At 39.7% G+C, this 56482-nt stretch overlaps 4 protein-coding genes and 1 long non-coding RNA gene across 6 annotated transcripts in view; 3 read left to right on the top strand and 2 right to left on the bottom strand.

Moving 5' to 3' along the window:
- Positions 1-22440: 22440 nt before the first annotated feature.
- On the top strand, positions 22441-26891 carry dmac2 (distal membrane arm assembly component 2). Its single transcript, XM_044201296.1, has 7 exons — positions 22441-22762; positions 23301-23491; positions 23965-24045; positions 24959-25098; positions 25484-25646; positions 25743-25913; positions 26723-26891. The coding sequence occupies exons 1-7, from the start codon at positions 22745-22747 to the stop codon at positions 26889-26891; spliced, it is 933 nt and encodes a 310-aa protein (XP_044057231.1). The 5' UTR covers positions 22441-22744.
- Positions 26892-27075: 184 nt separating this feature from the next.
- Positions 27076-35374, top strand: sirt2 (sirtuin 2 (silent mating type information regulation 2, homolog) 2 (S. cerevisiae)). Its single transcript, XM_044201295.1, has 16 exons — positions 27076-27217; positions 27365-27414; positions 27644-27692; positions 27950-28060; positions 28151-28192; positions 28313-28419; positions 28948-29004; positions 29171-29239; positions 29330-29459; positions 29566-29625; positions 29867-29922; positions 30007-30083; positions 30348-30399; positions 30518-30585; positions 31397-31463; positions 32525-35374. Exons 1-16 carry the CDS (start codon positions 27202-27204, stop codon positions 32660-32662), a joined length of 1149 nt encoding a protein of 382 aa, XP_044057230.1. The 5' UTR covers positions 27076-27201; the 3' UTR covers positions 32663-35374.
- Positions 35375-36957: 1583 nt separating this feature from the next.
- Positions 36958-47064, top strand: rinl (Ras and Rab interactor-like). 2 transcript variants are annotated; one of them, XM_044201294.1, is made up of 11 exons: positions 36958-37390; positions 37698-37863; positions 40477-40588; positions 41280-41352; positions 41704-41792; positions 41914-41996; positions 42762-42993; positions 43712-44419; positions 44560-44877; positions 45018-45149; positions 45830-47064. In XM_044201294.1, coding segments are annotated over exons 1-11 (2382 nt in total). In that variant the 5' UTR covers positions 36958-37388; the 3' UTR covers positions 46297-47064. The 2 variants fall into 2 exon arrangements, with proteins under 2 accessions (XP_044057229.1, XP_044057228.1); XM_044201293.1 differs by having other exon boundaries at positions 37654-37863.
- A 907-nt stretch (positions 47065-47971) lies between these two features.
- On the bottom strand, positions 47972-50981 carry LOC122878486. The gene is made up of 2 exons (XR_006378497.1): positions 50645-50981; positions 47972-48160 (listed from the first exon to the last, which is right to left on the bottom strand). It is a non-coding gene; the product is annotated as an uncharacterized LOC122878486 (long non-coding RNA).
- Positions 50982-56429: 5448 nt separating this feature from the next.
- The window catches only part of meis3 (myeloid ecotropic viral integration site 3), a 10668-nt gene continuing 10615 nt past the window's right edge, over positions 56430-56482 (bottom strand). The window contains exon 13 of the mRNA XM_044201292.1: positions 56430-56482. This exon is cut by the window's right edge and continues 1177 nt beyond it. The gene's annotated coding sequence lies outside the window, so the exon portion shown is untranslated.

Genomic DNA, 56482 nt, shown 5'->3' with positions numbered 1-56482 from the left:
CCTCCATGTTATCTATAATAACTTTTCTCAGAAGATAACTGCTGCTTATGTTGCCTGATAATTCATTCAGCGCTAGCATTCAGTGACAGTTGCAGTTGCCTATTGGACAAAATTAGCAGATGGCCACAGAATTAGGTTTTAGTCTGTGAGCTGGTTCACCTTTGAGGCGTTTTCAGTTATTCAGGCTAATTAGACCTCTGATCAGGATTAGCAGGATAATGCAGCAAATTATTTCCATGTAGGCTACTAAAAAGAATGAAAAGCTGGAAGTGCCTCAGCCTAAAGGTTTGTTCAGACCGACTGGAAAGACGTTAGCTGTAAGCTAACTAGCAACAACTGTGTGTGTATATGTGACAGCTTGGACTTTGACTTATGTCATGCACAGGAGAACATGTGAGACAGTTATATTTTGTTACCAAAGATGTGATAGCAAAAAATTTTTGGAGGCCAAAGAATAAACGAAAGGAAGTTTGTGTTTATCATGGAGCAGGAACCTAAATGTAAACAGAACAGCGTGCCAGGACCCATGACACTTTTTAAACAGTGTATAAACCACCAGAGATGTTGTACCTTCTGTTGTCACATGGAAGCCTCGTGACTGTAATATTTGATATTTTCATTCATGTTTATTGGTTTGAATTTTTAATTTGTATATGGAATTAGATGTATCACAACATTTAGATTCCATATGAAAGCAGGCATTTTGCTTGCTTATCTTATTAAATCATCTTATGTGACCTTCATGGTGTTATATAGGCTTCAAATGGCAGGTTGTGATGCATTGCACAAATATGGCATATTCAACCTGACATGCCCTTTAAAGCAGCCTGCCTCTAAATGTCTCCAGCAGGCACTTAAAGCACATACTGTTTAAGTTGTGAATATGAATAAATTCCTGTGATTTATGAGCCTTGTCTGACCTTTACTAGAGAATTTACATTATACTGATTTAAAACTATGGATATAACTGAAAAAAAGTGGTTTCTGTGTAATCCTGATTATGTCCTTGAACTACTCCATTTTAAAAACTGTGTCAATGAATTACTGACCATCTCTGAGAGGGAGGCTTACATCATACCATCTCTCCCCTGTTGTGGGCTATACACAATACGCCTCATTGATAAAATGTTCCAGTTCATGCTTAAATCTAAACCCATCCCAAGGTTATGATTTAATTAAAAAACTTCTTAATGTGACAGCGATTTAAAGCACAGAGCTAACTTAAATTACAGCTATGATTGCCAAATTAAGAAAAGGCTCCTTTTTTTTAGACTTTTGCAGTGCCTTTGTACTACAAAAGCAGTATTTCCAAAGAGCTCACATGCTGTAATCTTGTTTTGCTATGTTTTCTTTTAAATTTAGTCACCTATCACAAGCTAAAAACAAATTCCAGCCTTACCCAAGGTACAGTACTGCATGTCTGCAATAATTAATCTTGATATCTTATTTTTTTGCCATCTCAGTTATTGAAATGATTGCACGATGAAATCCAGGATAAAGTCAGAGAGCATGTTTTATAAATGAGGCCCCAGTGTTTCCTTAATGCCCAGGAACAGAGGGACAGTGGACATTAGACTGAAGCTCTTTGCAGGGCTGCTGGACTTTGTCTGCTAAGTGCTTTCAGAGAGACAGCGGCAGGGTGACTTACACTGACAAGCACACATATACAAGTGTGCACACAGACATATATATCTGTACACAACTACACGTGCATGCACTCATTCCTGTCCCCTTTGAATTTATCCTCCTCCACACATACACAAACCAGAGAGATCCACCATCTATCTACATGACACACTCTCCTTATATAATCCTCACCATAGAGATCATTACAGAGGCTTTAAAACTCCAATCCGTCACTTTAACAGCATCTCGAGCCCCTGCCACTTTGTTTAGGGTAAGCTGAGGGATGTGGCACGGGCAAAAATATCTTGGAAGCTGGTGCTACGGACCGTGCCAAGAAAGTTGCTCTCGTGACGTTACTCACACAGTGCAGTTTAATACATTACAAACCAGAGAAAGAACAAAGAGACAAAATCCTGAAGGGTAATCCCTCACCACTGGACTTTTTAGTTACAACCTTGCATCAGACCAATCAGGGTAAGGTTTTTTGTGTGGCATTTGTTGGCTTCATTAGATAGGACACAGTAGAGAGCTGACAGGAAACAAGGGGAGAAAGAAAGAAAGAAAGAAAGCCTTTACTTAAAGGGTAATTCCGGTATTTTTAAACCTGGGTCCTTCAGGGTGAGGTTTTTAACATCAGAGCACAGAACCAAAATGCATCAAATTCAGAGCAGTGATGTCTGATGTGTCACCTAGGGTTTCCACCCATCCCGTATAATACAGGATCGTCACGTATTGAAAAATAAAATGCACTGTCCCTCACTGAATCAACAAGAGATGCGATTTGTGCTGTGTTTTTGTGCACACCCTACTCTAATTCATACACTATGCTTTCACACGCTTGGAATGAGAAATAATAAAATCAAAAGAGTTTCACAAGATATAGCGGAGAAGTATTAAATAAGAATTTGTGGAAGAAAATGACACCTAGAATGACAGATGTTTGTCACTCAGCATCATCGTTGCCCTGGTTACAGAGACTCGGACGTTCAGTTTTTTAAAAAAAGACGGTGAATGCCTCCAGCTCAAGTACACTCATGAAAAAAAAGAAGCAGTCCAGATACAGGTCTGACTGGCAGCAGGACCACGAGTGAGTCAGTCCTGTCAGTGGGATGTCGGAGCAGCGCTAGGGCAGAGGACACAGAGTGGAATTGCTCAATTCATGATACCCCACACTTCTCCAGAGGTGGATATGGTAAGTTGTTGTTGGCTAATGTGTGTACTGTTGTTATTTGATCGTACTGTGTTTACAGCATAGACTGTATATAAAGATGGCTGACATGACAGCATCCCAAAAGTGAAGCCAAAACATCTTAATCGCCCCCTGGTGGCTGGCAGCAGTATAGGTCATAAACCCCGCCCCCTGTTAGTGACTGGGACATGAGCCAAACTAAAAAATTAAAGTACACGTCAAATACATTTTTCCCAGAGATGGTTTCTGTCAATTTAAGTAGTTCTTATCACGCTGATGTATGTTCAAGTGTTAATTTTTCTGATAAGTTTGGTTCTAATTAGTTATTTGATGCAATAAAAAGGGGGTTTCACGTCATGATTGACAGCTGAAGCCGGCTCGTGATTGAGTCTGCCGGGTGTATGGGCGGGACCTCTATACCGCGGCTCAAACCCCGATCACTACTGCGCAGACTCTGGCTCCAAATGATGTCACCAGCGCAAGATGGCAGCTCCTGTATCTGGGATATTTTGGCTTCATTGTACAGTGGGAGGAAGTGGAGATGTGCCGTCCATCTTTATATACAGTCTATGTTTTAAAGTCATCATGTGATAGCTACTCCGTGATACCCAGGTACACAAATTGACAGTTCTCTGAGGATGTAAGCAGAAGACCTGTCCACTCTGTGCGCGCGAGTGTGTATGTGTATACAAATAAATATATTGTTCACTCATCCACCATAGTGGTCTCTGCGGTCATTTGCTATTTCCGAGTTTATCAATGGGTTTTTACTTCTTCCAAATATACCAAATGGTTCATTTTGACAGACCAAACATTTTGCCCATGTCTATGATCTGATGTTTTAATTTATGCAACTGTGCTTTACTCTTATTGACTCTTTATTTCCTTTACATTCGTGTTTTGAGTAGCAGAGAGGACTTTGAAATTGATACATAAAAAGCACAAATAAAAATTCACCAGAATGCAGGAAATGAAGCGTCTGAAACTTGTGTTTGTTTCCTGAACGAAATGTTTTCTCCTGAAAATTTCAAATCATATGGACAGTAGCTGTCACGTTCTCTCGCTGTAATTTCACAGTTAGTCTGTCGGCATCAGCAGTTAGTCATCTGACTTTGGATGTAGCTATAAGCCAAAGCGCCATCAATAATTCTTGCCGTTTAGGCCACTGGAAGTAAGATTGGATAGGCAGACAGATGGACAGATGAGTCAGCTGCCTCTTCAACAGGAAAAAGCTGAATGTCAGGAAGAACTGGGAGAACTATTAATGAGATTTGTGTGGGGTTGACCTGAACTCTGAGATGAAGGTGAAAGTCCACGTAGATTACTCAGGCAACACTCAATCTGCCAGTATACAGTCCACACACACATTATGCATATTCATTTCCAAATGTTTGTTAAATATGAGAACAAAAGAAGCATCACTTGAATTAAATGGCACTGTAAACATACTGAAAACATTGTATTGCTTAGGATCAGTGTATACAGTGCAGTATATAAATATGTTGAATATGTAACAGATAATATAACATGTAGCAGGAATAAATGATTGAATTTCACAGTACAGTCTGCTCCAGCATATGCTGGCCTTCCAACCTCTTTCGAATCACTGGGACACTCTCTAGGCCATCAGCAAGGACAATGCAGCACCACTCTACTGTCAGTCACAACAAACTGTACACCTTCAGCCTGTGTCAGCTCATCCAGCAGATGGTGTGTGTGTGTGTAAGGTTAAAGGGCTGGAGATGTAGCTTTATATGCATGGGTGCATACACGAACATGGGCTGTCATTTGTCTGTGCTACTATTGCCACGATTATAATAGTGTTTTATCATGTATATTTTACACGTTTACATTACATTGCAACATCAAATTTCCCCTCCTCATGCATTATTAACAGAAGTGATTTTCATAGGATTCAGCCAGGTTCATTTTGAAGTCACTCTATACTGAGTGTGCTCTTGTTTGACACCAGAAGATATACAGATGAGAGAGAGTAAATCATCTATGGGGTAGTGAGCAGCTCTCTCTCGGCTTATGTTCTTCTAACTGTTTAGACTGTATCAAAGTTGGGTAGACACCCATAAGGGAAAAATGAAGGTCTCTGTCAGAGACATTTCTGCATTAAAATGTCTAAAAATGACTAGAACTATATTATATATTTTGGTGAATTATGTCAATGTTCAAACCCAGAAAAATCTGTAATTTTATTCAAAGTAATGGCGTGTTTCATTTGGTCGCCTGCCAATGGCGTCATATCTCCTTTACCTCCTCCAGTTACTATAAATTCTGGGGAAACACTTGATTGAAGTCGGCAAACTAGCTAGCCATGCTATTGTTTACTATTGTTTGTATTGCTCACTCGTGATGGAGCACGATTATTCATTGCTGTTTGCTGTGCGTTCTGTCGCTGTATGAGATGAATATCATGCCATATCTCGAAAACTGAAAAAAAATGCTTTGAAAGGTTGAAGCTTGGAATCTAATAAAAAAAAGTTTTGCAAGATTAAAACTAAGTTTTGAAGGATTGCATTATGTTTTGATAGGCTGAAAAAAAATTCAAATCTCTGCAAACATTATTTTGTATTTAAGTTTTCCTTCTTCACAACTGCCGCACTATTTTTACAGTGTTTCTCTAACTCATTTTCAGAGTTTCAAATTTGTCATGAGAACAGCCTTCAAAACTTAGTTTCAATTTTGCAAAATCTGTGCATTTAAGGCGGCAATATTCAGCTCTTCAGTGATGTTAAAATGATAATATATAAATATGATATGTGGTACAGTACCAGCATGTTGCTGTACATGCATGTGCTGGATGACATGTGTTGTTGAAATGTTAAGGTAAATATCTGTATACCATTTGCTGAAGCTGAAGCTTCAGTGGTTATGGAAAACAACAAGAAATCAAGGAACAACAAAACAAGAATGAACCAGTAAAAACCTGTTCAAAAACACTAGTGAAAAACAGGAAACGGGGACAGGACTTAAATCCAAATCTTGATGTACACCAGGAAATTAAAATATAACCTACATATGCACATTCTTACAAAACAATTTTACCCAATGTGCGGTCACAGAAAATAGGCTTGCTTTGAGAAAAAGCAATTTCCTCTACTATCTAAATGCATTTAGAGGAGGCACACATCATTTTGAAACAGTGGGGGAGTGTGATTTTCCCTTTCTTTTCTTTCTCTCTGGACACACACACACACACACACACACACACACACACACACTAAGTAAGTCAGAATGCACTAGCTGTCTGAAAGGTTATACCGTGAAAAAAGGTTGAGTGGACTTTAGCTCTCAAACCAGTCTATTTACTGTAGTCAGTAGTCCAGTGGCATATCTTACTAAGGAGGGAGAGTGATTATAAAAGATCATAAATGAAATTAAGAGGACAAAATAGTAACAGAAAACTAAATATAGATAAATACAAGTGTTTTTACTGGAGGGATGGACCTTAGAGATAAAGAGGCAAGAAAGAAGAGGAAGAGATGTGCGAGAGGAATAAAGGCCAGTCGTACCAAATGCGAGCCAAGTTGCTCAATATGCTCTGTAGAAATGTCTGGTTCTTGTTTCGCATCTATCAAAAGAAGCGCACACACAGCTCATTCTATCTGTCCAAACAACCCCTCGTGTGCTTGACCCTGCAGGAGGGAAGAGGGACGAGATGAGATAGGAGGGGAGAAATGGGTGATTAGGAGGGAGTGGTGAGGAAAGGGGATGATGCATTTTGCCATAGAAAATGCATCCTCATATAACATACAGTACATTCATATGACTCTATTTTCTAATGTGTGTATGAATTATTGTCATACATACTGTTAGCCCTAAAATTTACTAAAAACAGGTGGTTGAATTAAGTATGAGCCTCGTTAATTAGCTTTCAACCTTGGTGCTTCAACATGATGAAGTAGGCTCTGATGGCACGCATGGATGGAGCATGCGAGGGGTGGGACAAAGAGACATTAGAGCTGTAGAGGGAAAAGAAAGAAAGAGAATCTGGTAAGCAATTTTGAATTTGCAAGCACAGGCCAATTTTTGTGTTTTTACTCAGAATAAAACTGAATTTCTAACGAATCTGACTTCGGTGATATGAAAGCACAAGGCAGTTGGGTGAAGGGTGAAAGACGAAATTGAAGACGGATAGATAACCACATTGAGAAATGGGAGAAGACAGAGTGTGTGTGTCAGACTTTGTTTACGCTGCTATCTGTTTGCATGGGGCCAATCATATCCTACAACCATCATTAAGAGTTATCATGGGATGCAGAGTAGTTTTTATGCCACAATGTCTGAGATACACTGTATGATCTAAAACCATTCATATGATGTATTATGTTTTGTGTGGAGTTCAGCCAGCAGTCACATGAAGAATCAGTGAATCATAAAATGACATATAACACTTCTTGAAGAGTAAAAATAACAAATAGCTCTCCTCTTGGCTAATACTTCCCCTTCCTCCTCACGTTCTGTCTCTCTGGATTAACAAACACAGACACACACAGCAGCTTCCCTTTGCTTCATAACACACTCGGATACGCTCATTTATTATCTGATATGAATTATATATCGCCTGCAGTGTTGCCGCTTTCTGGATTTTCTCAAAGCACTGGTTGATTCTCTTTACTGATTTCACTGCCTTTATGACTGAGGATCAAACTCAGAATTTAAATGAACAAGACATCATCTGGCTGTGACTGGATTCACCTGTTCACAAACATACCGTATAGTAAACTAAACTATAGAGTTAGGCCAGTCTTAGTTTTGCTTAGAGTGACTGAAAGAGTAAGAGTTGCACCAGTATAGTATTTTAAGCGTAAACAGTTAGCCCCTCTGCCCCTGGGTAGAACTAACAGCTGTGCTTCCATATACAGCCAATGTTGTGTCTCAAATCACTTATATAGCGCCTTTCTAGTCTTTCTTCACATTCTGATGGCAGAACTGCTCATCAAAGTAACTAATCATTCACACACATTCACACACCGAAGGCACAGCCCTCATGAGCAATTTGGGGTTCAGTGTCTTGCCCAAGGACACTTCAACATGTGGTCTGGGGGTAGCTGGGATCGAACCGCTGACCTTCCGATTGGTGGACCAAGCCACAGTCGCCCCCAAGTTCAGTACATGGAGAATCCCTTTATAGTGAACTGGATTTTGGTGGTTAATTCTGAATTCACGCAATATCAGTAGACATAGCCTTGTAGTCGTACCAGATAAATGGAGGTCTAGCTTAAATGTTGTCTTAAATGTTTCCCATCTACATTACCCACAATGCAACTCGACTGTCGACAGTTTGGTTGGAGGTTAGGGTGTATTATGCTAGGAGCAGTAGTAGCTGTAACATTATTCTTTAACCTTGTTTTCAGCTTCAGCAGGCAGCTGTTGATAGCTAAAAACCTCAGATGAATCCATGATACACAACCTACCCAGCGCCAAACAGCAGACAACGTTAGCAACCAGCTGGTGAACATAGTGGAGCATTTAGCAGCTAACAAGCTAGATTTTAACCTCACGAGGAACCAAAACAGAGCTAAAAGGAGAGTAAATACTGGACTTATATCCGTCATGTGGCCAGAAACATGAGTCCAGATGAATGCTAATGTTACTCGTGTCTGCTGGATGAGTAAACAACCAACTGTTTGCTAACACTTTTACCAGCTTAAGATGAAAATATTGCGTGTGTTGTGTTTACTGTTTTAAAAAAACAATGAATGCAAGTTTAACAAGTAAAGTCAGATTCTAACAATATATAGCTTATTTTTCATTAGCTGAATGAACTGAGTGTTAATATGAGATATTTATCTGCTCTGTAACTGTCAGAGATGGTGGCTTTGCATCCACATTGCCACAGGTTATTTGACACTTCTGTAGTTTTTGGCACCAAGTGGGAGATAGCTGTCAGAAATTCTCTGTATCTCTGACTCGGGAATTACAACTCGGAGGTTGACGTGAACCAGATGCTACAGTGTGTAAGATATGACATAAAGGTGGCATAGTAAGGTTAATACAGTGGGACACTGATGAGTTAATGTCCCACAATATTGACCTCACATCAACAACAAATTACCCCAGATTTAAAGAGGCTACAGTGTAAAAAGTTGTGAAAAATAAATCATTTACTGTCAAACTATTACTATTTGTTGCAGTAGAGCCACATTTGTTTCTCAAGGGACTATTCACAGAGCTGTCATAGCATAGAAAACACAGCTGCAGCTAACAATACTTAATTACGTAAATACTTTGATTTAGGTTAGTTAATAAGCGACACAAATTAACAGCAGTCAACACTATTGTCAGTGCTTCCAAAGTGGCACATCCCAGTCAAACTTAACCTTTATTAGTTTTATTAGCTGCAGCTGCATTCACCCTGCTGTGACACTGTGAAAAGGGTCTGTCAGTGTAAGGAAGCAGAAGTGTACTGACAAGTGACGTCAGTGTTATTTATTTATAAAGCCTAAAATCACAAGTTTGTCTCAGAGGGCTTTTATTGACGTCACTTTCAGTCAGTGAGAAAAGATCTCCCTGCTCTCTTTGGTCTGTTTTGGGAATCTTCTGGGGAGATGATGCTACAGTCACATCCAAAAAACATCCAAGCAGTTATAGCTCAAGCATGCTCGCCATCTGACAGCTCCAGATGGTGACTGCTAGACTAACTCACAAATTTTAATGAATAATTATTGAGATATGGTTGTATGATGATAGGCAGAGTTGGTCATATGGAGGAAAAAAATAATGTATATCATCAAATCTGCATCAAATTAGGGTTTATTTACCTCAAATGACAGATTTCATGTGGTATGTACATATGGTATGTAATATATACAGTATTTATAAAACCAGCCTTGTTATTATTTCATAATGAATATTTTATGTTATTACAAGCAACCCAAGTGTTGGGTGTAAATCACTGCTGAGATCTGGGGTTACTGCCAGTTTAATCTATAAAAACACATGCATGTGCTTACTGAAAAAGAACTGCTCTATTCCAGTCGTCTCCGAGAATGAATTTGATCTCAAGATTTAAATGCTTTTGGGAAACCCGTAGTAGGATAATCTTCAACTTCACTTGTGTGTGGTAGACAGCAGAATCAATCAGTATTTTAGACAGGGGATTGACTCAGCTCCATCAGACCTCCCACTGTGTGGGAGGCTGTCATCTCACTAATCAGCTTATCACCTGAAAGAGCAAAGGGTCCCGGTTTAGGTGAGGGGGGTAGGGGGGAGACAGAATGATTGGTAGATTATGTAGTAGCTCAGTCTTCCCATAACAGATTTAATGTATTTATCAATGGCAATTTGAGTATTTTGCATCCATGACACTGACACCAAAGGTACGTTTGAAGGTTTTATTGTACCAACAACCAGGCTTTAAAAACTATTGTGACACTATCTCTACATATTTATTTTGTAAAATATTGTTTTAAAATATTTATATATAAATTGTAATGTGTGACATGACAATTACTGATATTTGAGATATGTCTGAAGTCACGCCTGAGAAAACTGCAGTGGTGTACAGTAAACCCACTAGTAGCAATGAAAGGCATTAATCAGCTAGATTAAATGGGGGCAGACTTCGGAGTGAGTTTGGCTGTTCAGAGAGATTATTTAATTATAGTTTGAACAGAAGCAGATATTGCCTGGTTGACATGCAGCCCAGAGTCCATTATCATCTTAATGAAGCTGCAGCGGAGTGAAAAGACAGGGTGTGATTGATGACACCATGAACGAACAGCCAGAATATGAACGTTATTAGTTTTTCACGATTTGCAGCTCGATCTTGGAGTCATTTTGAATCTTCTGTCTCCTTTTTCTCCCTTGCTCTTTTTTCTTTCTTTTTTTTCTTTTTTGACATGTTTGTGTGTGCGTGCATTTGAGCTGTGCTTATTACGCATCACAGGCTCAATAATCTGTTGACAAAGACAGAGAGAGGGACAGATTAGGGAAGAACGTGAACGGAAATGATAACACATGAGCTGAATTCATACATTAAAAAACCTGACTTGCATGTTACGGAAAGAGGTTATAGAGTACAGTGAGAGAGGAAAAGATGGCTTTGGGTGTGAAGTGCAAGAAGAACAAATGAGGAGAGTAAGTTAACAAAAAGAGGTGGGAAGAGAAAGAAAATTGAAGAAGAAAGAACTGGAATAAAAAAAATGTGACAGGATATAAAATGACTGTAATGTATAATATATTAACCCTAATTCAGCTATCTATTCATAGCCTTAATGTAAAATACAGTGAATGAATGTGCCACACAGCCCATTGCATTTTATCTCATATACACTAAATACAAGCTTTTATTTACCTCAAGTGAAATGACTCATCAAAACATCCCATAACATACACAACAGGAGTATCGTTGTTGTGAAGGCAAGGAGTCATTCAAAAGTCACGAAACAGAGATGGCAAGTCAAGCAGACGTTTTGAGGTTAGCAACAGTTTACAGCTTACATCTGACGTATCATAGCTCATGTAGCTGCTGTGCAGAAAAAAGCCTTTTATTTCCTTTGCATTATTCATCTGCTGCTATGCAGCTAACACTGAAAACTCTCTCCTACCTAATGGGAATATTCATACAGTATGTACAGTCACTGTCTTACAGAGCGACACAAGAGATAGAAAGATTTAGAGAGCTCTTTTTATATAACTAGAGTGCAGGATTTATATACAGCAATAAATTCATATTAATTCAATAAATCTAATACACAGCGCACAATTTACAGGATGTTTCATGAGTCTAGGTGAGTGTGCATGTGCATCAGCATGTACAAATGAATTGGAGGAGCCAGCAGGAGCTTGTATTTCTGGTGTGAAGTCTCAGAGGAAAATCCAAACCTAACCCCCGCTCTGTTTTTTTTTTTTTTTTTATTGGTCCACATCCACACTGGAGCTGCTCATTCAGAGTCACACACATGGGAGGACACTGATCTCCAAAACAGCAGCATTTGATGGTGTTTGCGTCTACGTCTGCATGTGCACAAGCAATATTTTGTGTCTGTACAGTACAGTACGTGTGTTCAACGCCACATGAAGATCTGAGTGAATAGCAGTGATTTTAGGTGTATCAGTATTTTCCAGTAAATACAGCCTCCATCCTATGACATGCTCTGCCAGCTTATGCTATTTTTGGCTGATGTGCTATTTTGAGTGACATCTCCCTACAAGATACTATCACTGTATAATTGCTGGGTGTGTATAATGATGGATTGGGTCGGCGTGCTGTTCGTCACCATGGTAATTAATTCTGTCAATGGAAATTATTACAAATGTTTAGAATAGAGAGATAACAAGATGATGATTCTTTGCTCTTGTGCAGGCGTGCAGGCACACATGCATACTAGCACGGTGTTCAAAGGTGTCTAAATAATGAGTGAATGTACAAAAGATAAAGAGGACACACATCACATTAATAGTCCAGCAATGGTATGCACACTTAATTACAGAAGACGTGTGTGTGTATGTGTGTGTGTAAGCTAATTATGCTATATTGTGTGTATCTTAAGCTTCAGCAAAGGAAAACTGGTTCATCCATGACAGCTCTGTACCTATTGATCCTATTAAATCATATAGAGTTGATATCAATTAATTAAATTCCATTTGATTAATTTTCAAGCAGTTTGCAGAAATATGAAGTCAACAAAATCTAAACATCTATGTATGTCTGAATTTTAAGCATTGATTCAGTCATTTGTTGGTTTGCTCGCTGTGCCCTTTGTGCCCTCCAGTCACCCTCCCAGTGACTGTCCCTCAATGTGAGCATTAAGCAACTGGCACAGTATGACCGACGCTAATGGCTTTCCTGCTGTAGAGATTTACACTCCACAGACTCCACTGGCCTTATGAGAGCTGGTCAAAACAAAACAACCCTGACAGCCGCTAACGGTCTCAAGAATGCTGCAGTGGTTTGTGCATGTGTGTGTGTCTCTTTACCACATCTCTGTGGAAACAAAGGGAAAAGGTGGGGGCAGAGAGAAAGAACGAGAGAGACAACCAGTGGCTAATGGCTTTCTCACGGGGCCATCACTTCCTGCAACTCAGTAAAACGTGGGGAGCCACAGGGGAGCAGCTATTAGGAAACCTCAGACTACATCTGCTAACAAGACTTTGGAAGCAGTTCTGCCAATTCCTGCTTACAAGAAATTAATAGTCATAGTGATGTGCATCTGACAAGAGCAGACTAAAATTATTAAATTAAACTGTGCAATTGTGTGGAAAAATAGTGAAAATGCCAATCACAACTGCCTAAAACCCAAGGTTCAGATTACTTGTTTTGTCCAACCAACAGTCCAATACCCAAAGATATTCAGTTTTAAGAAAACAAATGCAGCAAATCCCCACAATTGGGGAATTTGAACTAGGCAATTCTTTTTTTCTCTTATTATTAGAACAGTTATAATAGTGGAATAGTTTTGTGTATATGTTTTATCCATTTATGTTTTTTATCAATTTATGCTGCCTTGCTTCAAAAGGATTTTCCTCTTGTGGGACAATAAAGATCTGAACAGAGACGATTAATGGACTAATCGTTTCAGCTCTACTATCACCACCTGAAAGGCTTTTGTCCAAGAAAAAACACTTATACCTACCTCTGGATTCCTGACCTCACTGTGCAGGAGAGGAAGAGAAAGAAAATCAGTCGAGCACAAAATGCACAGTCATTTGGGAAAACAGGTCATGACCCTCCTCTACTTAGGTCTTGCTGTGTTCCAATTGGCCAGTTTTGAGGAACTGGATCGCTGCTTTTACAGCTTTTTGGCTGTGGATGCAGCTGGATGCTGTTTACATTACATAATCTTTTTGTGTAGTGAATAACTGCATTTTTGACAATAAAGAGAGTTTCATTGTCTTAACATAATAGTATGAGGTTTCAGGATTACAAAATTGCGCTGAATTGAACCTATGAAACCAAGTTATTTGCTGCAGGCAGTTGAATTAAGAGTGTCCACACACAGTTCACACGAGGCTGCACTGGCTAAAGACGCCATTTTCTCTAGCTCCTGTTACTATGTGCCATAGATACATACACGTAGATACCGCATCTGGCTTGTGAGACGAGTCTCTTCCGCCACCATCTTGCAGCAGGGTTCTGGCCAGTTCAAATTGTAGAAAATGTCAGATGCTTGTGCTGCTTTTGGATGTTCTAATGAAAGAAATGCCAAAACCAAGCAACAGGGAATAATATTTCACAGATGAGAAGTTATTTTACAATATTTTACTGTTACGATTGTGTTGAATTTGATATATCACAATAAGAAATCCTTCTTTTAAGCTAACACAATGTTAAGTGACTGTCCTGATACTAAATTAAGCAAATTTATATCAGATGAATAAAATAATAATAATAATAAAGTGATATATCAGTAAGATGCTGAAAATGATATCAATCATTATCAATCAGCTATGTCGCTCCATGTGTTACTGTGTTAAGTCTAAAATGATCTACTTTAAAGTGTTTGTTTACAACTGTTTTATGGCGCTAACGTGACACACCAACTTATGTGCCTGAATTGTAGCTACAAAAGTAACTTACCCAACAGTTACACTGCAACTGCATAACCCTGCTGATACATTGTATATATATTTTTTGTAAATAATGTGACTTAAAATGTAAATGAGCAAAATATTAATATTTGACAATAAATGTAGTTTAAAACAGAATTGTGAAGGCTGCAAGAAATGTACTTAATCTTTTAACTTTAGTGTTTGTTGTAATTGTGTATTTTTTAAAATTAATTAAGTCATTTATTTCCAAAATTCTAAACAAAATTAGACCATGGCAGACATTTTACAATGCAGAAAGAAAAAATAATAAACTTAGAAACAAATTACGTAGGGTAAGTTAATCTTAAATATTATATTATAGCAATAATACTGACAATCTACAAAAGATAAAAGGTATTTTGGTATGAAAACATGCATTTTTAATTTAACCAAGTATCTTGTATCATAAATACATGTCTGGCATTTGTAACAAACCAAACTCCTTGAAAATCGGTTGAAAATTCAGTGAATTATGATGATTGTAATTGTAGATAGGCCTCCTGCCTTAATAGACTTACATGCATTAGGAGGCGTGGCTTCCCCATACCAATATGGTGGCCGCATTGACGCATCGCTGCAATGAACAGCAGTGACCTGTGGTATCTGTATCTATGCCTGTTACCATGTGTGTGTTACCATACCTGTTGAGTTTTTTCCTTGCAATCCACTGCCATCCTTCGATGATTTTGGTAAGTACATGAATTGCTACGCATACTTTGATGTTATATTTGAAAAGCTGTTTATCACTATCTTAACTTAAACTATTTTATAATGTCCCCCTGCTCGTGTTTGTCTGGTAAGAGTTAGAAGCTGTCATAAAGGCAGTGAAATATGTGGAAGTTTGAATAGTTTTGTATTTAATTTGTTTTTAGCTTGATTTGGTATTAAAAGTTAACGTTAGCCAAAAGTATGTGGACACCTGAACAAAGTATGTCAGTGATGAGTTCAGTAACTTGTGCAGTATTTTCATCAACAGACTAAGTGGAATGATGATATGGAAAAATTCAGGATTCAGTGCAAACTCTAATTAAAAACAAATAAGTAACATTGGTTCTGTGAAGGTGTTTTACTTGTAAAGAGTCTGTAGAAGTGTAGAGTTCATGGCATTAACCATTAACTTGTTTGATATTTTTGTTATACTTTTGCCAAGTAGTAATATATTTCAGTCTGGAAACATATTTGTGTTTCCAGAGTATTGCCCCTATTCTGTTTGCTAAAATATAAAATTCAGAATTTCTAAAAATAAATTGATCATACAAGCAGAGGGTTTTTCATGGCATTTGGAGCAGTCAGCCAGCGCAGCCAAAATGTTGTGCGGGCCACAGCGAGCTTGATGTAGTCGAAAGCAAGGTAAGAAGTGTGCCGTGCGACTGAGCACACACGCCTACGCAGAGCTGCCTGTACGTCACAGCCAAGCAGCAAGCTCCAGGACTAAAAACTGAAGGCAAAGCAACAAGTGCCAAAAACTGCAGTTCAAGTTAATCCCCATAGAGCCCCGTGTTAAAATGCCCAAATTTACAGCAGAAATAAACAATAAAATATTTACAGCCTGGTACAAAAAACAGTTTTGGTCCCTATAGCTAATTTCCCCCTTCGTGACAACCGTTAGGGGGTGAATTTTTTTATAACTCACTTGTTTAAATTATATTAAGGCTTAAAGTTATGCATAATTAAGGACATGGCCACTTTGAGTGACAGGTGGGTGCCATCTCAGGTGGCTTGTCGCTAGGTGGTTCACCAACCAGGCTTCATTCAGCCCGCCTCAGCTCCACTGCTTCGCCTATTTTTGGATTAGCCGGAGTCGGGGGCTGCCAAGATGACGACAGCCGGAGCCGCCGGGAGCCACCCACTTTGAGCTTTATAATGGCTCTTCAGAACGTCACATGACGTCACTACGTCCATGTTTCATACAGTCTGTGGTCACAGCCTGCAAAACAGCTCTGCCCCAAGTGCTATACACCAGACCGGCACATACAGGTACTTCTAAAAACATCACCCCTTTTGGGGGGATAGAAAAGATCCTATAGATGTCAGTGCAATTAGACTTGTGTTTGGATTACAATTTTGACAATTTGTATGTATTTATTTCTTGTTAAACAAACCTTTGTTTTATAGACATGTCTAATAGTTATTTTGCTACCTAGGAGACTGAGAGTGGACTGAACTTCCACAAAGGCAATCGGTAAATGCAAATTTCCCAAGGGCTGGCTTGACAATCCCAAATATAAAGCCTGGTTGGCTAAGGATTCCAAATGGGAAAATAAAGCTAGATGCAAACTTTCTGTACTGTACTGCACTGACGTCTCTCTTTCTTTTTTAGGCTATGAATGTGGAAATGCAAACAGTGTGCGGAAGTGGTGTCTACGAGTTACCTATTACAGAAGCACTTTATGTTAAAACACAGCCATTTTGGCCAGATACACTTATGGCTATGCACTTATTATGACTGTCCAAGCTCATTCAAAACATGGAAAACTCTTACAAGCTCATTTAAGTAGATGTCATGTTGATGTAGCCTACATACATATCCATACACACCTACCCACTACCAAAAGTCTTTCAGCTGAAACAGACTGATCTTTCCCTCCACACCATACAGTATGTGATTAGTGTATTTAATATTTGAAATAGATCATGTTTATCACTTTATAGGAAGATTTGCATGGGTCAGTTTGAGTGACTTTGTATCACTCTCAATGTGTTGCAGGTAGGTAACAATATACAATTTTATCGCAGATTGGGATAAAAAACACTGAAGTTGATCATGGTGAATTTCCATTACGATAATCGTGAATATCATCACAAGTGACTTGAAAAAAGTTGTCTAGCTCACTAACGTACAGTCCTATATTAATTTCCTGATTTGTTTTGAATTGCCATGGTTTGGCACATCTTTCACTTTGCCACAAGGCTAGCAGTACTGTTTGATGATGGAAAAGTGCTACAGTGTAATTCAGGTGTTTTTCACTAAAACGGGTCCAAAGTAGTACAGTTTGACGCTGTATTTCTTCAGTCAGGGGTAAATTATATATACTGATGCAATTGATGAAATTGCATCATGGTAGAGAAGTGAAAAATAGAGCCTGATTTAAAAAATACAGGAATTATCATGTAAGAAAGAACAGACTCACACAATGTTGCTGGGTTTTATTTATTTATTTATCCTTTATTTATGCAGAGGGACCTTATGATTTATGATTACCTTATTTTAGATATTTTCTTGAAAGATGTGTCCTATCTGTGATTCAATAAAAATATTTATCATTCTTAACAAAATGTAAGGTAAATGCAATAAATCCTCCCTTCATGAAGGTTATGCAGAGGGGTACCAGGCCTTTATTTGAAGCAGGATTATGTTAGAGACAGGCCTTTATTTTTAATTCCCTGTGTTTGATAAGTATCTTGGGTCAAATTTTAGTATGAAGCCTCCGTCTGATCTGCTATTTTTTTTTTTTCAATTCAACACTTCCTGTATACATTTCAGATTAAAAGCCCTTAGCACTTGCATGTACAAAATGCAGTATGGGACATTAACACACATACACCTGCAGTGAGTGAAATCGGACGATAACACTTAAAGTACCCCTCCACTAGAAAATGTGTTTTTCTCATGTTGATGTCCCCTAAAATGTCAAATCTTTACTTTAATGACTTGTATCTGTGCAAAGTTTGTCACTAGAGAAGTGTGTTCACATTCCTCTACTGAAGGGGGGATGTCTGTACACTTTACTAAAATCTGATTTCCAGGCAAGCTAGATTTGGGACGTCACAAATTTCGAAAGCCAATCGCAATACCACCGGCAAAGAAACCTGAAACCTCCAGCACAGAGTGGACTTGTCAGTACAGAGTGAGAGTTTCCACTAAGATAGCGTAGTGAAAGTATTGACAGCAGACCTTGGAGCTTCCTTCCACTATCTACTAATGTTATGTAATAACAATGTGAAGACACTGTAACATCGTAGCAGATATTATTGTATGTTTCACAACCACTAACGCTGTGTCAGCCACTGCCAGTTACAAGCTAACAGGCTAACAAACAACATAAACACATAAAAGATGCTAACTACACTTACCATTCTGATCTGCTAGACGCCAATTTTTGTGCACAATAGACTCCTCATCCGGGTCTGACTGAGACTCAAAAATATGTATGGCTGAATCTCTCTGATGTTTCCTCTACTCAATGTTACCTAAACTCTAGCCATCTTGACATGCACCGCTCTCTCACCATGGATGTATGTCTCTCACCCACATCCATGCGGCACTGGTCAACCTAACATGCAGCGGTGGTGGGCGGGGCATTCAGAGATCCAGAATTTCTTATGTGGGATAACCATGTTAAACAAAATATTAATCATAGCAGAGTATTTTTACATACTATAAAATGTGTCTGGAGGCGAACTTTAAGATGAGTATTCCAGAACAACAGTGCTGAAAATATCATGATTATATTGTTGAATTTATTAAATTAAAGCGATGGAAATGTAATCGACACGTTTGAGTGATGCCGTCGTAAATAACATGTTTAAAGTGTATCCATAGACATACCCGACTTAAGTTGAACAATGTCGGTATTCAGTTTGACACTATTCTTTGTCCATTTTTGCTATAACTTACCGGGAAACCGTCATGCTCCCATACAGTGGATCTAAATGTCACGGGAGGATCCTCCAGCTCTGGTCTCTCATTTGTGTTTACCAATCGAAGGTAGCAACACTACATGAGCTTGACTAACCTGGCTATGCCGACTAGCATGCTGCAGCTGATAGACAGCAGCTGGTGCACTGCCAAACTTTTTGGGAAAAACTTGCACTCTAGGATTTGTTGCATGCATGTGAGTAGTTGACATAAATAGACTAATTTCACAGTAATTGATTAGGTCACAGGGCGTACCGAAACATGGAAGTTCCATACCGAACGTCCTGTACCGAATGGTTCGGGACAAATACACATACCGTTACACCCCTGCCTATAAGCACTGTTCGTCTACCTCAGTGAAAAGCCTGAAAGCCCTATAAAGGAGTACTTGGTAAGCTGCAACATACAGTATGAATCGCCCAAGTGATGCCAGTTCAAAATTAAGTAAATGTGTGTAACCCTTACCCTTCCTATAACCTTTCAAAAAAAGTAACCCTCTCAGTGTTTTGGGCAAGGGCCCAGGGTTTGCATATAGCACATATATTTTTGTTGTTCACTTAGGAAAGGATAGGAAAGCCATCTTTGATGTAATGCCACTATTCTTGGCTTTTGAACAACTGTTGATGATATTTAAGATGGTAAAGCTAGTGCATTAAAGCTTTTTGCTTATGTCAACATTTAAGAGACTATGCTTTCTCTTTATGGCACAGAATAGCCATCTATGTGTTTGTATACTGCGCTTTGTGACCTCAAACTTTAAGCTAATTCATGGTTTGCTTCAAAAGTCGATTAAGGCATAATCAAAAATGTATTAGTATAAACAAACATATAGGGGTATGAATACAGTGCATCAAACCACATGTAAACAATATGAACAAAAATCCCATCAAAAATACAGTAAGGTGAAGTTCAAAGACAAATGCTTTTGATCTGAATACATGAATATTCTTGGGGGTTGATATAAAAAAAATTGTCATCTCAACCTGATTGAGATCAATTTGTTTTGAGGTGTTTCCAACCAGAGCTGCATGCAGAATATTTAATTTCTAAAGTGCAAACAGATCAGAATCGATCATGAATCTCAATGTAGGTAGGAGTCAAGACATACACACATGAACACCCACAAACGTACCTGCACAGAAACACACACACACACACACACACACACACGGTAGGTGTTTTGCAGGGACTTGCACACGAGGACAATACAAACATCTGTCAGTTCTGTTGAAGCATTGAAATTCTTGTCCAGTAAGCAATACATCTATTCCCTAATCAATTCATTAATTCCCTCTGCCAGTCACTCTTTACTTCATTGGGCCATCTGTTCATTCAACCAACCCTTCAGTAATGTGATTTGCACCGGCTCCACACAGACAACACACACGTTGACTCTCTCACTGCCTTTTCCTTCATCTTTGCATTCCTTTGTCAATTAAACTAATGAATTGTTAACAGTTTTCCTGACTTTGTATTTACTATGTAGTTACCCACCTTTTAAATGTCTTACATGTACACATTTTATATAACAATGTTAACTTTTTTTTTTTTCTGTTGGACATTGCTGCATTATATGGACTACTCACTGGAAACGCATTCAGAGTTTTAACTACTGAACGTAACCTGATCGCTATTATACTAAACCCCACTGTTTGCCTCACCTCACCTTCCACTGTTGCTTCCTTTCTACACCAATCCTCTGCAAATACACAGAAGAAGCGCAAGTCGTGATCTCATTTGCTAATTGTTTGTACCCGCAGGTGTGAGCCGTCTGTCACATCACACTCACTGTGAGTGTGGAAGCTTGACAGGTCTATACATGTATGTTTGCGTGTGTGTATGTGTGTGTGTGTGTAATAGTGATAGAAGCAGAGTGGGTGTGGTATTGGTATACTTGTTTTTTCGGTGACACATCTGTCAGATGAGTGGTGTTTCAAGCTGTCATATGTCCCTGTGGTATTATAGAGAAAATCTAGAGAATGCTTGGAGGAAAATTTAATAAACAAGCAACACTGGCCTGGAGATGTAATACAACATACATGAACAGCAGACTGAGGCTGGAGGCTGCCACCTTGGGGTGATCGATTCAGTTAGTGCATGATATCTTTTGCACCAATCAAAAATTTGCCGAAATTATTATTTTAGGAGAAATTATTTCAGTAGTGGTATGTCAGTTGTTATTTTTCTCTCAAACTACAGCAGATTCAGTGTCAAAAATGCAAAGAGAACTTCATTGCACTGTACAATCCTGCAGTCCTCCCTGATTGCTATTCATAGACAAGAAAACCTTAAAGGGATAGTTTGGGTTTTTTGAAGTGGGGCTGTATGAGGTACCTGCAGAAGATGGCAGTCGGCACATCCCCAGTTTGGAGAAGCAGAGAGTTGTACCGAACGGGAGCTAAGCAATGTACTGCTGTGGACAGTGTCAGCAGCAAAACGTATTTTAGCCAACTAAAAAAATCAATATCAGTTCAAGTGTACGCTATATTTTGAATATTTTCAGTGCGTTACCTTGCTGTCAGACAGCCATTCATCATAATTAGAAAACCCAGACAGCCATTTTCATTATTTGTTTATCGTTTTTTTTCTCTATTTGTATCTGCTTTATTGTCAACTAAAAAATTACTTTTACCTTTTGCCTTTTACCTGCAGTGACTAATAATTATTTCTAGATAAAAACATGAAAAAAGTGCATCATGCTGCAGTTGTTTCGAGGGGATATTAAATATGTTTTGCAGATATATTCAGTATGAACATTTTGCACTCTTTGCACATACTTTCAATAAAATGTCTTCTCACTATGTTGATTAAAAATGTAATTTGGGCTGCATTTAGTTATCACAAAATATATTTGCATTAGAAATTAACATTACATAAACATGATTTCTCTGAGACAGCTGCTGGCCAAACAGGCAGCAGAAATGTTAAAATCTAGATCTCATTTCTGATATAAGCTGAGTAACGGATTCTCTGCAGAACTGAACCAACATCAAATAATAAACTTACAATATTAATAAACTTTATTTATACAGCACTTTTCAAAACAAAGTAACCAAGTGCTTTCCATGGTTGAACCACAGTTAAAACATTTCAGACGGCAATGAGGCAAATAAAATCAGAGAATTAAAAATACAATAATAAAATAGAATAAAATACCAAACAATAATATAAGATAAAAACAACAACAATAATAATAATGAAACTGAGGTTTGTTCTTCCTAAAATGATAACGGGTGCTGCTAACACCATCACACAATCTGTCTGCATATAAACCACAAAGTCACTGACAAATGAGACCGATGCATGTTCTTCTGTTTTCATTTCTAAAGTTTAATTATTAATGTTCTTAAACTTCATAGTGAAAGCTTCACACAGTAATTACAGTATGATCAGAAAAGATTGTACAGACATATTACAGATGACCCTAATAACCTCTACAGATACATGCACTTACTTGTTGATTCAGGCGTGACAATTATATTAAAAGGGAAAGGGGGTCCATTGAAGCTGCTTATGTACGGGGCCCAGACTTTTGTGCTACACCATTGATATGGGAGACACTTGACCATCTTGTCTTCTTATTTGGGACTCCTTGGTTTGTATCTCAGGTCAGCTCAGGTTTATCTGGTCAGCATCAGAGACGTGCATGGAGCGACACTCTGCGGTTGACATGGTGAACTACAACAGACTGCAAATGCGCAGGTGCAACATTTGTCCCTCACGACTTTCTGTTAGGCGCTATCATGTCGGCCTCCTTCATGGTAAGTTACCCTTCAAATTTCGCTTAATTACTACACTTACAAGACTGATTTAAAACACGTTATTAGCTCCTTTTAAATGGCAGGTTTTAGCCTGTTACAAGGCCGTGTTTACACTCAGTTGATAGGCTGTTAGTATTTTGCTAGAATGCAACGTCCTGATAAAACATGCTGAAAGTAGCTAATGGTAGCTAACATTTAACTGTATAACACTTTATTAGTCATCCTAGTAAAGAGGCCTTTGGAATTTTAATATATATCTATATATATATATTCTAACAACGGTATAACGTTAAAGGCAGCCTTTCGGTGCTGTAGCTTTGACTGAATGTATATATTTCTCTGACTATGTAATGAATAAACAAAGGTTTCAGACAACCAACGCGCTGTTGCCATCAGGGCATGACTGCTTTTAAAGACATCTCGTGTCTTTTGTTTCTCATATTCTCTACTTAGACTTTAGCTGACAAGAACAGGAGGACACTACTCACTGTTTCCTGTCCATGTCCTTCCTCTCAATCTATCTCCTCTGTCTGTACAGTCTCTACACAGATGTTGCCAGCGGTCGGCTCTCCTCGTGGTTGCTAGGCGACCGTGGAGCTCCAGCTCAGTGTCTCCGCCTCCTCTGCACACGAGGCTTCTCCTCTTCCTCACCCAGCGTTTCTATGATGTAGAGATGCTCCTGAGCTGGAGGTCTCAGCGGAGGAGGAGGGGGATTCAGAAGAAGAATGCGTACGAAACATTTTGGCTGTCTTGAACCTAGAGATGCATCCATAACAGTGCTGCTGCTGGTATCTGTTGCTGGTTAAACTCCAGTTGAAATGAAAAGCTGCAGTTGTCAGGCATGATTGACTGAATCTAGTTTAAAGCTTTTGTCAAGTACCTGATGAATGCACATACTTCTCTGCATTATAGCTCAATTAAAAATCACTGCACCAAAACAAAAAGTCACCACAACTACCACTGACCACACCTCGAAAAATTATGTATATATATTTTTTTATGTAAAGAGCTGAATGTGCCTGTAATAAGTAAAATTATGAAATGGATTAGTATTGGTTATCGTCACAATCATACAAGTCTTCAGGCTTAGTGCTCTGAAATAATGGCCATGACGAGATGCTTTAGGTCTTTTTCAGATTCAGTTTGTCAAGTTACTGTAGATATTTGACCATTACTAACTTTTCCCTTACTGTCTTTCACAGTTACTATGGCTACACTCAGAAGTTTTATGGGCCAGACATAGCAGCAGCATATTATATCTTGAGTATGAAGGGAGGATTTAGGTAAGTGCCTTGTTCCCTTGCCTCTTCACTGTTTGTCATATGGATACACTGTAGATTTAAGATAATTTCTTTCTTCTTTTAAAAAAAATTACTGATCATGTCGGCCTTCAGGCTGAACTTGGAAATATGGGGTTAGGTGATCACTCAACTTATTTTATTACAACTCTTAAAAATGTCATGATAAGACACAGCTACTTTTTCTGAACCTGTTTATGCGTTTGCCATTGTGATATACATTTTTCCTGTATGAACTAAGTTCATGTAAGTTGACTGCGATCAAGCACTTAGTTCATGTAGGGCTGCAAGTCATGAGTATTTCCTCAAATAATCAATTAACTGTTGTTTATAACATGTCTGAAAACTGTGAAAAATAGCCATCAAATGTTCCCAGGATGGCATCTTCAAATGCCTTATTTTGTCTGAAAAAATTTCTAAAACCCAAAGATTTTGAATTTACAATGATATGAAACAGAAAAGCAGGAGATCCTCACATTGAAAAAGTGAATCGTTAGAGTTTTAGCTTAAAAAAAAGACGATTAATCAATTACTAAAATTGTCTATTAATTTTCTGTTGATCGACTAACTGATTGGGGATTGACTTTTAACTTTTTGAAGCTCACACCATGACAGACTGACTTCCAGTATGCTATCAGCTGGCCGTCAGACTCTTTCCATATTTGCATTTGACGTCTTTAAATGAGTTCAAATGCACTGAACTCATTCAAAAAGATTCTTTGGCCCATCACGTTTTCTGGCGGTTATTAACATATTAAGTTTTTTCTGTGCAGTGTTAGCGTCTTGCAATATGTTTGCATATAATCATAATAATGCAGAAAAGATGACAATTTAATAGTCATGTCTCAAATGTGCCGCTGTGATCCAGTTTTCATGTTCGTCTGTGTTGTGTCCTCAGGTATGTTGGCCAGTCAGAGTGGTTCCGTGCAGACCAGAGGGGCAAGTTCAATTGGGAGTTCTTAGATCACAAAGACACACCCCTAGAAGAAGTAAACATGAGCTACACGCTCATCAACTACACAGGACTGGGGAACCTGGGTAATGAGCTCCAACTCAGCTTTGCTTTTTCTGTTTCTTTCTTTTTTCCTTTCAAAATCACTTTTCTTCTACTGTAACCTCATTTTCTCTGTGTCTTACACTGTCAGGCACATGTACTGTTAATTATTTTCAATGATATTTACTCAACTCAACTCAACTTTATTTATAAAGCACTTTCAACACCACAAGTGGAACCAAAGTGCTGTACACAAAATATAAAAAAGAAACAGAAAAAACAGAAAACAAATATATGACATGTTTGTTTTCTGTTTTTTCTGTTTCTTTTTTATATTTTGTGTACAGCACTTTGGTTCCACTTGTGGTGTTAAAAGTGCTTTATAAATATTTAGCATGTAAGTTCTGTGTTTTGATCTTCCTCCCTCAGAGGGGCAGGCATCTTTGCGGACTCTGTCATTACGAGGATGTTCTGAAGTGGACGACTGGTTCCTGGCCAGGCTCCATATGTTGCAGGACTCTCTGGAGGAACTGGACATTTCTCACTGTCCACGCATCACTACAGGCGGCCTGGCAGCACTCAGGAATCTCAAGTAATTTTTCAAACACTCACAACATAGCCTAGTTATTATTACCAAAACACTTCTGTTGTATTAAGGTTCTCCCTTTTTGTGTTGTGTGTGTTGCAGGGGACTGCGGCGTCTAGACGTGTCGTCCCTCCCCGGGATTTCAAGTCCTGGGTTGGTCATTATCCTGCTGGAGGAGATGTTACCACAGTGCCAAATCACCGCTACTGGCTACGACCTCAGCCTGAGGCAGGAGGGAGGAGAGGGGAACGAGGAGCACATGCAAGGGCAGAGGTAGGGAATGGGCAGGGACGGGAATCAGGATTCAAAGGACTTTGTTCAGAAAGAGAAAGGGTCCTCTGAGAGAGCTCTGCTGTCAGTTCACAGTAGTGTGACAGAAAGAGCGCCGATGGAGCAAAGAGACGTGCAGAGGAAACATCTGACGTAAGGAGAGGGGAGGCAATAAGTCTGGTTTTTGCAGCAGTACAGCCATCGCAGCTGATTTTCAGTATCGGACCAAATCAGAGAGAAAGTCCAGCATAGAAAAATGTGAATTTTTCAACTGACATCTACACAAGTCTTGACACACTCCACCAGTATGAACCAGTTATAGACTCAAATTTGATTGGACCCTGGCAACATCCAGTTAGATATAAGCATGTGGAAAATGAAAAAAATACAGCAAGTGTGGAACAAAAATGTACTACCTCAAGTTTGTTGGATTATTTGGCATTGTCATCACAGTCTTCTTGTGTTGTATTCCCCCAGAATCCACTTGTTATCAAGAGTGAGCAAATTTATGATGTAAATCAAAACTAATGCAAAATTATGTCTGCCTCAAGCAAATGACACTTTGTCTGCATATGTGGTAATGATTTGATTTGCTGAAATGTAAATATGATAAATGTAAATGCACTGAATAAAGATTTTATTGTTCAATATCATGTTTATTGTAAATGTTTGACTTTTTAGTCATGTTTAACAGACAATGAAACCCATGTGGCCACACATCATGGTGTGTCTGTATGTATTTCTAATCTTCACTGTGGAAGCTTATGTGAGGAAACTAAAGCCTATAATCCGGTATGAACCTTGTGTTGCAGCAGTGTCAGACCCCACAGTGGGCGGATGAAGACAACAGTAGATGGGGATGAAGAAATCACTGCTACTTTTGTATGTAAAGATAGCATCTACAACGATTTGGTAGCCAGTTTTGATGTGAGCAGAACTTGTTGTATAAGCTACTTTTACTTCACACCACATGTTGGGTAGCATTGCCTACTTTAAAGTTGTACGCAAAAATGTATATTCATTTCTCATGTTACCCATGTTTATTATTGAATATATAGAGTTTTAGTTGACATTTAACAGAACATTAAGCAGTTAGATCTGCGGTAGGAACCATTATGCCGTGGGAACTGGGTCACAACAAACACGAACCGTGTTTCTGACGGACAACAACAAGACGGGCCAACTGAGTGCTAGTTGTGTAGTGGATACCTGTCGTAACTTCGTCAAATTAGGGATTTAGATTGATCGTCATTCGGACCCTTGTGGTTGAAGGGTTTCAGTAGACGGATAAATGTCTGATGCATCAGGTAGGATGATGTGAAAACTGAGTTACAACTTTGACAGTCAGACGATGCTACACCGCGCTAGCTAGTCTGGCTAGCTATGTGGCTAACGTCACCATTCACACGAAGACATATTTGACCTGGTATTTAATTTTGCTTTTCTTTTTGTAGAACTTCCTAAAAAAGAAGAAGAGGAGGAGGAGGTTACGCCTGAACCAGAGGTAAAAAAAACAAACAAAAACAAAACAGTTTTATCTGTAGTTAGTGAAAGTTAGCCGGTAAATGTTAGCTGGTGGTCAGCTTTGTAATATCAAAACAAAGTAGTCATCGGTCCTCGTCCGACATAGCAGGTGTTGATAACGCAGATCTCAGATGAAGAAAGCAGCCGTTTCCAGGTTTACTGCTCGTAGAGTCATCGGTTTTAATTCTCGGCATTGTTTCCTTTTGTAGGAGCAATCCGACGACAGCAGTGAGGAAGAGGCTGCAGGAGACACAGAGAGTATGTGAACACAATGGCATAACAGAAAAAGATACTCTTTCACAACTGTTGTTGTCCAGTTAATACCACATCTAGTACACTATTACATCGTTTTATGTAATGTGTCTGTAGATGTACCGCTTACATTCATTTATTAATGAATGGATATATTTTACCTTTTAAAGCTGGTTTTGCTATTATTGCTTTTATCTGCATGCATAGTATTTCGTTTATTCTTCAATGTATCGTCACCTGGTTCTCCTCTGTGTTCCTGCCAGTGGACTTCCTGCGTAACCTTTTCTCCAGCACCCTGGGCCTCGGCTCAGCGGACAAAGTTCTGGATGAGCTGACTCTGGACGGAGTGGCGCGATACATAAAGAGCGGAAAATGTGAGTCTTCATCATGGCTGACCAAAAGGGGATTGTTATCATAAGCCTGTTATCATAATGCAGTTATGATTGATTTGTGCGTCCACACAGGTAAAAACATCCTCTGCATGGTTGGAGCAGGAATATCCACATGTGAGTACCTCCGTTTTAACATCACAGAACAAGTATTTGAAAGTGTCAAATTACTTTCAGTAATAATTGTTTCACGTTTTTTGTTTGTTTGATTTTTAATCTGTAACCCTCCATCCACAGCGGCTGGGATCCCTGATTTCCGCTCACCGGGAACTGGCCTGTATGCAAACTTGCAAAAATACAACCTGCCTTACCCAGAGGCCATCTTCCAGATAGATTACTTTAAGGTGTGCAAAAGATTGCTTTGTTTGAAAGTTTGAAGAATGACACACTACAGTATATAACCGTTTTCTTAGGGGCCTCAAAAATCCTTGACAGGTTTGAATTATTAGAATTTAAATTAGATTATTAATATTAGAACCTGATTAATCAAACTTTAACTAAGATGCCAAGTCTTGTGGATTTCTGTTTTGCTCTAGTGTAATGCCAAATGCCGAAACTGTGCCAGTTTTAGGTTGTCGCTTTTAAGAAAAGGCTCTGAAAGTCATTGAACAGTCAAGTTAGAGTGTCGGGACCTTAACCTGTACTCAGGAACAAAAACACTGCACGCTCAACCTCAGGCCATTTTTCAGTCAGATGGACCACTATATTATTTTCTACAAGTCGAACTACTTGGCTACTATGGCTAATTGCTTGGTATGCCCTTGTACAGTCGTCTGAAGTCCATCCTGTTTTATGATTTGAGGCAGTGCTTGCTCCAGTCTGGTTACTGCAATAAAATGTAACATTTCTCTTCTCTTCGTCTTCTATCTCAGAAACATCCAGAGCCTTTCTTCGCCTTGGCCAAAGAGCTTTACCCAGGACAGTTTAAGGTACAAAACACTTCGTGCTGCCTTGTAGGCCTCATAATCATAATTGTTGAAAATGGAATCACTCAGAAATATATCAGAACATTTAAGTATAAAATATAACTTCAGAGAACACTCAGCTGCCTCACACGTGTTTGTTCTCTTGTGGTTGACTTTTATTGGTGTTTAGCCGACAGTCTGTCACTACTTCATGAAGCTGCTGAAGGACAAGGGGCTCCTGAGACGCTGCTACACACAGGTAGGAAAAACCCCCAGCTAGAGTCTCCACATCACATGCTGTACATTGAATCTTTCTATTTTTGACATTAATGTGTGTGTGTTCATTCAGAATATTGACACCCTGGAGCGCGTGGCCGGGCTCGAGGGAGAGGATCTAATCGAAGCTCATGGAACGTTCTACACGTCCCACTGTGTCAGCTTCTGTTGCCGCAAGGAGTACACCCTGGACTGGATGAAAGGTGTCTTTTGCTTTTGTTAGCCTTTGCATGTTACAACAAGAGCCTGGGATTATTGAGTTGTTGTGATGTCATTTGGGACTCTAACCTCCTCCCCTCTGCTTTGTAGATAAAATCTTTTCTGATGACATTCCCCGATGTGACAAGTGCAGCAGTTTGGTCAAGCCAGGTCAGTGGATCTTTGTCTCTCTGTCTCGTTTTTATTTTTGTATTCATTTCAGTTCAGTCAGCGTTTTCTTACTTGTCCTATGTCATTTTCCTTTTCATTCCTCTTCCCAAAAGACCTACCGACCTTTCTGCACACCATTTTATCTCCTTCTTACTTTACAAACATGACTGCTAGGTAATTGTGTCGCCATATATCTCAGTATCTCTCTGTACCTCTGTGTCCCCCGCTTCTCTTCACCCAGATATCGTCTTCTTTGGAGAGAATCTACCTGTCCGGTTCTTCACTTCAATGAAGATGGTGAGCACATAGTGGGGGATTGCACATTGAAGAGAATGTGATGTAACATCTCTGCTCTTTTCACCACCTTTATCTACCTGTCAGGACTTTCCTCGCTGTGATCTTCTCATCGTCATGGGAACGTCTCTGCAGGTCCAACCATTTGCAGGTCTAGTCAGCAGGTAATGCAGATCAAGTTTCATATTCCTGAAATCGAGCCAGTGAGACTGTCCTGCATTATGAAAGATTCAGGCTTGAGTCCCGCAATAATCTAGTCTTGTTGAAGTGTCTATGAGGAAGATGCTGAGGGCTCACTCACCCACATTTTAGAACTTATTGTAGATTGCTCTGGTTTAGAGCTTCAGCTGAATTACTAAAATACTGTTTAAGTAATTGTTTGTTTGCCCTTTTCTTTCTCTTCTCTCCTGTGTTTCTTTGTCATTTAGGGTTTCAAAAAGTTGCCCCAGACTGCTCATAAACATGGAGAAGGCAGGGCAGGTAAGCCATCACCCCTCCATCAACCTTTTTCTGCCTTTATCCTTACTCCTTATCCTTACATTATAGATGTACTTCTTGGATCCTCTGTGCAGCTCTGTGTGTGTGTCTCTCTGTGCAGGCTGATCCTCTGTTCGGGTTGCTGGGTTTTGGAGGAGGGTTGGACTTTGACTCAGAGAAGGCATACAGGTGATACAGAGATGCTGCGACATTTTTGCCTTTATCCTCCCATTGCAACTTATATCTTGTGTGAAAACAGATCTGATCTCAGAAATTCAGATCTGATCTGAATGAATCCAATACAGATGTGCCAGTCCAAAATCCAGCACAAGATATTAGCCAATTACACTGGATCAGATAATGGGGGGAAAAGTTTTTAAAACTGGGTCACAATAATCAATAATGATTTGATATTTTTTATATTAAACGTGTATGTATTTTGTTTCAGTTTAAACTGACATTATGCAGTTTACCTTCGCACCACCAGGGGGTGCCAAAGCATTATCCATGATGATCATTCAGTGAGATACTGTACTGTGTGCTTAGTAGTCATCATGATATTCAAATGTTGTTGCTCAGTCAAGTTACCAATGACAAACTGCAAGTTAGTAAAATCCCATTAAAACTACTAGGAAGGTGAAACTGTTTAACTGCAGCAGCAGTACTACTAGCAGCAGTGAGTTTTATAACTCACCACTTTGACGCTCAATTGTGTGTCTTATTTCCTAAATGTAAAAGCACAATGATAAACTGAGAATTTGAACTGTAAACAGTTTCATGGTAATATGTGATGAAGAATATTTAAAAAATGATGCATCCATGCATATGACTGGCTTTTCAACATTTTAATAGATGTTAAAGATGAGAAAATTAAAATGGGCTTTGTATTGGTATTGGCAGATAGTCAGTGTTGGAATATTGGTATGTGCATCAGTACTGGAAATGAAATGGTATTGAGCCATTGAGGTTCTAACATAGTGGCCTTTTCTCTTCTCTCCAGAGATGTGGCTCACATCAGTACATGTGACGACGGCTGTTTGGCTCTAGCTGAACTGTTGGGATGGAAGGTAAGGTACCCAAACATCTCTCATACATCCTGTGTTCAGTTAAGGTTGTCAGTGTAGAGCTGCAGCAGAAGCAAAAAAAAAAAAAAAAGGTGAAAGCTTTTGAAATGTCAGGGTAATCTATTTATGATTTTCCTGTGTTGATTTTGTGGTCGCAAGTCACCACTGTGGAGGGACCCGGTGTCCAAATAAAATTTTCGATTCTCCGGCCAAGCATATTTTTTACCGGCGGCTGGTAAAGTTGTTATGTTGAATAGAAACTTTAAAGAAGAGGCCAGAGGAAAATTTGAAGTAAAATTATTTTAATATATTGATCAAAGGTAAATCATTTAAAGCCTGAATGCAACTCAAGAAGTGTTGATCTCAAAAATCTACTTAAGTATTTGCTATTAAATGTACTTAAGGATCGAACATAAAAGTAATGGGTCAAACACCGGACTTTCACACAGAAGACCGGGGTTCATTTCACATGTGAAAGGTAGTAGTTATTTTAATGATTCATTTCCGAAATCTAACAAAGTAGTTTTGGTGCCTAAACCTAACCAAACTGCGACCGTCACTTGAAATGTTTCTCAGCAAGCTTTATTTTGAAAGTCATTGCATATTTATTATTGCTACCCTGACAGCAGAATGAAAACGTGTTGAAAAAGTGACACTGCCACGCCTAGGCGAGGCAAAACGTGACACTGCCATAGTGTACCATCGTGTGTATTACACGCTTTGGCGTGTTACCGGGTTGCAGCAGCAGACCGGCAGCAATTTTAGCAGAGTATCTAATGTCCTGTACGGTAAACAGTGCTGCAAAACTAGGAGTGCTCAAGACGGTCAGTTTCGCGACACTGTTTAGACACATATGGTAGTGTGCGTGTGTGTGTGTGTGTGTGTGTGTGTGTGTGTGTGTGTGTGTGTGTGTGTGTGTGTGTGTGTCAAACTCCAACACAGACAGCAGAGGACAGAAGCAGCGCACCCGTAAATCACTCCAAAACGTGGTAGAGACTCTTGTTCTCTGTGTCTGCATGCATTAGTTATGTTAAGTCCCTTGTTTTGCTTTCACTTCTCTCCAGGTGGAGCTGGAAGAATTGGTGAAGCAGGAGCATGCCAGGATTGACAGTCAGGACAAGAAGAACGCCAGTGAGAGCAAAGGAGCTGCAGCCAAGGCGAGCTCTGGATTGGTGGCACCAGAGCCCAAAAAGGAGGAGTAACTAATTAAAAAGCTCCTTTTTTTTTTTTTTCAGAAAAGCTACTGTAGTAATGTCACAGTTTGGAGTTGACCCTTAAGGGGATATTATGATACCAGGGTTTTTGTTTGGAAGTGAAGCTTCGACGGGGGTCTGCCGCAGTCTCATTTTCCATCTGCGGTCATTAAATTCTTCTGTACAAGCTCCGAGGACATCTGACATCCCTGTGTTTTATGCTCCTGTTTTATATCAGCTGTTTGCACTTTACTGACATCAATCTACTTTCCTAATTTTTTATTTTTTTGCATTAGCTCACATCTGTCTCAGCTGTATATTTCTTTCTGAGGCAGTGAAAATTCTGCACTTTTTATGTGGATGTCCAGTCAGTGTTGATGGTAAATGTAGTCCATTAAAGCAATAAATTCCTCAGTGAGTGCTATATTGACAAAGAAAGCCGAGTTCGCCTCAGCACCGCTGCCAGCAGAGCCAGGCCTGCAGTGCCTACATGTACCAGGATGCATTGCATGTTAGCTTCTCACGCCCACGCCCACCCAGCGGGTTTCCATATAACAACAAAGCTAACCGAGTCTAGCTGCACTTATACTGTTGATATCACCACAATCACCGCTTCTAAACCAAAAACTTGACCACCACACATGTTCAAGCAGGAATCTGATCCGTATTAGCCTCGGCTTCACTGCCCAGCAGGCCACTAACGTTACAGCCTTATGGTCTGAGCAAGCTAGCTGCTGGATGCTAATCTAAGTTGCACAACGTTGCCAAGCAAATTAATTCCTGCAGTTTGACCATTTCTTTTCACGCAGCTATATCTTTACCATCAGGACATGTCTACCAAGTAAATTTACATAAAGCAGCAACACACACACATACCGGCGAGGATGGGACCAGATTGGGCTTCCGTATAACAACAACGCTAACACTAGCTGAGCTAGCACCGCAGTAATAAAGTTCCACAAAAAGCAACATTCAAAAACAGTTACCGGCATCCAAGCTACTACTCCCGTTATTTAGTTGGCTTCAGATGAGGCTTAACGTTCACACAGTTTCTCTTGATTGTCCTTCAATATTACACATTAGTCCAACATCACCCTGAGTACCACCTGTAGGCTATAAAGTTAGCTATTACTTTGCTGGCCAAAACATAGCGCTAGGTGACAAAAATACTCATACTCATCTGCCCTCTCGGCCCTGCTGGTCTTGGTTGTCTTTTTCAGTTTATGTTCGGGATCATGAAAAAGGTCTCCAGCACACCTTTGCCACCTTTTAATGCATAGTAATACACACACAGGCAATCTCGGGGTTGGCGTTGGCGACAGCATCCAACAAAAACTGCCCACGCTGAAATTCATTGGAGCAGAATGATTCAGTTTCTGTTGGCACCTGAGAGCAATTTGAGCAAAGGCTCCACCAGTCGCTGTTTGCTCTGGGCATCTCGGGTTCTCGCGAGTCCCCGCCAGCCATATCCTCTTGCCATGGCTAATGCAGCTTCGGCCTCTCTCTGCTGCATTTCTTCAGGGTATGCTCTGGCTCAAATAAATATGGCTGACTATCCAAGTCAGCAAAAACACTGTAAATGTATCCTCGTCCATAACATCCTTTGCACACATAACTTATTTTAGGATGCCATTTTCGCTGTTGGAAATGTAGCTAGTTTGCAAAACAAGAGAAGACAACAAAGAAGTTCTGTCTTTGAGCGGCTACTAGAGCACGCCCCCTGGGTACCCAGAGGCAGAAGCTAGAAATCCAAACAGAAATCGCCTATAGTTCTACATCAAATGACGGTACTGGATGCTGGAAGAACTACTTGGCGAACTGAGGAATTTATTGCTTCAATGGACTACATTTACCATCAACACTAACTGGTCATCCACATAAAAAGTGCCAAATTTTCCCTTTAACTCTATGCATGGGCAGAGTTTACTGCAATAGACAGTGGCATTGTTATATATATATATAAGTATATCTACATTTCACCAACACGTTTGCAGATCTCACAGAGCTTGGAAGGTGGTTAACATATCCCATACCCTGGCAGTGTGATCATTATAGGACAAACTACAAAATTATCTCTAAACCAACTATTGCACACACCTGATGGAGTGATTTGGGTCAAGCCACTGTCTTCACTTCATTGAGTATCTGATTTCAATTTAAGCTTAAAAGATAACCAGGCTAGTCTGTATTTTATCTGTCATCTTTTGCCTCAAGCCAAAATCTCTTGGCCTGATTGGTCAGTGCCCTCTTAAAAGTACTTCCTGGTAGTTGTAAATATAACAGTAGGATAATTGCTTATGTGGAACTTTTGAAATGTTTTAAAATGATAGTGTTTTTCATTTTAACCATCTGCTCCTGTTTGATGTGATTTCTGTAATTTAACACAATGTTCTCAGATGTTTATGGAACAACAAACATGCTCACGATGCTCATTATTTTGTGCACAAAATAACAGTAATTTTGCTCTGTCTACAGTCACCTTAGTTGGTCCTTAGGTGATTTTGGGGCTAGAGAAAGTGCTGCATTGACACAAGAAGGATAAACAGAGAAGAAATGAAGTACGAGAAGATGTTGTTTCATAGGAAACTATTTGGGTCTGAAAAGCATGATTTGTTACATCATGAAAATAAAATACAGGGGGTGGACTCAATTACATTACCATCTGTACAAAATAATGGAAACTAATACAACCAATCCTGCAATAAATCTTTGTAAAGCTGATAATGTTCACTTTTGTTGACTGTGTCAGAGAGGAGTTGATTCAACTCTGTGGTCATTTTTCAGCAAATCAGAATTTTTGTAGGATATAGTAACTCATTGGACACTGGATTATAATAAACTATGCCAACATTTGCTCAACCACATACAGCCATATATTGTACCAAATCTGGTAATGACAGGATAAGCTGCTATGAAGTTATACCACAATGTAATTGTCCACAAAAAACAATTGAACAATACAGGATAGCAAACTTGAATTACTTTAGTTGAAACTTTGTAGTTGATTACGTGTGCTATGAATAAAATAAAAACAGGCTAAAAGTGAATGTGGAAGACTAATAGGAATAACTGGATATACTGTATGTTTTAAAGCCCATGTAAGCTTGGTTTCAAATCTTAAATATTTCTTTCTAACATTAAATATCCATGACTAAATAAACTACAATAAAGTTAAAGTTAAGAAAAAAAAGTCAGCTAATTTACTTCATCAGGACTGCGGGGGTGTGACTTTATCACGTTTGATTGACGGCGGTCTGGAAACATGCTGCAACTGTTGGCCTGTTTTGATTGAAATATCGCTGAACTCAGATACACAGAAATAAATGACATCCCATTTTTGCAACTGAGCCCAGCCCACTTTAAACCAGTGAGAAAAGCAAGAAAACACAAATACAGGAATCCGTAGCTCGTAGCTACAGCACCACCATCTGAAGTATTGCTGTCATCATTTATTCCACACATATTCATTCTTACAGTAGCTTCACAATGGAAAGGTTGAGTGACTTTGCCAAAATATGGGGGAGTAGTGAAAGTCTGAGGACTAACACTAGCCATCCTCAGAGTCTGATTGGCCACTTTAGTGCCACTTTTATTGGGTATCATTTACTTTTTACCCAGATTATGTCGCCGCTAGCATGGCTAAAAACAACAGTGACAAAAATGTGCTGGTCTTCAGCTCCTACAGTTAGAGAAATAACTTTAAAAAAGCAGACATCAAGGCCTGTGAGAAAAACTTTTACCTATTGCAATTTTTTATTCATTTTGACAAGACGAAAGTGATCATTCTGCAGGCTAAGGTCACCTCAGGCCTGAGGTTGTTGGTTTGTTCTTTTTTGGCTTCATTGGTTCCAGCCAAATTGATCATTGCTATTGTACAGATCATGGTGTTGGCAGGAAGTGGTTTAAACATAAAGTGATTCAGTGCTTCATGTTACAAGTAGACTGTGAGTCTGCATGCCCAGGAAATGTTGACCAATCAACAACACCTCTAGCTGCGGTTTCTGTGAGAGGCAGGACTGTTGGACAGCCAGCAAACAAACCTGCACGCACATGAGATACAAAAACCCCCCTGTGCAGTCAAGAATCCCAGCTTCTGTTCTGTCTCTCTCTACTACCTTTTTTGTATATTATAGTCTCTAACTGATGGATTCAAAGTTGAGTGTATGCATCTGTGTGTGCATTTTCTTCCACCACTGCAAGATAAAATCTCTAACATTTAAGAACACAGATAATCTCAGAGCTGTGGCGCTGAAGCATTTTCAGGACAACTTTTTGGGTTTTTACCATTCATCATTTCTGAGTAGAAGACAGAGACGGGAATGCAGAGAGAAAAAATGGCTCTTTAGAGAACATGCAGTGTTTTTTCACTGTTCACAGAGCTGGGTTAACCACATGAGGACGTGAGGTGAGGGGAGGGCAGAAGAAGGTGCCGTGATGAAAGATCAGCTGAGCAGTTTCACATGAAAATTGAAAGTGCATTAAATGCCACAGCATGTGCAGGTGACAGAACAAGGCAAACGTGGCAGCCGTACGACAGTTACCTGAATTTTGAAATACAAACTATTTTGCACATTACACCAGGAAACATCTTGAGGATGTATTTCTGAGCTTCCTTTTTTACCCCGTTGGTATTTTGAGCTCTTAAGCAACATTTTGCGCCGAGCAGAAAGGATTGATTGCAACATGCGGAGAAATGTGCTAACAGTGTAGTGACTTTATTGAGCCAGACCAGCACATGTAAGTACCATTTTCATACCACCAGCTTATGGTGTTCAAGTCTTTTTCTAAAGATCTATTGATTTTTGTATCTGATTATCGAAAATGAATTTTCAAAAAGCCAAATCTCACATCTCAAACTTCCACCAGAAAAATCATCACTTTAACCTTAATTTTGTCTCAATCTTTGAGCATGAAGGCATCAGTAGCCTCAGTCTGTTTTGCTGCCAAGTTGTCCATCTGTGATTTACTCACTGATTTGTTGTTTATGTGCATGCATGCAGACGCTTGTACATGCACATAAACGTGTCCACATGTTTGCGTCCAGGGCGGTTCATGGTCCAGTTAATGGGACGACAGCCATCCCGTGGAGGAGTAGCAGGAGGAGACTGTCGCTGCTGCAGCAGCTGAGGGGCTGCCAGGAGGCCTGGTGCCCCGGGGCACCCTGGGATAGAGAGGGGGCCCACGCCGCTATCTGTGGAACACCTGCTGGGGTGAGCTGTCCTCCTCCTCACTGCAAAAATCAATCAGTCAAGGAGTCTTACCTTTATTATGTAATGTAACATCAAGTCTTCAGTTTGGTGAATTACATCTAGTGCTGTTTTACTTGTTTAGAGGATTCACTGAAGTCAAATCACCGATCCACACATTCAAGGAAATTCTTGCCATTTACAAACTTTTAAAATGCCCTTTAAACTTCTTTAAAATCTATAAGATAAATTAACTAGCGAATGGGATATTTCTCAAGTATTCGGTAGAGTGCAAACCTCCAATAATGAATAATTCTCCTTTTTGGAAAAAGCTTTCATGCTGGTTATATTTTTATCACAATGCAATAAGTCCCAGATTTTGGATTTTGCCTGAAGCACGCAGTATTATTGTGACAAAAATCTCAAATCTATATCATCACCAAAATCTAATCAGCTAAACCCGAATGGGCCAGTGGTCTCGGACTTTGTCCACTAGCTCCATTTGTTACATTTTGACATATCTTACTGCAAACAAGGGGTGAAAGATTTCCTTTCAACTTTGTTGACTTATAGAGTTCTACATTTACTTATAGTGTTCTTTCTCTGCCCATTTTTTTAAATTTTCCTGTTTTTCTACCTCTCAATCTTCCACCGCTCTCTTTGAGCAAATTTGAGAGGTGGAAAAAGGAGGATTTATTTAAATTATTATTTTTTGTGTCCATCTAGCTCCATTTCTAATCATCAGTCTTTATACTTTCCCCATCTCTCTGCATGTCCTCTGTCTGAGCCTCTCCGGCTTCCTCTCACTGTTCCCCTTGTTTGTATGTACATACTAAGGGTGACTGTGCCTTAGTGGTAGAGCGGGTCGTCCAGTAATCGGAAGATCGGCAGCTCGATCCCGGCTTCCCCCAGCCCACATGTCGAAGTTTCCTTGGGCAAGATACTGAACCCCAAGTTGCTCCCGAAAGCTTTGCCTTTGGTGTGTGTGTGTGTGAATGATTAGTTTCACACACACACACAGGTGTGCTATGTAGTGTAAAGAGCTTTGAGTAGTCAAAAAGGTAGCTAGAAAGGTGCTATACAAGTACAGTCCATTTACCATACTGTAGAGATGGGATGTCTGTATGCTTCACTTAAATTTTCTGTAACAGAAACAGAAGTACAGAAGTATTCATAGCCAGCCTGAACACTGACCTGTACATCTCTGTGACATGAAAGTAGTTCCTTTTTTATTTGATATCTGACAACAAAACAAACACTGGCGCTGAATGCAGAAGTAGTGTTGAGTAAAAGCGTGTGCATATCAAGGAAATGACATTACAAAATGGATATGTCTCTGGCAGAGAGAGAACGAGTAGGTCAGAAAAATATATCAAAGGGCATGTTTAGTATTTGGAAGAGTGCGAATGCAAAACTTTAACTGGCAGCAACAAGTCATTGACACGTGAGTATTTGGTAATGGGGAAGGATAGTAGTGTTTGTTTTTTACTGCAAAAACTCTCACGGAAAAGCTAAGCGTTTTATTAACAGTGCCCTGTGAAACACTGTTCCTCGTGGTAGTTGTAAGCCAGCTGGTTTCTTTGATTTGAAATGCTGAACAAAAAAGTTAATTTATTCATTTCTGCTTGAATGGTTTCCAGTACGTCCTCCTACTAATCAAATGCATGAGTGACTAAATGTTGCCGTTATGAATCAACAGAATGCTTGTTCATATAACATCCCCACTGCCCTGTTGCGTGTCTGTGTGTGTGACTTGCAGTGAACTTGTCTCTATTTCTGTGCACACTGTGCATGAAAGCCACTTCCTGTGTGTGTGTGTTAATGGTGTGCTGGTGTTTGAGAGCACCTCTAAATTCACATGTGATGTAACTACATGACTGAGCCGTTGGCTTGCTTCGTTTTACCCAAGTTAATTATGTCTCAACCATCTGCCTTCTGTTGTAGTCACTGTTTTCAAAGAATGCAATGTGACCTATAGCCTATGCTGACAGAACATCTATGCAGTTAAAGCAAAGTTAGCAGTGTAAAAAAGCACTGGTATTACAATGGCTGTTAAAACTATGTTTATATTTTTTTGTCTTATGTACAATAAAAAAATATATATTATAAATACATTAGTAAAAAAACAGCTTCTGAAGTTATTCAGACCACTGAACTTTATAAAAACACAAAACACCCTTATTAAGAGTTCAAAAACTCTGCTACTCGGCATCATCAGGACTATGTTGGTGCGGTTTGATCAGATTTAATTGGCAGTGGCCTGGCAGCATAAGCAAACACAATGTGAAAAAGGTGAGGGGTTCTGAGCCAATGTGGGTCCACACTCAGATAGTATTAACCAGCCTCCATAGTCATATCAGCTTTATGAGTGAGCAAACAGCTCTCCAGCACTTATCAGCACTTGTGAACCCTGGGGAATTGTTTGGTTACAACCTGTCATCATGACCAGTTTTCAAGATCAAGTCAGTCCAGTCTTCTCATAGAAACAGTGTTTATTTTTACCACACTTTTCTCCTTGCTGGCTGGGTGCCATGGAGCTACGCCATGTTGCTGAACATGTAAGAGAAAACGTCTTCCTGCTCAACAAGCTTTCGTAAAACGTCAGATACTGAAATGAGTCACTGTGTCTCCCTCCAGAGTTTCCTAGTTGTGCGGGACTCTGCAACGTCTCAGCCCAGCCTGCTGTGTGTGTCTACTGGAGGAGAGAATGAAGCAGTTCTTGACTATAATATCAAAAGCACAGGCACAGGTATGGATCAACCGCATGAAAACACCTACTTCTTTCTCTTTGTGTGTGTGTGTGTGTGTGTGTGTGTGTGTGTGTGTGTGTGTGTGTGTACATGATCCAGTCAATAAGTTGTCACTTTGTCATTATGGGTCACTTTTAGTCATTATTCTGTGAATCGTTACGTCTGTCGAAACTGGCAGATTAGACTCATATACAGTTGCAGTAACCCAGTAACGTCACATTTCATAGTTCTACTTTCTGCTGTTGAACCTGAGTGTGGCAACAGTCCAGACAGGGCAAAGTTGTTACAGGTGAGGGCAGGTAATCAGATACACACCTCCTGGTTGCTTTCAAACTGATACCGGTTCCTTAAACGGTGAAGTCCCTTTTAGTTACTAATTAGATCTACACCTATTAGTGCTACATTTACTACTCTGCAGATGCATGCAGTATAGCTAAAATCATAGGCTGAAGAGATAAGTAACCCTTCGGGCCTGAAACAACCTGCTCAGCATTAGAAACCACACAATATCTGAAAATAACAGACTTAATGGCTAGTGAAGTTAGTATGAAAATAAAATGAATCGGTCACACTGGCTTATCTTTAGAAGTCCCCTTTTAATCTTCCTGGTTCAAGCTTCGGTGTGTTTCCAGGAATGTATTTTTTTGACAGAACATGACACTAATTCTGCCCACTCTTTCTCTGTCTCAGTCTTCCAGCTGTCTGAGTCTCGTCTTTCTTTCTCTGACTTGGCTCAGCTCGTGCTCTTCTACTCTCTGACCAGGTAAGGACCTGCTGTGTCACTGATGCCTTTTTATTTGTGTGTGAATGAACTTTCATTTAAACTTCTCTAACGTTCTGTTAGCAATTACATAAATAACAGCCATATTACAGTATATGTTTGAGCTAACAAGCAAACAAGCCTACAGTAAACATTAGCCCATGGCACCAACATTGCTATGATTATCTGTATGTGTTTTTCTAGTGCTAACATCCTATTCACCAAAACCATTTTAAATTCAGTTGAAAGCTTATTCAACAAATGCTTGAACATTGACATAACTGTGGCCAAATTTCTTGACTCAGTCTGTTTAACAAATTTATTTTATCTCTGTCATTGCTTCCTCTGCATCAGGGATGTGGTGGCTGTTTGTCTTTTCATTCCTCGCTGGATCTACAGTGTAACCGAGAAAAACAAAGATTGTCTCTCCCAACTTGAACCCAGTGAGTCCTTCCATCTCTGTGACTTTCTGTGTCATATCCTCTCCCAGAAGCTACGTCAGAAATACAAAACCTGAACGATATTTTCAAGAACTGTCTTATTTATAATACCTCTCTAATGCAGACACTTGGCTCTGCGCACCGCCTGACCAACAGACTGATGAAATGACCCACGCAGAGACAAGCAACTTTATGTGCTCCATACAGGTATAAACTGTGTGTGTGTATATACAGGTATGTATGTGTAAAAGTACAGGTGATGGTAAGATACTGTATAAGAGTGTGCTCAAAAGGGAAACAACTTCCTTATTTCCTTGTGTTTGCAAATGTGCAGCATGTGTCTGAATACATTAAAGCTGCACTAATCAATATTTTTATGTTAACACTGGATCAAATGACTATGTGTAAAATGAAAGGAGTCGCTCATAGTGACGAACCCACAGAGATTCACCAACATTTCAGTTTACCTAAGCTCTATTAAGCGCTTTAGCCTCTTTTAAGTGCATTGCTTTGTTTTTTTGGCCCGCATACGCCGCTCTCATGAGTATCATTTTCAGCAGCAGCAGGTAGATGTTTTCAGCAAAAAAGCTCTGATAAACCCATTGTTTTTCTCTGAGTTGGTGGAGAGCAAAACAGAGCTAAAAGGAGAGTGAATATTGGACTTGCACTCACAAGGTAGCCAGAAACACGACTCCAAATAAATGCTAATGTTGCTCCGTGTCTACTGGATGCGTAAATAGGCAACTGTTTTCTAACACCTTTGTGATATCAACGTTATAAGGTGTTAATATGTTATTGTTGGGCTTACAGCTTGTTCCACTGCCTCCAAGTGGCCAAAAAATCAATTGATACTGCTTTAAAGTAGAGGCTTGCAATGAGTTAAAGCTTATTTTGCTTCTACATTGTGGTGTACAGTGTGTCACACCATCCCATTTCATCACTGTGTTTGTGTTTGTGTATGTGTTTCCTTAGCTGACTTCCACCAACGGGGCCCTGTGTATCATCAATCCCCTCTACCTACATGAACATGGAGATGATTGGCTGACCCACAGGCCGACTGCTGTACAATGTGCCACAGAGCCATCAAAGTACAGACGAGAGCGACGCCTCAGCACCACCAGAACATGGGCAGGGGCAGGGTTACAAAGTAAACGAGCCATCTCGTTGGACCAGGAACCCTCTGCTGCCAGTATGGAGAGTTCTGGTGAGGGCTTGTCACTTTTATACATGAATTTAGAATTTATTTAGAAATTTGCTGCTCTGACTTTAGAGGACCACTTCACCCAAATTACAAAAAACAGACTTTCTCAATTGCCTGTAGTGATGATTGACAATGCAGTTTTAATTTCACTTTTGAGATATCCACTTCTTTATGTCCGGTTTATGAGATCCAACGCTCTTAAAAATAATCTGAAAAATGTGTCCAAGTTACTCCACAGACCTTACTGTCATCAGTTTAAAGGAACAGTTCGACATTTTGGGAAATATGCTTATTTGCTTTCCTCCCGAGAGTTAGATGAGAAGATTGATACCATTTTCATATCTTGTCATTAAATATGGAGCTATAGCCAGGAGTCAGTTAGCTCAACTTAACATGTAGACTGGAACCAGGGCAACAGCTAGCCTGGCTCAGTCTAAAGTTTACAATCTGCCTACTAGCACATTCACAGCTCACTAATTAACATGTTCTATTTCATACGTGCTCTGCCCTCTATCGGGTTTACCCTCACTCAGTGAAACATTACTTAGTCACCATACGGTGTCGCTGAGTTTTTCATCTTAGGAGTCACATCAAGTTTCTCGTTACCTGTTTTGGCCTGCCTGCCTGGGTCCCTTTGTGTGTTCTCTATGCTCCATAATGTATTAAGTGATTCAAATTCATTGCCAACATGGTGTTCATAATCCATATTTTCCTTGTCCAGGTCTAATCAGAGCGAAGTCAGCTGATTCACCACATTGCCCCCTAACCCCGTCAACACCAGCTGCTCCAGCAGGAGTGGTTCTCAGAAGGCCCAGCAGCGATTCTGCCTCCAGCCCCCCTCACAGAGTGAGCACTGGGAGCCTTCCTTCATCTACTCCCTCCACTCCGGGAAATTTAAATAGCACGTTGTTTGAGATGCAGCACCATGGCAGCCCCGTCCCTCAGTCCCCTCACAGGGTGTCCTGGATCGAAGATGGAGTCTGGCTGCCCCCACCCAGGCCTTCCTCTTTGCTCCAGCCCCCATCACTGGAGCTCGACTCGCTGTCTATCAGCAGCATAGAGGAAGAGCAGGAGTCCCAAACACTGAGCCCTACCCCGCACCACCCGTCGGCGCACCGGTTGGCTGACAAGGTCATACACCGGCTCTCAGCGGTGGGTCAGGCTCTTGGCGGGCTGGTAAGTCAGAAGAAAAGACTAACCAATCGTGTGCAGGAGCTGAGCGAGCGCAAAGGTGGGGTGTTTGCAGAGGCTGTGAAAGGATTTGTGGAGATGACACTGAAGAGAGGGGCTGATCCTGACGGGGTCAGAGGGTCAGAGTTCTTACAGGAAGTGAGGTCATCGCTCACGTCACTGAGGGAGACGCTGATGGACTATCCAGACATCCAGACATTGTTGGAAAGCATTACTGACATAAATGACTCAGAGATCGGTGAGTGAACTGATAGTTAAGTTTGACAATAAAAATTGTTAACATAATTGACAGAAAATGTGTTATTATCTTGCAGCTCAGTAGATCAGTGGTTTGTGCTCCTCTAATTTCTCCTCACATACCTTTTGACCCTCCTGTAGACTCCCTGCTAGAGCTTTCCATCCACAAGGTGGCTCTGAAGCCCGTCTCCGCACACCTCTACTCCTGCATTCATGCCTCCCGGACCAATGACAGCAGCTTCGAGCGTCTCCAGAGCAACCTGCGTGTGCTGGAAAGGAAGGAGATGGAGGAGCTAGGGGGGTCGGCGGGAATTGGAGTTCCCGACTCTCTCACCCTGGAGCGGATCCAGCAGAGGTGGACTAGCATGCATGCGGCCTACTCCCCGAACAAGAAGGTCCAGATCCTGCTCAAAGTCTGCAAGAGCATCTATCACAGCATAAGTGCTAATGCTAGCTCAGGTAGCCAGATGGTTTTTTTTTTATGATTATTACTTCTCTAACTCTGTCTGTCTCTGGCTGTGTCTGGACCATAGGTCTGGACTGGCACCTTTTTTGTCTGTTATTTACCCTAATTCACATTCTCGTCTCCTCTCCTGCAGGTACAGTGTTTGGAGCAGATGATTTCCTGCCCTGTCTGACATGGGTGCTGCTCCGTAGTGACGTGGTCACCTTACAGCTAGACACAGACTACATGATGGAGCTGCTGGACCCCACACAGCTAAAGGGAGAGGGTAGGCAGAAACAATTTAACACACTGTAGTGGACAGGTTGACTGATTCATTATTTACCATGTTTCCTGGACGTGGTTGCATCAGAACTTCGTAACTTAGCCTAGTTATAACGCAAGTGTTTACTAAGTGGAGATTTACACAACACTAAATTAAAAGTTTCACCACACAAACTACGTAGAGATTCATTTTAACTATATATTTTCACCCAGTTACTGCCAGGTGTACCTGTTTCTGTTTATAACATTTATATAAATAATAACATAACAATAACAATTAATAACATCAACTAGATTAACATAATCCGTCCCACTCATTCAAAACTGCATGAATACTACTAACTCCGAAACACACGTATTTTTCTATGTATGTGTGTACAAATAAAACAAAGTCATCTAGTATATTGCTTAAGTTTTAAGTAACCAGATTAAGTAAATCGCTATTTTGAAACTAGCTTGTAGTCATTTAGAATTTAGGAAAGACTTTATGCACTTACTATGAACTTAGTAATGCATCTACGAATAGGCCTAATAACTGGTGCAACTCAATTCTTTTCTCCAAATGGAGATGTGTTTGACTCCCAACTGTGTTAATTTACTAGATGATTTTAGAGATTAAGGTACTGTTTAATTGCAATTACAAGTCACAGACCGTCTCCCTTTGTGCATTCCCCATATCAACAGGTGGCTACTACCTTACAACTCTATACGCCTCTCTTTACTACATCAGCAGCTTCCAGCCACGATTGGCTGCTCGTCAGCTCAGTGTCGAAGCCCAACAATCTCTTAACCAATGGCACCGCAGGCGCACCCTGCATTGCAACCAATCGCACCACAGCAATCACCGACGGACGAATCGCAGGCAGACTTGTCGGGAGAGGGGCACGCAGAACTCTGAGACAGAAACTAGGAGTAAAGAGGAAAGTGAGAAAGAATCTGACTCTGTTAATATTGATGAGTCACAGCATCAGACAGAAAGCACCAAAGAGGCTCTGCAGCCGCTGAAGGAAGAGAATGGACGAGGAGCTGAGGACGTATCACAGACGTCCACTCCAGCATCAGACTGTAATCAGCAAGACGTAATAATGAGCAAACAGGAAGAGAGACAGACTCTATGTACGACAGGAGAAGCAGACCACAGAGGATTGTAAAGCAGAGCAGAAGAAGAATGGACCTGCGAAGGAAAGAATTTCAGCCACATATTTTTAACCAATTAGAGAAGGTCAAATGACCTCAAAATTTTCTCAAGCAAACCCTCCCGAAAGCTCCCACATAAACCACTAGCATGTCCTGTCCTGCTCAGATTCCTCTTCTATAGAGGCCAAAGAAAGCTTTTGATTAGTGTCACTGATGTCAGCTATGTAATTATGAAATTGCGTCACTCATTATACTGTTGCCGAAGTTACTTGTTGCCAACCTGGGGGTCAGGACTCCTCCAGGGATCCTAAGATAAATCTAAAGGAATTGTTTAAGGATAAAGAGATAACGTTACTTTTCTCAAATTTTTTGCATTTAGCAGCTCAAGACCCAGATATTTCCCTCAGAAGTTGGTGGAGACCAAAGCAGAGCTAAAAGGAGAGTGAATATTGGAATTACATGCAACAGATGGACAGAATTACAACTCCAAATGAATGTTGCTGTGTGCGCTGTTTGCTAAAATGTTAGCCATACTCCGTTAATTATGTGATAGGTGTGCCTTTTCTGCTTGACGTGGCATTCTTCTGCTCCCAAAGTGGCCAGAAAATCAATAAATTAAGCTTAAAATAAGTCACCTTTTTGCCTGATGTACAGTATCCTTGTTTGAGTGCTATAAAGCTTTTTACTACAAGGGCATGTCCTTTGTGTTGTTTCTGTTCATCCCTAACTCGGTGAAGCTCTTTCTTATTCACCAAGACTGAATATAATGCTGTTGAACTACCCCTTGAGCTTTTGCCTTTTATTTATACACTGTTCCTTCATTGAAATCTCATTTTTAAAGCAAATGTGCATCAGGACTTCAAAAAGGCGAGCCCATGAAGTGCCTCACAAGAAATCCCAAAACTACATACTGTAAATATCATGTGTCTTCCCTTTGGACCACTTGAGGGCAGCATTAAACCTCTTATGAGATTTACAGCTTTTAACCTCTTTAAATTTGCAGAATATACACTGGTTTGGTTTTTAATTGATGGAATAAGGTAGCACTGCATTTGTACTGCGGAATATATTAAACAGAAAAATAATCAAATCTGGATTTGTTTATGCAGTTTTCAAAAACACTGAGAAACAATGTCACCGCATACTGCAACAACTGTCCATCTGGTGGATTCCTGCAGATGTGATTTTGTTCTCACACGATGCACACACACACACACACACACACACACACTCAAACACAAAATTGCATACATTACCCATACATTATTAAAAATACTGTACATGTGTTGTGGGTTTAAGGCTGCCTTGAAGTGGCAGTTGAAATTGAATTGAAAAAATTGGCATTGAAAGCAACTGAAGGAGTTAAACAAACAGACAGCACTTAGAAGGGAGTCTAATTGAAGATGAGGCACAGAACGCAAATAAAGTTGCAGATGAAGATAAAATGCTTAAACAAATGTAATTAACTGCTGAATAATAAGCCCTTTTTATAAGTTGAAGTGGCAGTAAAGTAAACGTTAACGATTTGAAGTTGCAGTTGAAGTGTAAACATTTGTAGCAGTTGAAGCGACAGTAGAGGTTAAAGCACTTAAAGCAGTTGAGTTAGCCGTTGACATTGAAGCAATAAAAGGTGTTGAAGTGGTGGTATACCGGGGCTGGGCCCCAAAAGCACAACCATGACAGCGAGTGTGCAGTAGTAGGTTCCGTTTATTTAGAAGAACACACAATGAGGAACCAGAAGCGTGGAGGTACAGCTGGAAGCCGGTGGGCTGGAGACAGACAGCAGGAATGCAGTCCAAGACAAGGCAGGTGAGAGCTGTGGTGAGGTCCTCCTGGAAAGCCGGTGGGCAATGCAGAGGCAGGTGACACGAGCGAAACCTGGGCACAGGAAGTTAAACAGGTTAATTAGGCATTCTGATAACATGCAGGAAATTACTTAGAGGGGTGGACAAGACCCGAAGAGTTATGCCACTGAGGTAAACGAACGATCTGGCAAAGACTGGTGAGAAGAGCCGGGTAGATATACTGTCAGGTGTGATTGTGAATGGAGAACAGGTGAGCAGCAGTAGATGGTTCGCAGATGGTTGCTGTTTGGCAGTACCTCGGAGGGCGCGCCCCACAGCATACACACACACACACACACAAGGAGACTAACGGGACAGACAGACAGGAACACTAGGAATGGTACCATGACAGAAGCACTTGTGGAACTTGAGTGACAATTGGTAACCACCTAAAAACTATTGGCAGTTGAGGTTGAAGGGCACAAGTAGCAGAAGTGACTGAGATGTGAGTACTTTGAGTTGAAGTGGCAGTTGAAGTTGAAGGCCGTAAAGTTAAGGTTTACACACTTAAAGCAGTTGTAGTGGAAGTTAAAAAAGTTAAAGATCTGTAGATGTTAAAGCATAAAAAGGAGTTGAAGAGGCAGTTGAAGTGTTTGTAGGAAGTGAAGTTTCAGTGCAAGAATTTGCCATTTCATCTATTTTACTTGATCATTAGTTAATTTATTTCTTGTAATTTCCAGGACAATTTCCTATTATATCAATTTTACGTAGTTAGTAAAGTTAGTTAGTTAGTAGTTAGTTCTGTTACCAGAATAGTTAATGAATGCACATACATCGGTCATGTACACATGTAAACAGTTATATGGGGGGCCTCTTATGTAAATGTACGCACACATATGGAACCGTATCGTTGCTGCATTCTAAATGACCGAGCCAATCAAATTTGCCTAATGAGACATCTGGCATTCTGCCTGCATGTGGATGTCAAGCACAGAAACAGCTGGGCCGTTACACACACACACACACACATTCTCTTTCAGAAGACTGAGAAAGAAACACAGTGATACATGCCATGCTGGATCACATGCACACACACACACACACACACACACACACACACAAACACGCACAGAGCAAAATTTAGGGAAGCATTGAGGAAGGAGTTGTGGTCAAGACTATACTGGCCAATACATAGTGTCACACACTCATTCTCACACACAGTTCTTTCACACATGTGATATATTATGCATACATGAGTATGTGTAACACACTCACCGCGACCATAAATTAGATATATGGCAGTGGTGGCGGCAGTGGAGGAGGGGGTCCACAGAGAAGAGGAGTGTGTGTATTTGTGTGTATGTGAAATGAGGGGGGGGGGCACAGATGGCTGTTGCCTGGGGCATTTGAGGTACTGCAGCTAAACACGGAGACTGCAACACACACACACACACACACACACAGAAGATTAAAAGTGTGGGGGGAATGCTCACATATACAAACACTTACTTACAAAACATACTGTATAGAAGGAGAAATAGGAGACAAAGAGTCACGTACAGTACAAACATACAGTGGCACTATTTCCACTATAACCACAGAAATAAAGAAACCCTCTGATAACAACTGTGAGTCAGTAAACTAAAAGATAACAATAGGCATATTTTGGTGAGAAATATTATAAATAAACAAATATTTAAATACAAACAGTGTTTAGTAAAAGATTGTTGGAGCTCGTCTTCAGTGGTGGGCTGTAACTAAGTAGGCTGCATTTACTCAAGTACTGTACTTAAGAACAAATTTGAGGTACTTGTATTTGAGTATTGCCATGTCATGCTACTTCTACTCAACTACAATTCAGAATTAAATATTGTACTTCTGACTCCACTACATTTATTTGACAGCTGTAGTTACTGGTTACTTTACAGATTAAGATGTTACATACAAAACACAGTGTATGATACATTGTTATAGATTAAACTACCCTACCATATATAAAGTAGTTCTAATAAGCTCCTCCTCGACCAGCTGCAACAGTAAAATGCTGCTTACACATTGATGCACATGTAATAATAATCCAATATTACAAGTATAATATCTAACAGAATAACAAAATTTTTCTGAATTATGAGTACTTTTATTTTTGATACTTTAAGTACATCTTAATACATATCTACTTAAGTTTTGATGCAGGACTTTCATGTTGCTACTTTTACTAAAGTAAAGTATATACTTTAATCATTTCTCCACTACTGCTCATCTTGTATATTTCCTGTTAGTGCAAAAGGTAAAGTATATTAATTCCTTATAAACTAACTGCAGAAAACATACTATGAAGATTACTATTGGTAATGCTGATGCTAATATTAGTATTAGCATTAGTACACCCCCAATAAAAAAGGAAAATCATAATGACTATTCTGTTTTTTAATTAATTGCAAGTATGTGAACAACAAATGTAACCATAACAAACACATTATTAGACATAAAATAACAACAATTTCCTTTTGTATGTGATAATAAACCTCTACTATTTTGCCATTCTATTACCTGGTTTTAATAATTATCATACACTCACATTGTGCTTAAAATGCCTCAAAGATGTCTTGCACTGCTTCAGAAATCCTTCAGAAATGAGTTTGGATGAAGTGTGGAGTTTGACTGCATCTTTACTGTGCTGGCCTGCCTTGTCCTCATCTGTCACTTGTCCCCTATAATACATGTAAGTGTCTTTGTCTTCACTGTGGCCTTTCAGAGACTGTCGCCATCCAACAGCTTGCCTCTGTCACGGCTTGTTCACACAATACAACACAATAAAACTTTGCCCATTCTCTGTGTCTTTTTAACCCTCCTGGTCCTTTTTCATTCCTTCTCTCTGTCATTCAGTTCCTCTCTGTTCTTCCTCCTTTCCCCGCTGCATTCCTCCATTCCTTTCTCTTTCTCTCCACCTCCCTCTCGTTTACTCCCTCCCTCCCCTATCCCTCCCCCTCCCTCTCTCCCACTTTTCTGAACTCTGACAGGTGTGTAATTGAATGATTAATGATCACCAGAGTACACCCCACACACACACACACACACACACACACACACTTTGTTAAAATGAAATTGTACATATTTATGCGCACACATATTTCTGCGCTGACACACACAGCCGTGCACATTTTCACATTACACATGTGTATTCATTTTGCTTCAATAGCCCAAATGGTCAAATTCAAACCAGTAGGACTCTTGAAATGATGGAGACATTATAAGTGTAGCAATTCAGTGAGCGCAATATATATGAAGACATCCTGCACCGGGCCAACACTGTACAAGTGGTGCAATGGAGCTCATTTGAAATGACAATCACACTGTTGTCATTTTAACAAAATGTTTCAACTTATGTGAATTTTATGAAATACATTTCCAACAAAAATGTGTTATTCGCTTCAGTCATTTTCTCATAATTCAGCCAAAACCCTACACTTCTGTGAAGTTGTAAGGCTTCAAGCACTTTCTCCCTCCCTTTACCCCTCTCCTTTTCATTTGTTAACACAAAGGCAGATTTCATCAAGTGTAATTCCCACCATCTAATGGAGTCTGTGTTGGCGAGAGAAAAGGCTGTCATTCTATCTGAACCAATAAGACGGTGTAGTCCCTCATTCGTCCAGGAGTGTTCTATCGTAGAAAAGGTTTCAGTCGTAGTCATCTGGACACTGTTTTCAGAATCAAGACGTTTCGGCTCCCATCCGGAAGTCATTCTCAATTGTGGATCACAATTGAGAATGCCGTTGTTTTCAAATGTCTTGACATTAAAAAATCTTTTAAGAGTGGTGATGTTCATTCATTATGAATGGAGTGCACTGTTATACAATAGATCAAAAGGTTAAGTTGTTGTAGGAACAATGTAGTGTATGTAATGTAGAATTTGTGTATACGAAGTAGAGCCCGACTGATCCTGGATACTGATAACAATAGTTATCTAGTTATATAGTATCTAGTCTATAGTTAGCTAGCTTGCTAACATTACATAACACTCATAGCCCTGCAAAGGCTCATATTCAGAAATAGTTACAAAAATACATTTGTAGAGACATTTCCACAGTTCCAAGACAATATTCCGTTATTTAGGTAGAGTAAATGTAATAGCTACATAGCCTACTCCAAATATTTTACAATACCAACCTGTCCAAGAGCAGTAACACGACATCTGTGTCTGCCCTCAGTCCCTTCTCTTCTTTCAGCGCTCTCCAATGAGGAAAAGCTACATCCACATTTGTCCTCGCTGTTGATCGGCTCAATCAGCATTGTGTGAACTTGTTTGGCAAGGCCTTGAATGTAATGGAAATTAATTTATATGCAAAAGTCCCTCACTCCAGTCATTTGTTTTTAGCCATGTTAGCAACGTAAGTAAGTTTAGTGTAAAATCACAAAGTCTCAGTTCACTTTACGAAAAATAAAGTGTATGGCAATGTTGATGGTCGGTCGGTCCATTTGGTATCGACTGAAATAGCTCAACAAATATAAGATGTATTGCCATGAGATTTTGTACAGACATTCATCATCACCAGTGGATGATTCTGAATGAAACTTTGGTGATCCTTTGACTTTTCATCAGAAAGATTTTAAGTGGCTTATGTTTTAGAACAGAAATGGCAGAATATTGGTCCAAAGCAACATACTTAAAGGTAGTGTATATACATTTAAAAAATGAAACCTTCCCCGCTTTCTCAGATGCCTAAGCCTGTGGACTAATTTCTATGTAAAGGACTCAGGTTTTTCCAGGAGATGTGACATTAATGCGCGCTCCCAAGTGGCTTCTCTCTCCTCTTCCCCACAGAGTCAACAGTGTACAACACTTGCTGAATTTGGCTTAGAAATGGTGTCCGCTAACAAACGACCAACACCCACCGAAGCACAAAGTCCAAAGTCAAAGATAAAATTACTGCAAAGCATGTGACATATATGTGATACTGTGATTTTAGCTGGCTAACGTTAGCTTACTTGCTAACACGGACGAATTGCTAGCTATCTAACATAGCAGGATGATGCTCGCGCCTACGGGGTACGAGTGCAAGCAACAGGATGCTGACTGCAGTTCACTTAACAGCCAGAGGTGTCATTATTAACAAAGGTTTTCTGAATCTTACATATAGAACCTTTAACATAACATAAATTATGAACAGTGTATGTGTATAGTCTTGTGACCAAATTTCTAACTCGAGGAATTTGTGTTTATTCGTTTAATCATGTCATGAAAAATAAAAATGAAACTTTACTCGTGTTGTCCCACAAAGGGTTTTGTGGCAAACCAGAGTTCACCTTCCAACATTCAGAGATCATACTGATGTAGAAGTGATTTAGATTGAAAAAAAAGTTTTTTTTACATGTTCCATGTTGTGAAAAAGAGAGAGGTGGAGAGGTGAAACAGTAAAAGTGACAGGCCCATCCTGACCAACATGTCCTAGGAGTGTATGTGGAGGGACAAAGAGAAATTAAAAGTGGAGGGGTGCTTAGGTCAGGACCTGGGTGCCAGGGAGAACAGCCATTTCCTGTTGACCTCTGTTTGCACTGTGGCCCCTGACCCCCCTCCTGCTTTAGGCTGAATGAAGGCAGGATGAGGAGGGTATTCAGGGTTTTTTGTGTGTTTGGGGAGCTGTGGGTGGATGTAGGGTGGCAAAAGGTGGAATTATGTATGGATGTTTGATGGCTAAAAGGATATATATCAGAGAAGAGGTGAAGGTTATGGATAGCACATGTACATCAGGAGCTACATGGGAAAAGGTTAGGAAGGAAAATGTAGAGGTTGTTTAAGGTTAAGCGGCTCACTAGAAAGATCTTTAAGTTAGACATTTTGCTTGGACATCCCTGGATTAGTGAGGTGAAATCATTACTTTGAATGATTCTTTTTTTTTTTTACTTTTCAAAACTGGTTACAGTATAATATCCATGATGTATAAGGAAAAACAGTCTGTTGTTAGTTAGTACAAACCTAAATTATTATAAACATATTATCTCATGAAAAACAACTACAGTTTATAGCCTTATGTGTAACCAAAAGTCAAAGATTTCCATGTGCACAGTTACGCTCAGGTCCCTAGCTATAGCTATATAAACAGGCAGGTTTAATTGTCTCCTTGAAGAGCAAGGACTTTGTTGTTATGGGATTTAGGTGGGCCTGAAGATGAAGTCCATTTCATGTTTTATTGCTCGTTATACTGTATGATAATGATCTGTACTGATGGTTTCACATCAACTTTCCTTTTATTAACCAAGGGGGTACCACAAGGTTCTGTGCTTGGTCCATTGTTATTTACAATCTACATGATCAAAATTATTACTTCAACATGTACTGTATACTATCCACATGTATCCATATGCACATAATACAGTCATGTGTGCACATGCCTCTTCTCCAACTCAAGCCACGTCTAGATTACAGTCTGCTTTTAATGTTCTTCAGATATCTTTGCATAACTGAATGCTAATTAAACAAAATGAAAAAAAATCTTATTCCATACATATTCCTGCCATCCATACACATAATGGTACTGAAATTTAAGTTGTTCAGTCTTGTAAATATCTGGGAATTTGGTTATATTGTAGTTTTACTTTGAAACCTCAACAACTGGCACAGAATCTGAGGATAAAAATGGATGAACTATTGTTCAATCAACCATCATGTCTGTGCTTTACTATGGACATATCCTGTACTCTCATGCTGCTCATTTCACCTTAAAACAACTTGTTGCAGTTGCATTTCATTACAGGAGATAAATACCACACTCATCACTGTGTACTATATGAAAAAGGAGGCTCATCCTCACTAGCAAGAAGACGAGAACTACCAGTACACACTATCCTATTTTCATAATCTCTTCGCAAATTTAAAACTACAGTTCATCAGACCAGATCTCAGGACTGGAGATCTTGGACAGACTGCCTTTCAGTATATTGCACCATATGAATGGAATAAATTTCAAAGCACATTGGAACTTGACAGTCTCATCCCATTGGATGAATTTAATGAATTTGTTGTGTGTCTTATCTCTGTTCTATTTCTCCTGCTGTACTTAGGTATCTCCTGCAAAGGAAATCTTGATTTCATTGAAACTGTTTAAATAAAGGTTATATAGTTCAAGTGCTATTCTTTTTAGTAAAATGTCATTTTTGATGACTTCTGGTTTTATTATTGTAAAAACCTTTGGCTGTGTTTATAGGAAGGGAACTTTTTTGCAGCAGATTTTATTTGTTCAGCTTCGAACTGAACACAAAGTTCTTTGTTTGCATTGTAATGTTAAATGTAAGAGGTTGGTAGTGCTTGTATATGCAAAACAATGACTAACTAATTAAAGGTGCAGTCGGCGATTCTAATCCAATACACTTTTTCTCAAATTCAGCAAATATCTCCTCACATCAGAGATATAACCCTGCCATGTTATTTTCTTCCTTGTTCTTTTAAAATTCACAATAAACAGCGTCGCTCCATGTATCACTGGCGGTAGAATATAAGTTACTGTTACTGTTGAAGTTACTAGTGATAATGTTACAGATACATAGGCTAAGCTACCCCTGAGCTGGACTTTGGCTTAGATAAGTATTTGGCTTCAATACCTATTTAAATATTGACAGGCTTATTGTCACACTTGCTACAGTAGCTACTACAAAAAAACATATGCCACCTGTGTTGTCATAAAGATAAAAATTGCTTCCCCTCTTGAGGCTAACTTCCCCTCAGGCAGCAGACACTCTGGATTCCACCATATTTCTCTTTTGGTCAGCTAACCCAGTTGTTAGTGTCATTGCCTTGGCAATGCGCGCCCATGAATTTGGAGGGCAGAGCTTCTGAAGGAGCACTGAAGGGAGGGGTGTATTTGTTTGGCTGTTGAGTTCAAATATCAACAATTTTTCTCCAGAATCTCTGACTTTCCTTTTAACTTGCAGTTTGTGTATAATAAATTAATGTAGTTTACCTTTTGTACTAACAGGAAGTGATACAAAACGAGCACTCTCTAATCAAAATAGTTTTCCACGAGCTGTCTCACCAAAATCTGCCATTTTGTTTTGTGCAGTTAAAAAAACTGTTGATAAAAGCAGCACACTCAAAAATCAAGTAAATCTATGCATACTGACATCTTTGAGTATAATCAATTTGGTTACTAAAAACCTTTTTAAAAATATGTAGTATAAAAATGGGACACATTGACTGACCTGCATGTTCAGCTTCCTTACACTAACTACCCAGTTCCTGTATACACTCCAAATAAATGACTGTTGCTGCTGTCAGAAACTTCAAATCCATAACCTCCTGCACCAGAGCTATAAACTGGCTTGCAGGTAGAATCAGACAACACACAAAAACAGATGACAAGTGACAAGTCTTACAAAAAAAACATTTTAATACTTTAACTGCATTTCCCATCATCATTCAGAA

The sequence above is a fragment of the Siniperca chuatsi genome, linkage group LG7 (assembly GCF_020085105.1).
Source record: "Siniperca chuatsi isolate FFG_IHB_CAS linkage group LG7, ASM2008510v1, whole genome shotgun sequence".
Lineage (NCBI taxonomy): Eukaryota > Metazoa > Chordata > Actinopteri > Centrarchiformes > Sinipercidae > Siniperca > Siniperca chuatsi.
The sequence above is the reverse complement of the archived record's forward strand: the minus strand, read 5'-3'. Positions and strand labels throughout refer to the sequence as shown.

What these genes read in the sequence shown, in the direction of transcription:
- rinl (XM_044201293.1), top strand. Translation starts at nt 37,684, where the DNA reads ATGTTTGCGTCCAGGGCGGTTCATGGTCCAGTTAATGGGACGACAGCC. An exon ending in TCTGTGGAACACCTGCTGGG is followed by an intron (nt 37,864 to 40,476) that starts GTGAGCTGTCCT and finishes GTCTCCCTCCAG; the next exon opens with AGTTTCCTAGTTGTGCGGGA. An exon ending in TCTCTCCCAACTTGAACCCA is followed by an intron (nt 41,793 to 41,913) that starts GTGAGTCCTTCC and finishes TCTCTAATGCAG; the next exon opens with ACACTTGGCTCTGCGCACCG.
- dmac2 (XM_044201296.1), top strand. An exon ending in GCAGCACTCAGGAATCTCAA is followed by an intron (nt 25,647 to 25,742) that starts GTAATTTTTCAA and finishes TGTGTGTTGCAG; the next exon opens with GGGACTGCGGCGTCTAGACG. An exon ending in GAGCACATGCAAGGGCAGAG is followed by an intron (nt 25,914 to 26,722) that starts GTAGGGAATGGG and finishes CTTGTGTTGCAG; the next exon opens with CAGTGTCAGACCCCACAGTG.
- sirt2 (XM_044201295.1), top strand. An exon ending in AGGTTACGCCTGAACCAGAG is followed by an intron (nt 27,415 to 27,643) that starts GTAAAAAAAACA and finishes TTCCTTTTGTAG; the next exon opens with GAGCAATCCGACGACAGCAG. An exon ending in TGAGACGCTGCTACACACAG is followed by an intron (nt 29,240 to 29,329) that starts GTAGGAAAAACC and finishes GTGTTCATTCAG; the next exon opens with AATATTGACACCCTGGAGCG.